Consider the following 72,089-nt stretch of genomic DNA (forward strand, 5'->3'; position numbering starts at 1 on the left):
TTGGGATTTTTGTTTTCTTTCAGTTGAGATGGCTGGTGGTTTGACTTCCTTGGCACGGTTGAAGGCAGCGATGGCCCAGGAGGAGGGGTCGTCGTCTCCGGCTACTCCTGTTTCTAACCCCGCCGTGGGGTCGCAGGCTGTTTCTCAAGAGGTGGTTTCTTCGGGCGCGCGGGCCGATGCTCAGGTTTCCCCTGGCCCTGCGAATTTGCCTGAAGTCGTCGTGGTGACGGCTGCTGAGGCTTCTCGGAAGAGAAAAAGGCCTGAGGAGCCGAGCAGCGAGACTTTTGAGGAAGAGGGTCTTGTGCCTAGCGTGATGGACCGACACTTCGATGCCCCGGGGTTCATTGATCAACACTTGATGCCTGGTACGGAGCCGTTTTTTTATGGCTGCGATGTTTCATTCCAGGCCAAGTCGGTGTATCATGCCCTCCTCCGGTCTGCCGTTGTCGCTCGGAAAGCTGAGCCCGTGATGGCTCAGGTTGGTTTGTTGGATAAGAAGCTTCGCCATTCTCAGGCTGAGGTGGCTAAGTTGAAGGAGGAGCTTGAGGCTGCCGAGGCTGCGAAGGAGAAGGCAGTGAAGTCTTCTGAGGAAGCCGGGGCAGAGATTCTCTGACTTTCCGAGGTTGAGACTTCGCTTCTTTCCCAATTGGCAGAGGAGCGGCAGCGGGCTTCAGATGCAGGTTCTCAAGCTGCCGTGCTTCTCGCTGAGTCGGAGACTCTGAAGGCCGAGGTTGCTACCTTGAAGAGGGAGAAGACGGAGTTATTGGGTGATGCAAAGGATGCGATTGCGGCTACCGAGGAGACAATGAAGGCTCAGGCTTTAGTGCTGGCTCCAGGAGTGGATGTGTCCGTGATGGGAGCCTTCAAGACTATTCGTGATGGTTAGATTGTCGACCTTGAGTAGCTTTTTTTATGTTTGTAATTTTATTTTGAACTGTTTGTTTTTGAATATTTTGGATGGCCAAGGGCCGTGACATTGGGTTCCGCTTAATGGTATTTTTGGCCGTTCGGGCCTTTGTATATTCTGTTTTATGGTATTTTCGGCCTTCGGGCCTTTTATATATTTTGTTTTGAGCTATTCCGTTTGTTTTATTGGTTCCCTTGGACCGTCGTTTGGTCGAGTTTTTGTGGATATCCGTGTGTTGGGCCTGGGGGGTGATCAGTCCCCCAGTCGTGGCCGTGTCTTTGTTCCATATTTGGGATGTTTAGAAGGGTAGAAATAGCTTTTAACGAAATATTTATTTAAGGTTGGGCCTCGTTAAAACCCTCTGTCTTTGGGGGGAAAAAGTACCCGAGATAGATACTAAAGCGAAAATTAAATTTCAGGAGTTGTAAAATGGGAAGATATAAATAAAAAGGGGTGACCTAGTTAGGTCGGCCTAAGTGTAGTATCGCCGTAAATTGGCGGCGTTCCAGGTCCTTGGGACTTCGTCGCCGTTAAGTCGTTCGAGTTTATATGCTCCCTTTCCGATTACCGCCTTGATTTTGTATGGTCCTTCCCAGTTGGGGGTGAGTTTCCCTTTTCCTGGGGTCGGACGACGCCATGGTTGTATCTTAAGCTGATTCTCTGTTTTAGGGCTAGCTCTTTGATGTGAGCTATGCTTCTTTCCTCGTCAATGAGGTCTCGTTCTGCTTCCTCGTCGTTACCGCCGACCGTTTTTCTGGGGCTTGGGTCTCCGATTTCTACCGGGATGACTGCCTCCACGCCGTATGTTAATCGGAAGGGGGTTTCTCCCGTGGTCGTTTGCGGTGTAGTTCGGTATGACCATAGGACCGATCTGAGCTCGTCGGCCCATAGTCCTTTGGCTTCGTCGAGCCGTTTCTTGAGTCCCTTGACGATTATTTTGTTTGCGGATTCCACCTATCCGTTTGTTTGGGGGTGTTCTACCGAGCTGAAACAGTGAGATACGCGTAGTCCTTCTAAGAGTTCTCTGAACTTTTTGTCAGTGAATTGGGTTCCGTTGTCCGAGATAACGATCTCGGAGATCCCGAATCGGGTGATGATCTGTCGCCAGAGGAATTTACGGCATTGGGCTGCCGTTATGGAGGCTAGGGGTTCGGCTTCGATCCACTTGGGGTAGTAGTCTATGGCGACGATGAGATACCGGAGTTGACCGGGTGCCGTAGGGAAGGGTCCGACGAGGTCGATCCCCCAGGTGCCGAATGGCCGTTCTGCCAATATGATGCTGAGCTGGTGTGGGGCGGCTTGGTGGATATTGGCGTGCCTTTGGCATTTGTCGCAGCTTTTAACTATTTGTATGGAATCCCGGATAACCGTGGGCTAGAAGTAGCCTGCCCTGATGACTTTTTGGGCTAATGTTTTGCCTCCGATGTGGTGGCCGTAGCAACCTTCGTGGATTTTGCGGAGTTTGTACCCCGTGTTCTCGGGTTCGACGCATTTGAGCAGAGGTTGCGAGAATCCGTGTTTGTATAGCTGTCCTGCGACAACGGTATAGTTGGCGGCTTCCCGTTTTATTCGTTTTCCCTCTTTGGGATCCGGCGGCAGTGTTCCGTCAAGGAGGTACTATAGGATAGGGTAGGTCCAAGATCCTTGGTTCGAGAGTGTCAGATGAGCGTTGGTTGTCGTTGACACGGAGGGTGACTTGACGACTTCCTGGATTAGCGATTTGTTACCGTGTCCTGGTTTGGTACTGGCTAGTTTGGAAAGTAGGTATGTCCTGGCGTTTCGTTCCCTAGGGACGTGCTGTATGGTAACTCGCTCGAATTCTTCTTTTAGTTTGTTTACTTTGGCGAGGTATTGTTGGAGTAGGGGATCTCGTGTCTGGTAGTCTCCGTTAATTTGGGAGCTGACTACCTGTGAGTTGGTGTTTACCTCTAGGACCTTTGCTCCGACTTCCCGAGCTAGGGCTAGGCCTGCCAGAAGGGCCTCGTATTCTGCCTGGTTGTTTGAGACTGAGAATTCGTATCGTACTGATTGTTCGATTACGACTCTGTTCTGACTTTCGAGAATGACTCCGGCACCTCCAGAGGTGACGTTCGATGAGCCGTCAACATGTAGTTTCCACGATTCGGGGGTGGAGTTTCCTGGGGTCATCTCGGTGATAAAGTCGGCCATGGCCTGTGCTTTGATTGCGTACCGGGGTTCGAACTTGATTTGGAATTGAGATAGTTCGATGGACCATGCTAACATTCTTCCCGCAAGGTCGGGTTTTTGTAGTACTTGTTTGACCGCCTGGTCGGTTCGGACCGTCAAGGGGTGGGCCTGAAAGTATTGTCGCAGGCGCCGGAAAGCCGTGAGGAGTGTAAAAGCTAATTTTTCTAGGCGTGAGTAGCGAGTTTCCGCTTCTTGCAAGACTTTGCTTATGAAGTAGATAGGTTCTTGTTCCTTTCTCATGTTTTCACGGATGAGTGCTGCTGCGAGTGCCTCTTCCGTAATGGAGAGATACAGGTAGAGTGTTTCCCCTGTTTGGGGTTTGGCGAGGATTGGTGGTTCCGCTAGGACTTTCTTGAAATGCTGGAATGCTTCTTCACACTCCGTCTCCCATTTAAAAGAGGCTCCTTTTTTCATTAGTTTGAAGAAAGGGATCGCTTTTTGAGCCGATGCCCCGAGAAAGCGTGATAACGCCGTCAATCGACCGGTGAGCTTTTGGATGTCTTTGAGGTATTTTGGACTCGTCATTTCGAGGACGGCGCGACATTTCTCCGGGTTTGCTTCAACTCCGCGTTGCGTGATCATAAAGCCGAGGAACTTTCCTGCCTCCATCCCGAAGGCACATTTTGCCGGGTTGAGTCGCATTTGGTGCTTTCGTAGGGTGTTCATTATGGCCTTGAGGTCGTCGGTGAGTTGTTCGTCGGATTCAGTCTTAGCGAGCATGTCGTCTATGTAAACTTCTAGTTTGCTTCCGGACAGGTTTTGGAATATCTTGTTGACGAGTCTTTGATAGGTGGCTCCAGCGTTTTTCAGGCCGAAGGGCATCACTGTGTAGCATTATGTCCCGTCTGGGGTGATGAACGCTGTTTTTTCTTCGTCTGGTCGGTGCATCAGAATCTGGTTGTAGCCGGAATATGCGTCCATGAAGCTGAGGTATCAGTGGCCGGATGCGGCATCTACTAATCCGTCGATGTTTGGTAGGGGAAAGGCGTCCTTCGGGAAGGCTTTGTTGAGGTCCTGTAGTCGACGCACATTCGCCATTTCCCGTTAGATTTTTTCACTAGCACGACGTTTGCTAACCAGGTCGTGTAGGAGAGTTCCCTGATGAAGTTGGCTTCGAGTAGGGCTTTGACTTGCTTCTTGACCTCGGCGGCTCGGTCTGGTGACATTTTTCGTCTCCTTTGTGCCACTGGTTTAGCTTTGGGGTCCACGGCTAGCCGGTGGGACATTAGGTCGGGGTTTATTCCCGGCATGTCGACTGGTGTAAATGCGAACAAGTCTCTATTTTGCTTCAAGAGTTGGGATAGTTCTTCTTTGAGGTCATATGTGAGGTTCCTATTAATGAAGGTGTATTCCTCTTTGCTTGGCCCTATTTGTAGCTTTTCCATGTCTCCTTCTGGCTCTGGCCTGGGTTGGCCATCTTGTCGAGCATCCAGATCGGCTAGGAATACCCCGGCCGCATCTCGGGATTTCTTCCTTAGGGCTAGGCTGGTGTTGTCGCATTCGGCTGCGACTTCTCGGTCCCCGTGGATGGTACCGACGGAGCCGTCGTCGGTTCTAAACTTCATGAGGAGGTATTTAGTAAAGATGACTGCGGAGAAGTCATTGATTGTTTTTCTTCCGAGAATCACGTAATAGGCTGTGGAGTCTTTTAGGACTACGAATTCAGATAAGATTGTCTTCTTTTGGTTGCTTGTTCCTATGGTGATGGGAAGGGTGATTGAGCCATCTGGTTTGAGAAAGTTGTCTCCGAGTCCCGTGACACCGTTACGGTGTGTTTGGAGGTTGTCGTTGTGGAGCCCGAGCTTATCGAAGGCTCCTCGGAAGAGGATGTTCGAGTCTGCCCCGGTGTCCACCAGTATCCTTCGTACTAGTCCTGTTCCGATTCTAGCCGAGATGATGAAGGGGGCATCTTCGGCTGAGGTGCCGTGCTGGCAATCTTCTGGTAAGAAGGTTATCGTGTTGTCGGCCGCGATGGTTGGAGTCTGGTTTCTGACCGCCATTACTTTGAGATCTTTCTTCATCGTTAGTTTCGACTTGCTCGATATGTCCTTGCCCGTGATGACGTTTACGATGATGGTCGGGTCGTCTTCTGGGATTTCCCTGGGGGGTTGCTTTTGGGTTCTCGGGTTACGCCCGTCTTTTTCCGGCGACCTGTCTCTTTCCATGTCTTGGTTCTCTGATGATTTTGGCAAATTCTGGGAGTTTGCCGTCTCGTATGGCTTGTTCGAGGGCATCTTTAAGGTCGAAACAATCTTGTGTTTTGTGACCATAACCTCGGTGGTAGTCGCAGTAGAGGGTTTTGTTGCCTCCCGTCCTTTCTTTGAGTTGTCGGGCTTTCAGAATGATGCCTCGATCTGCTATTTGGTGGTATATTTCGGTAATTGGTGCTGTCAGGGGCGTGTAATTAGGGAATTTGCCAATTCTTGGTGGTCGGTTTGTATTTGTCGGTCTGGGGTGGTCCCTTTGATTCTCTCTGGGTGGTGGATTTTGGCGAGAAGCCGAGTTGCCGTGTTGGGTGTTGCCGTGCTGCCGTTTGTTGGCAGCGACAACCTGGCTGACTTCTTCGTCATTGATGTAATCTTTGGCGACATTCTGAATCTCGTGCATGGTCTATACTGGTTTGGTGGTGAGGTGTTTGTGAAAATCTTCGTTCATGAGTCCGTTGGTTAGGCAAAGGCTTGCGACGGAATCCGTGAGTCCGTCGACCGTCAGGCATTCATCGTTGAAGCGAACGAGGTATTTTCTTGTGGATTCTTCTTGTTTTTGCGTGACCCCTAGCAAGCTGATGGGGTGTTTGGCTTTGGTGATTCTAGTTGTGAACTGGGCCATGAACTTTCGTGTTATATCGTGGAAACTGGCTATGGATCCGTTTGGGAGGGCGTTGAACCATTTGATTGCCGGCCCTGCGAGGGTTACCGGGAAGGCTCTGCATCGGACAGCGTCGGCCGCTCCTTCCAGGTTCATCCTGGCCTCGAAGGCCGTTAGATGTTCCTGGGGGTCCTTGGTCCCATCGTACTTCATGTCGGTAGGTTTGTCGAAACCTTTGGGGAGTTTTGCTCTTAAGATTCTTTATGTGAAAGGTGTAGCTCCCATTATTGTGTGGTCGTTTCTTGTGCGCTTGGTATTTCGGTACCTCCAATCTTCGTCTGAGTCGTGTTGACGACTTAGATCTCGGGAAGCGCTGCGGTTGTGTTTCTTGTTGTATCGCCGTTCCGGCGATTTCTCGTGACCGTGGTCGCGTGAGGCACTGCGATCATCTCTCCTATCGTGTCATCGGGTTGGTGACCTGCCGCGGTAAGATCTTGATCTGGAAGTTGCCTGGCTTCCGCGTTCGTTGTTGTGTTTTTCTCTATTAGTCAGTTTGCTTTCGAGCTCCTGGACCCGGAGGCAGAGGTCCTGGATGATCTGTGCCGCTTTGTCCCTAGCTTTCTTAGGATGTTGTTGGTCTGCGACGACGTGGTTGTTTGCGTGGCGGATAGTACTTGCTATTCTCGCCTGGTTCGTGACCTCCCGGTGTTCTGGGGTTGGATGAAGCGGTTGGGAGTCATCCTGGCTTGAGGGGGTTTCCTCCAGAATGTCCCCTATCCGGCTCGGCTGGCGCAGGTCCCCACAGACGGCGCCAATGTACGAGATGTCTCCGGTACGAGTTGAAGGGTGGATCGGGAACCTGCAGATCAAGGCTGAAACCGGGTCGCTTGACTGGAGCAATGGGGGAAGGTACCTGCAAAGACACTCCGACGCTCAAGTCAGAATGGATCTAAGAGGTGTAAGGTATGTGGGATGAATGAATACCTGGAGGGACTTTAGGTCCCCTATTTATAGGCGATGATTGGTATCTTATCTTATCTTATTTGGTTAAGATAAGATGGACGAATGAATTCGAAAGTTGGTTAGGAGCTCTGGAAGACCGGTTTTTGGGCCTTCTGAGCGAGGTGCGGGTTGGACCCGAGGAGCCGGGTCGGGTGCAGTCCCGGGTCTGAGCTCCGTGGCTCGGGTCCGTAACAGTACCCATTTTTTATTATCTCTCAAAATTTATTATATATATCTAATTTTATAAAAAAAATATGCCACATGTCACTTTCTTATTACAATTAGAATCAAATATTTTCCTCTAAAATTAAGTAATTCTCCTTTCCTTACTAATTTTACAACCAAAATGTGCCATATGTCACTCTCTCATTATAAGAGTGAACTACCAACCCGGCCCCTATCTATTTCTCAGAATGACAACGCGATCCCTCACCATAAAAACGTTTTACTTCGATCTATGTCCTTTACTTCCGTGACCCAATGCGGTTTTCGTGGGTGTTTTTCCGTCAACTCTGAACGGAAAATACTGACGTGTCAGGTTCAAGAATAGACAGGAGCCTAATTGTCTCTGAATTTAAATTGATTAGGGGTTTATTTGTCTCTATTCTTTAAATGATATTTTTTTTAAAATTTTTTATTTATTATATTAATATTCTTTTTTTAATAAATTATTGAATATATGGTATAATAAGTACAAACTAATTAATAAATTATTCAAATTTAAAAATTATTTATTATGAATAATTCTCAAATATAATTTTTAAATATATATAAATAATAAATATTAAAATTCGGTTAATACATTAATAATAATAATCCTATGATATATTATTAGTATTATGATCTAAATAATTTTCACAATAAAATAAAAACTAGTGAACACATTATTTGATATATAGCAAAAAAAATTTGAGTAATAACAAATTTAATTTTTTTTATCTCTTTAAACTAAACTAATAATTCTATTTGATATTTTGGCACTAAAATACACTATGAGTAGGCTACTAATAGTCTACTACTAAATAAAATAAAACATAATATATATATTATGGAGACCATTTATAAACCCAGCAAATTCAAAACATCAATAATATTATTAATCTATGAATAATATTTTGAGTAAAATATATGTAACATTTAATTAAATTTTAATATACATAAAATTTTAGTTAATCCACATTATTCTTATATTGATAAATCTTTATGGATCTGTAAGAATATGTATTATTGATAGATTAATAATATTATTAATGCTTTGAGTTTGTTGAGTTTATATATATATTATGCTTTTTATTTAGTATTAGTAGCCTATTCATGGTGTATTTTAGTGCAAAGATATCAAATTGAATTATTAATTTAGTTTACAGAGAGAAAAAACTCAAAAAAGTTTATTATATATCAAATAATGTGTTTATTATTTTTTATTTTATTGTGAAAATTATCTAGATTATAATACTAATATTATATCATAGGATTATTATTAATGTATTAACTATATTTTAATATTTATTATTTATATATTTAAAAATTATATTTAAAAATTATTTATTTAGTTTCATAATAAATAATATTTTTAAATTTGAATAATTTATTAATTAGTTTGTATTTATTATACCATATATTCAATAATTTATTAAAAAAAGAATATTAATATAATGAATACAATTTTTTTTTAAAATATCATTTAAAGAATAGAGACAAATAATCCTCTAACCAATTTAAATTTAGAGACAATTAGGCCCCTGTCCATTTTTGAACCTGACATGTCAGCATTTTTCATTCAGAGTTGACGGAAAAACACCCACACGGACCGTGTTGGGTCACGGAAGTAAAGGATTGGGACCGAAGTGGATCGTTTTTATGGTGAGGGGTCGCGTTGTCATTCTGAGAAATGGACAGGGGTCGGGTTGGTAGTTCATTCTCATTATAATTGAAATTAAATCTTTTCTTCCAAAATTAAAGAATTCTTCCTCCCTCCTTACTAATTTTACAACCAAAATGTACCACATGTCACTCCCTCATTGCAATTAAAATCAAATCTTTCTCTCCAAAATTAAAGAGTTATCCCCCCACCCTCTTCCTTTCTCTATTTATCTCATTCCTTCAACCACTCTATCTATTTTATATATCATTATCAATATCAATGATTAATTACTAATTTGACAATCAAAATGTGCAACATTACATTCTTTAATTGCATTAAAATTAAAATTAAAATATTAAAATTGAAATTAAAATATACCTATATTATGTATCATATATTACTATCTAATTTAATAATCAAATATGTCACATTACATTCTCTTATTAAAATTGAGAGAAAATATTTTTTTTTTCAAAATTAATAAACTCCCTAAAATCTCTCATCTACCTCTTTCTATTTTTCTATTTCTCTTTACCATTTTTACTCTAATTTATATTTTATATTAATAACTTAACAAATCAAAATATGTCATTTGGTTTTTTTTACAATTAAAATAAAATTTTTCCTCTAAAATTAACAAATTCTCGTTCTCACTCTCAATTTTCATCTTTATCTTTCTCTCTCTTTTCTCTCATTCTCTATTTTTTTTATCTTTCTATTCTACAGAAAGTAAAATTAATTAACAAAATAATATAATTCAAATAAAAGATATTATTATTATTATTATTATATATATATATATTTAAATTTTTTATTTAGTTTTAAATTTCTACCACTTATCTTTCTAATCTATATTTTTATTTCTCTTCTTTCAAATATTTATTACATATAATTTGAAAAAAAATACTAATGTTATAATTAAAAGTTAGAATTAAGATTCAATTGTTTTAAAAAAATAATTTTGAGTTAATTTTATAACTATCAGTATAATTTTTTTATGCTTATATCTAATTATATTTTTATATACACAGAGAAAAAAATATTATTTTTAAATAACAAGTATAAAAATTAATTATTTTTATTTGTGCAACAGACTTAACACCTAATTAAATGTAAAAGTATACACGTTAAATTATTTTAAATTTTAGATAACGAACGTTAAAATTAATTATTAATAAAAAATTAGACTTTTTCATATATAAAAATAATAACTAAAAATCTTATTATTTGATTTTTTATCAACAGATATCTTAGTCTTCTTAGTCAAAGACTTTTGTTAATTTACGACTTTTTTTTGTAAAAGTAGTTTGATTTTATAAATCTTTTATGCCATGCATAATCTATACTGTCAGAACAAAATAGACCATTATTTAAAAAATTTATATTTCTATAATGTTATTACGAATAAAAATACTAATACTAACTAAATCAGGAGGAGGTAAATCACAATAAACAAAATCATTCTCTAACAATAAGACATAAATTTTGTTTTGTTTTTTTCTTTTCAAATTTTAAACACCCTTCTAAACATGTTGAATCTTGGTAAGGTTTCCCGAATACTCTCATTAGTTTTAGTAAAGCAATTAATGGATCAAAAGAGAGTCGGCAATTTGGCATTGTTTTTGTCAGGGCACAAATAATACTATGAATTTTTTTCATAAGTACTTATTTGAGCACCATTATTTTGATAAAAAAATTTTTTTTTTAATGAATTTTTTTTATTTTTTAGTATATTTGGTAAATTTTTAATAATAAAAGTAAAAGTAGTAAAAAAAAAAACTCTTTTTTTGAGAAGCTATAATTTACATTTTTTTTTAAAGATCTTTTTTCTTAAAAAAAATATTTTTCATATAATAAATAAATAAAAAAATACTTTTATATTGTTATACCAAATATAATTGATAAATAAAAAAATCTTTTTATATGAGATACTCGAATATAAAATTACTTTTATTTTTCCTTAAGATCTTTTAAAAAAGATAATTCAAAAAAAGATTTTTTCTTAGAAACTCATCCAAACAAACCCTAAGTACCTTAAGAATACAATTTAAGAATATAAAATTAAAAAGATTTCATAGAAAAAAAAAGATAACTTTATAGCTTTTTAATATCATTGGATACTTTAGAATCTTATATTTTCAATAACATCATTCCACTTTATGTTCTTTGTTGGCAAAAACCCTAAAACAAATGATAAATTTTATACTAGACCACATCCAAGTAAATATGGGAAAATGCTTTATGTAAAGGCCAGTTATAACGTACAAATACTCTCGTACAGATATTTTCATTGGATGAAGGTCATACAGACATCTGGTAGTATACTGTTTGATAGACAACAGCTTGGTAGAGTCTGCCGCAGCATGGGTTATCCAGTCGAGCCGCATCCAAACTGATGTAAGTGCTGCCAACTCTGTTGGGCTTCGTTTCATATAACCCAATAACTATACTGATGGAACTAATATTTTAAAGACAAAAAGAAGGAATTCCTTTTTTAATTTTATGGGACATGACAAAAATAAAAAAGACCAATATAATCCTGAATTAATTACTTTGAAGATGTTAGAAAGAAGAGACAAAACTGGAGGAAGGATTTGTGTATATTCAAGTTGTCTGAATGATACAATATAGAAGGGTATTTATAGGGGCTAAGAGAATCGTAATAATAAAGACCTAATATTCTATAATAAATATTCAGATATACTAAATAATTCTAATTGATTCTAATTGATCCTAATTATATTCTAACATCCCCCCTCAAACTCAAGTGAGTTTGAAACATATTTAAAACAATGAAATAAATAGAAAAAGAACTGCATAAATTGATAAAACGGGTGCAGACAGAACTGCCGGAAGGAAGCGCAGATGGAACTGCCGCTAGTCTGAAGGAAGCGCAGACGGAACTGCCGCTTGTCTGAAGGAAGTGCAGATGGAACTGCCAGAAAGAAACGCATACGGAACTGCCACAAGGAAACACGCAGACGGAACTGCCACGGGAGAACGCAGACGGAACTGCCACGGGAGAATGCAGACGGAACTGCCACGGGAGAATGCAGACGGAACTGCCACGGGAGAACGCAGACGGAACTGCCACGGGAGAATGCAGACGGAAGGAGAACGCAGACGGAACTGCCACGAGAGAATACAAACGGAACTGCCAAAAGAGAGCGAAAACTATATGATTTCTTCATGAGAATAGGTAAGCAGCAGATGACAATGGTGTTTGATCATTCAACTCGAAAAAAAAACAGAAGACAGAGAAAATAGGCTAGTCGGTGAGGTGAAAAAGTATCAAAGGAGTGACAAAATAGAAAGATGAATGACATAGAAAAAAAATGCAAAAACTACGGTGATTTCACCGCAAGGAAAACAACATATCCTCTTCAAGGAGGATACCATGGCTCTGATACCATGTTAGAAAGAAGAGACAAAACTGGAGGAAGGATTTGTGTATATTCAAGTTGTCTGAATGATACAATATAGAAGGGTATTTATAGGGGCTAAGAGAATCGTAATAATAAAGACCTAATATTCTATAATAAATATTCAGATATACTAAATAATTCTAATTGATTCTAATTGATCCTAATTATATTCTAACAGAAGAAATTATATTTATGCAAACAACCACATGACTAGTGGTGGAGATTGAAACAAAATTTTGAAAAAAAAACTTAACGTAAAAATTTAATAATAATATTTATATTAAAATAAATTTATAAATATAATCATTTTTTTAAATTTGTTACTAATAAGATAATAAATAGTTTATAATGATATTTTTTGAGTCTTTAGTGATTTAAAATCTTCAATAATTGAATCGGAATTAAATTTTTCAACAATTTATAATATTTATTGAATTTTTTTTATCAATTTATACAAATACAATAATATCAATATTTATTAAATATTCTAATATTTTTTATCATATAAAAAATTAAATTAAATAAACAGTAAATTATAAAATAATATTAAATTAAATAAATAAAAAATATCTAATTTTTTATATTTGAACTTGTTGAATAGAGAAGCTGCTAACAAAAGTAGCGAATCTAACATGTTTTAATGTTTAAAATTAAAAACTATAACAAAAATTGAATCTGAGTATTTTAAGTCATAATAAAATATTTAAACTAATTAAATTATTTTTTATTTTTTAAAAAATTACTACTAATCTTTTTATAAAAAATTTGGCAGACCATAGCCCCATTGACATTACCTTTTACATATTAAAAAAATTATTTAGACACCAACTCTTACCCTCTCTTGTTTTGATCAAACCAAATTGTGAATCTCATTGATTTTTCCCACATTACATTTGTCACATCTAAAATTATATTCAAAAAGTATAAAAAAAAATTAATTTTGTGCAAATTTTCTTTGTAGTTTTAATTTAGATGGCATTATATGATATTTGCCTCTCAAAATATTTTTTCAAGATTTCCGCTAGAAACGAGTAGCTATATGTAACATAAGTTTAAAATTAGCAAATAAGAACAAGTCTTAAAGTAGAATATATTTAACACAAGTTTTAGAAATATTGATAAATAATGATTGTCAGTTTGTAGCATATTTTTTATAATTAAATTTTATCAAAAATAATATACGGTTATAGATAAATTTGCGTTAATATTGTGACTAATTTATTACTAATATATCTATTTCACTTATTAATAGTGAAAGATTGTTCTTAACAAAAATTCGTTTTTAAAAAATTACTATATATTCATTGTCAAATTGACATAAAATTAGAGTTTTTTTATGTTAAAATACTTATTTAATGCTAATTGAATGTGCAAAAATATTAGAACTTGTTTAAAATATTAAGAATTATAATTCGCTCAAGAGTTGAATTCTTTTGAGAATTCTAATTTTTATTTTTTCTTCATTTATAAATCAAAGCAAAAGAAATCTAATTTTTGAATTCATTCACACACTTTTTAAATTTAATTCTATTCTATTATTAATATATCATAGTCATTTCAAATTATAAAATTACATTTTAAATAAAAGTGAATTCTTTTTTTAAAAGAAACAGAATTCTTTTCTCATGTTAGATAATTTTTAAATAATCTCTTAAAATTTGATTAAGAGTTAAAATACTAATCAACTATCTATAAATAATGTAATATCTCTTTGTTAGTGGATGAATTGTTAGCTTCGTAGAAAATTGCACGATTTGAGTCCTGATTAAAATAAAAAAGTGAACAATATGTGTGAGTGTGAGTGTGTATATGTATATGGCCTCTAAGATATATCATCATAACAAATTACATAAATATTATCGGAAATTAAACTTGATTTATCCAGGTTACACAACTCAAAATACATGATGTTTGCTATTCAATTATACATTTACGTATAAAAAATAATAATGTAATTTTTTAGTATTATTTAATTTAATAAAAATATTATTTATACATTAAAATTAGTCACCAAAATTAATTATTATATATTTTTATATAAATATATGTATAAATTAATTTATTTTTAATATATATTTTATATTTTAATGTGTATTTTATATTAATGATTGATTTTAATGATTAATTTTAGTATACACCTATTTAATTAGTTATGCAATCTAATTATGCTTGGTTTTGTTATGTAATTTATTAAAGATATTTAATTAGTTTATGAAATTTAGTTAATCAATAATTTTGAATTATCTTCATTTTAGTTGTTTATATAAATATAGGCGAGTTAGCTTGTCTTATTTCAATATAAAAATAATATAAAATAATAAAACTTATAATGATTTAATCTCTAATAATTTTATATTCTTATTTATTTGATATAATTATTTATGTACCTTTATTTATTAAATTTATTTAAATTTTTATTTTTCAATACAATTAAATAACTTTATCTTAAAAAAAGTTTTATAGTCATTTGAAATAAACTATAATGTTATTAGTCTTTTGTAATTAAATTCAAAATTTTTAATTTTTAATACAAGTAAACAAAAATAATTCTAAAAAAATATTTTAACCTTTTTAAAATTACTTTCAATTCTTTAACATTTTAAATAATAATTTTTATTTTTTTTATTATTATTACTACTACTACCAGTTTGTATATTATTATTATTATTATTATTATTATTATTATTATTATTTATACTTTGATATATTTTTAATTGATAGTTAATACTAATCATATACGTTCAACTTGTCGGGTTTTATGTAATGGTAGGTGTTTGCCTAGTATATTGTGATTTTAAACGTACTATTTTTTTACCTTTTTTTTTTGTTTTGAGTCAAATTTCTTCAGCATATGATACAAATCTTTTTTTTGGACCTTACATTTACTCAGCTTATAAATTATAATGCAAAATAAATGAATTAAAAAGATTAAGATCCGCGTACTCTCTAATAAAGTCCAAAATACTCCGATCTTATAAAAGGAAACCCAACTATGCCAATTTTTATTATTCCTTGTAAGAGACTAAGAACAAATTAAGCCACAACCAAGCCATAATTCCACTCATCTCATTCTTCAAACTTTGCACCCAGCTATAACACGTGTCAAACAAAAGATAATCTCTATAAATTTGTATCAATTAACATCTATACCATAGAGTGACCCTTATATAAATGTATATATCAATGATAAGGAATTTGTTTAGTATTGAGTTGAAAAAAAAAAAAGACATCAGAATATGACAACGAAATTAGATAGAGTGGGAGGTCAAAATTAGCAGCATCTGTTTCAATGTTATCAAGGTGGCCAAATCAGTAAAATCAAATAGGAACCAGTTAATACCACTTGCAATCACATAAAAGAGTTTAAATGTTAATGCTTGTAAACTTTCACTGAAAATGATTGCAGAAGGATAAAGAGACATCTATTTCTCAAAACAACACTGAAAATTAATATTCTGTAATTCACAAAGACAATCATGATTCATGACTCATGATGAAGACTTCTAATTTGGAATAGAATTAATTACGGAGTGAATTCTTTGATTAGGAACCAAAAGAATATAATTGAAATAGAACATGTAGAGTGTGTTTAAAATAATTATTTTGTCCTTTAACTATTATCACTAACTCTTTAGTGAGGATAATTTTGGTAATATCATAACTCATGATAATACAATTGAAAATTAGACCACTTTTTGTATGATTTGATTTAAATTACATAATGAAAATTATATTCTTACTAGAAATCAAATTTGCATTACTTTTTCCTACTTAAGTATAAAAAAAATCCTAATACTAGAGTGAATTGAAATCACAATGGTATTATTCATATTATCACTGCATCTACAAACAACATTAAAATAGTCTAATATTCTTCATGTCTTTTTTTTTTTAATTAAAATGATTACAATTTATTTTAAATTTTACAAATACTTTAAAAATAATAAAGATGGTCATTTCTTTTTTACACCAGATAAAATAACCAACAATTCTTTATATTCACGTCATTCTAACCTGCGTATGTGTGATGCGCGGATATCTTGCTAGTAGTTCATTTAAAAGTAAATTGCAAAGCATACCTATTCCCCAATCGTTCCGATAGTCCTCACGACATCCCAACCTACATCTTTCGGGGACGCGGCCCGGGAGATGGAGACACACCATTCTCTGCTCTACTACGCCATTTTTGGCCATAACCTAAGGCTTTCATCTACAAGAATGTGATTATTACTGTGATCTACGAGATAAGTTGATACTCCTATCTTGGGCATCGTCCTCAGCTGACATACGACGTGGCGGACACTTTGAATGTTGGTCGTTTCGGTCAACACATACCATGTTAGGTGGCCATCCGGCATCTGCACACAAATTTCTGGCCGAAATCTATCGCTAAGCCACATGAATCCGGCGTCTGCACAAAAATTTCCGGCGTCTGCACGTCAATGATATTTTTTTTAAATTAATTTATAAATTTTTTTAGATTTGTGTCTTTTGAAAAGTAAAAAAAAAATAGTAGAATAAAATTTACCTAAAACCAAATAACATAGTGTAACACACATCTTTGATCAATATTAAAAAAATGAGCCTAATTATGTACATAAAATCTTAAAAAATACAGTTCTATCTTTTTTAATTAAGTTAACTTTAAAATATTAATAATATTTTTTCATGTGCTGTTTTTAATCTAAAATCCTAGAAAAAAATTGATTTAAAATGTTATAATGTTATTATATTGGCACAACACTTTATTTTTGTATGATAAATATACATTTTTATACAAAGTATTTAAAGTATATAAAAATGTACTCCTATTATAAAAAAATATTTAAAAAGTCATTCAATTTTTATATGTTATTAAAATTTAATAAATACAAGTACATTTTTATATGTTATTTTTAATTCAATATACTAATAGGAGTTAAAATTAATTTATATTTAATAATTTTATACTAAAATTAATTTACTATAATCTTGTTTTATACTTCTTTTAGTATATATTTTTTTATATTATATAGTATTTTTTATTATCTTATTGTACAATGTGTAATTAGCCATTTGATTCGAAATGTGAGTAATTCGAATCAATTTGATTCGAACTTCTTCCTACTCACGTGTTCCTACTAATTCGAATTGAGACAATTCGAATTATGCTTTTATAATTAGTTCCAAGTTGATTCGAATTACTTGTACGCAATGGTTAGGAATAATTCGTTACATATTGATTCGAATTATGTGTTGCCAATTTTTTCTGAGTAATTGGAGTTATATCAATTCGAATTACGTTGAAAACTAATTCGAATTGTATTGATTCGAATTACATATATTTGTTTTTTGGTGAATTGATGTATCAAAATTTTGTTTGGCTGATTTGGATAATTTTAAACCCCCTTGGCACATATAGGTTTTTTACCCTTAAAAATGACTCTAATATGTTTGATTTTATTTCGTAAATGCTGTATTTGAATGGTGACAAAATCTATTTTACAAAAATTTTATATGAGTTGACTTGAGATGCATATTTAAGAAATTAAAATATTTTTATATTTATATAAATATTTTTCATGACAAACATATATATATATATATATATAATAATGCACATTTAATGAAATTTTAACTTTTTAATTTTCTAAATTTTAACTCTTTAAATAATAGGCACAATTTATGAAATACGTGCACTTGTCTGATTTGTCGTGTCCGCATATCGGATACATTTTATATATGAAATTTTGTTTCTAATTGTGTTTTAATAAAAAATAAAATTTTTTTCGGATTATATTTGGACACACTAAAATATCATCACGTGTCAGCGTGTCCAATCTTATTCTTAACATGTATGCTTAAAATGAGTTTGAAAATAGTATATATTATTAACCATTAAAACAAAAATATTTTTAATATTTTATATAATTAAAAAAAGACATTAAAAATAATTAAAAAATTAATTTATATTTTTATATCAATAAAATACTAAAATATTATTACAATTTATCTAAAAAACACTTTATATTTTATATATATACCGTATCCTTTATCTTCTAAAAATTTTAAATTCGTGTGTCGGCGTATTTTGTATCGTATCGTGTCCTGAATGATGTGCATTATAGGGCACAATTAAATAAAGTATTTAATTAGTTACAGAAAATTTAAAAAATACTAATAACAAAAATATATCAATAAAACTTTAAATTCGTATTTTGAATAACAAGTCAAGATCGAATATTTTAAATTATAAATTAAAAGTTGAACTTCATTAAATATGCATTATTATTCATTGCTATAGTGTTCTAAAAAAATATATTGGATCATGTCCAATTTAATTTAGGTGAAAAAGTTAATAGTTGATTATCATCTAAGAATTCTCCATTATAATTTAACATATGACAACACAATATATTATGTGTTGTTCTACTTTCTTTTTCCTTTTTCTTCTTCATCCTTTAACGCTCATTTTGTTTTTCCGGCCTTCTTTTTAAGATGCATCTTTTTTTTTTAAGCTAAAATTTACATTATACATGTTTTTTATAAAAAAAAAATTCTACTCTATTTTTTTTCTTTATATTTTCTTTTTATTTCTACTCATCCCTTCTTCATGTTCTTGCTCTGTTCTCTCGTGCTTCACTTATTTTGTGGGTAATAAAATAGAAATGATACTCTTTTATTTTATGAACGATAAAGTAAAAATGATGTTCTTCTATTTTACGAATGACGCATCAAAAATATCTTTAACATGTCTGACTCTATTTTATAGATATTATATCTAAAATGATGACAAAATTTATTTTGTAGAAATTTTATATAAATTGACGTGATAACATTTTTGTATTGTGCGTATTTAAAACATTAAAATATTTTTGCCAATGAGTAATAGCTCAAATGGGTAGAAATGAGTAATAACTCAAATGGCATAGACTCCCCATACTCAATTAAGAGGTTCGAGTCTCCTATCTTTCCAATTTTTAGTCAATGAGTAATAGCTCAAATGGCATAGTCTCCCTATACTCAATTAAGAGGTTGCGGGTTCGAGTCTCATATCTTTGGTAAAAAAAAAAAAAATATTAAAATATTTTTTATATTTATATAAATAAAAAAGTCCCATTCATTTGGTTACTTTCTTAGCCATTTCTTTTTTGTTTTAATACTTGGTAAAGAGGACATGCTGCCACGTCCACAAGTGTGCAATCCAATAGTCATAGACGTATTTATTTATTTAGTTGAGTAACGCTATTTTAGAAAATGAAATCAACAATAATAAAGTAGATCACGCTAGTTTTCTCCTATTTATTATTTGATAAGGTTGACTTTGATTTAGATATTTCTGGTACCATTTTTCTTCCATCACAACGCTGCAATAAGCGGAATCAGGACGCCGAAACCGAAGCGTGTACTTCTAATCTGACAGAAAGGAATAAACACGTGTGTGTGTTTGAGTTCTTAGTTATGAGTACTCTAATGTAATTAAATCTTCTTCATTCATTTGCAAAGTAGAGATGACAAATGAATAATCAAATTTAAAGGTATTCCTAAGATATGTGCCCACTCTGTTGAAAGAGGGATCGAGGATCAATCAACTAACATTCATCCACTATTTACAATTGGAATGGTGCTTGCAAAATAATCCAATAAAATTTTAATCCACTTTCTTATTTAAAAAAGTTTCATCCCATCTCAAAAGGTCCAAAAAAACAAGTATATTTTTCCAGAATTATTACAACATAGCCCAGAGAAGTTAAAAGTTACAAGAAAAATATACATAAAAAATAGAGAAGATGGATGAATGAGTATGATCTACCAGGTAAGATGGAAGATGTTGGTGAAGATGCGAGAGAGAGCAAGAGTGATGCGTGGATAAAGATGAAGAGAGAAAAGGGTGCAATCTCTGAGAAAGTGTTGAATTGTGTTGACAAAGAGGTTGAAGCTCCTTATTGGTGGAATATACAAGGTTAAGGGCACAGCTGAGAATGCCACAGCAAACACAAGCTGAAGCATGCTTCTCACTCTTCTCTTCCTTTTCTTGTGCTGATCAGAAGACTAAGACTCTATATTACGGGGGATGGATGGGGGAAAACTACTTTAATTTGATACCTGTGTTCATATTATATATTAAATTATTGGATTTGGTTTGGTTTCATTCTAAGTGAGGGTTACACCTTATAAAAAAATTATTCAAGCTTTATTTATTATTTTTCTTAATTTTGTGTATCCATTTTTTTGAAAATATCAATACTCTATCTCTCTCACTTTAACTCCTTGGTCATACAATAAAATAAATTGATCATCTTAGACTTGGTTTAACAAATTTATTTTTCTTGAAATATTGTGGTCTTCGAAAATGAATGTTAGGTTGTATAAAAGTCCTTTTGTCTACTCTTTTGTATTAGGATTTATTATTATAAAAGTTATAGAAAGTATTGTCCCAGAAAAAAGAAAAAGAGGAAAAGCTAAAGGAGATGTAATTTGGAAAAGGAAGAAAAATTCATGCCAAATATAATTTTCAAACATAAAATTGTTTTCTTTTTAAAAGATTCTTTTGAGAGGAAAAAAGAAAAGAAAAGAAGAAAGCATATTAATCTTTCAAAAGATAAATATTTGTTCTCTTGTCATCATAGACTAGCACGGCTAATCTATTGGATAACAAGTTCCCAAAAATAATTTCCAAGCTAAATTTGTCATTAATGAACATAAGATTAAAATTATCCAGAACAATAGAATATGATGCATCATAGGATGTGTAAATTCCTGAATTTTTACATTAACCCTCGACAACTATTCTACATATATTTTTACAAGGGAATCATGGTTATATCTACTCCTGATAACTATTAAAGTAAGCCTATGAAACCTGATTCAAAAGTTTTCATATTCACATACAAAAATGAACTTATGTTACATTGAACACCGTCACAACTCATGGAGAAATAATGAATGATAGCAACTGGCGGCACAACTGTTGTAACTGAGGTGAAGGATCTGATGAAGAAATTGACGAGAGAACAAATCTTGCTTCTAATAGTCCACTTGAAATGCTTTCCAAAATCAAATCTTCGCTGGCCATAAGAGACGCTAATAGCTTTGCACCTGCCACCCTTTCCTGTTGAACATTAACATTACACCAACATTGTGATGATTATATTAACTTCTTACACACACTTCAGACAAATAAATAGCTACGTACACCAGAAAAACATGGAACACCTATATTTTTGTTTTGAGTCTTCACAAAGCCATCCTTAATTGGATAGGCTCTAAACAGAATCACACATAAACACACTCAGATAAAAGATAGAAAAATCTTGCATATATACGGCAACACCTCATATTTAAACATTCACAATAATCATATATATAGTATTAGACTATAAGAGCAACTGAAGATACCTTCTCTGATTCCCTTCTCAGGGATTGTAGTGAGACTTTGAGGAGGTCAGACGCATAAGGAAGAACTGCAGATCTTAGATGATAGACAGAAGAAAATAGGACCTGAATGCATGCTGCTCTAATCTCTGACTTTGTTTCAAACTGCAGAGAGAACACTAGTTTCGTAACTCACCAAGACTAATGAAAAAGATTTAAGACCAAAAAATTAGTGGTACCTCAAGAGAATGAAGGACGGAAGGCAGAACTTGTGCCGCAAAATACTCCTTGCAATGTTCTGATATCTTCTGGCAAGCACTGATAAGAACATTGCCCATGCACAGACGAAAGGACAGAGGAACGGGAGCTATAAACCCGGGGTTTCCACATCCTAACTCAGGAGTTGAAGCAGCTTCCATATTTTCATCGAGGAATTGATTCATAACATAGGTTATAACAGAACTCCCTGCAGCAAAAGACTCGACACATTATAGATGAAGCCAAATTCAACTTCCCAGTAACAGTTCTATGCTTATATTTGGGATAACATACACATTAACGCTACCTTTTTTGCCAACCCTAATTCTGTTTGGCATAGAGTCTCTGGTTGATCTCTTAGCCTGTACTTCAGCACATATCATCAGTGCAAGACAATCAATGCATCCATGTTGTGCTTTTGAAACTGGGAAAAAGAGTTATGTAATAGAAATTAGTTTCAATAAATATAAAGCTGAAAGAAAAACATGAAGTGAGATAGTTTCAGACCTGAATCAGTATTTAGACAAGGCCATAACAGCACCTTTTCAACCATCCTTCTAATTGCAACTATTGAAGGATGAGAAAGAGACTCCAAGCCTCTGACCTATAAATCCAAAGAAGTCACATCAGTTCAATCTAATTTGGAACACAAATAATGCCAGAAACTGAAAATGATTATTTAAGCAGAAAATCAAATCATTAACTGAATAAAATAAATAATTACCACAAGAGATGTGCATATTGAAAATAAGCAGGCCTTTATCTTTGTTACATTCTTATTTTCAACAGCATCCTCTAGTTTGGAGCAAAGAACTGGGTATAAAACCTACAGAATCAGATGACAAAGAAAGGTTAAAGTAGTCCCAAAAACTGCCTCGATAAGATTATATGGTTTAAAATGATGACATGTATGAAATCTGTTATAAGGTGTAATACGGGCATTTATACATTATTAAGTCTCACATCAGCTAAGTATATTGCAAAAATACATTTTAAAACAGTTTGCCAATCCTTATACAACTAGGCATATGACCAGTCATTCTGGGCAATCATTTTTGGGTTGTTTTAAACCTAAGTCTAATGTCAATTCAGATATGATATTAGATCCTATGCTTGATGATGATGATGATATCTTCCCAGAATTTGAATCCATAATTAGCAATGTCATTTTTCCTTACTTGTGGATGAATGCGCCCACTAAGCTCCGCCGAAAGTTTCCGCACATCTTCAAATTCAAAATCACCAAATGCCCTGAAGCAAATGAATAGCATGAAATTTACATCAGGCACCTGTATTATTAGCCAAGGGAGACAATAATATGCTCATTGCACAAAGACTGACCTGTTTAGAAGGAGCGCAGCAACACAGTCATAACCAGCCTCAGCGGCCATGCAGCCTGAATCTGCCAAACAACAAAATAAAGATATACATGTTGTAATGATTTAGCAAGAAAACTATGACATATAAACAAAAGAAATCCTCTACACTTTGATTGATAGTGTAATCAATTGAATCTATGTTCAGATTTCAGAATGGATGACATTATGTCTTTTTCCCTTTTTTGTCGGTTTTGGTTGGGGGGGGGGGGGATTAAAACTTGACAACTTTTCCAACGTAGCCCAAATTTCGGAGAAATTTTAAGACAGCACAAACATCTACCTTGCTTTATATTGTGATCGAGTTGTCCATACATAATTGATGAATTGAGGTCATTGAAAGTCTTAATAGGAAGCATCTTAATTATGAGCAGTGGGCACAAATGCTCAAACAGAGATCGTTGCATTTCCTCAAACTCCTCATTGGAATATGTTCTACACTCCCATCTTGATAAGAAACTTTCATCAATCCTGTTATAGAAATGAAAAATTTTCAAGGCAAGAAAACTACCACCACCCGACTAAGTCCAACAGAGACAATAGCATAGGTATGTTCCACATGATGATAACACATGAAAATTAAATGTTTACGTCTAAAATGCATTGAGATTAATATCCTATTTGAATTCAGAAGAGTAGCCACTTGAAAAATAAAATTTGATCAGCATTAATCATTTAACCTCTCATGAACCATTGCACTACCAGCATATAAAAATTGAAGCACACGCAAAAATTCCAATCATATAAGCAATAGTGCAGATATTATGCTCTTATAAGTATGTATTACATGTCATGCATGGGAGAAACAACCACATAAATGAGTAGTTATCAACAAGTAGAAGGTTATCCAAACAGGAAAAATATGGTACATAAGAAAGTTCTTTAGAGTAAGGAAGAATATCATGCATAAATACTTTGCCTAGATAGAAAGATAGATGTTATAGATATAGATATACTCACTCCTTCTGTTTTCTAACATGCAACATAACATGATGCAAGACTAGATCAGCAACATTTGCCAGGTCTTCACTTATATAACTCAAGAGTTTCACAATGGTTGCATTTGATGGATTTTCAAACATCTTGCCAACCAGTGGTCCAATTAAGAAGCTCCAGTCTTGAACCTGTTATACATTGGAACTATCAGACCAGAAAACTTTTAGTAATTCTAGTGGCCTGTATATGGTGGTATATTTATCAAATTATAGAAACTTACACTTTTAGACCACTCTGGAACCAGTTTGAGTACTCGGTCAGTGTCCAACTTTGATCCTGAAATCAATGAATGGGACATGTGAACAAAATGAATGCAGTGACAAGAAGAATATAAACTCAGACTGTAACTCTATCAAAATCATAACAAAAACTTCTAAACAAGAGGAAAAAATAAAGAAATTATTGAAACACATCAAAATGATATATACTCAGGTTGGGATCAACCAGCAACAAAAAGAATTTACCCCCAATCCCCCAAAACAAAAAAATCCCCAACAATAATAGAAACTTAAACAGGTTGTGACATACATGACGCAAAAACCCATTCAAATTTTTTGACAACAAATGAACCCTCCAATGATTGAAAATGGCATAAAAAAGTTGTCCTTGTTATATCATACATAACTTGACAACAGACCATGTTGATATATAATTTCAAATCTTTAAAAGCTTAATTCGATATAAAATATTCGAAGGACCAAATTGATATAAATGAGTCTATGAAGGACCAAAACGTTAGTTCAACGAAGCCAAGAAAAAAGTTCATCCATAGAATGGCAAATTGTATTGTCAAAAGTGTTGGAGGAAAAATTTTACTACCTTTATCTCCAGTGTACTCTTGATGATCAGGGGTTTGGTTGACTTTGCTGAAAGGATAAGGCAAACTTTTAGTGAAGCAAAGACATAATCAAGAACAAAAATTAAGAACAGAAACCATGAGTAAAGGATCTCTCCTCACTGCGCCAATTAGGCTGCAGTTAGATACCATCTGTCACAGGAACTACTTATACTGTCTAGCCCTAAATGTTATCCCTCTGTAGCCTGCTGAGCAGACCACCCAACTCTCCTTATAAACACTCACTCTTTAATCATGATTCAGATTCAGAATTCAGATCACAAATATCTCTCTGATTTCTAAGCTTCTAATAATCTGCAACTTCGGGAGGCCCATGGGATGCAGAATGCTAGAGAAGAAAATATACCTAAGATGGTCAAGCAGCAAGAATATCATTTCTACTTTCCGGTTGTGATGTTTGAGGACACCAATGATAGCCTCACGAGCAGATGATTCATTCTCATTTTGGGAATAAAAAAGGTCAACCAATGCAGCAAAGTACAATGAAGGGTCTGCATGAATACATATTCAGCAATGGATTAGTACCACCATAAAGTTATAATAAAATAATTCTCAAAATCTACCCCACTTTTACCCTCCAACCAAGAATAACTTAAGAAACAATCATCCTAAAAGTATTAGCCACTAAAAAAAGACCCAATAATAGTTTTCAATTGACATCTAAAACACAAATATATACATTGAAAACTATAAATTACAGTGCTAACCTATCACTGGGAGTAATTTAGATGCCTGTTCTCTAATAAAAACTTCTGCATCCCCAAGCCGTTCTAGCAATTTGTGGGCTATGTCTTGCCTGAAGTAGTAATATCAACAAATAAATATACAAAAAAACTAAGAGTAATAGTACAACCATATGAGCAACCATACCAAGACAAATAAGGAAATGATTTTTGTGTCTCTGATGATATATGAATGACTTCTGATATAACATCCAGGGCATTTCTTCTCTGTGAAATGTTCCCAGAACCAAGACGCTTTAGAACTTCTGTAAGGCACTTATTATCTTTGCTCCTGGTGGATCATCATTCATAAATTAAAATGAAATATTCAAGTGATGTAGCTAAGTATCGTATGAGAAGGAATAAACTGACTCACATTGAGCAGTACTCTGCTATCAGCATCACAACAGCTCTGGCTGTACCATCACGCTCGTCAAGAAGGTGGAGCAAAAAAGGCATCACAATATTAGCCTGCCCACTCTCTGCAGCTTCCTGTAAGTGATTTGGATTCAAAATGATAGCCTTGAATATTGAAACAACTCCAACTATCACATCTTCATCAGTGCAAGTAAGCTACAAAAAGAAGAGGGGAATGTAACAAATGAATTACGTCATGAACGGGAAAAAAAAAATAAATTTCAACTAGACTTGGGAAAGAGAGCTTGCCTGGGGCACCAGAATGCGAGAAATATTCATCCCAAATTCCATCACTGTGCTTTCAAATCTCTTGCTGTCTAGACGTCCCAGCAGGAGGCATAAACAATTCAAAAAGAATTTTCTGGTCTCCAGCCCACCATCCTTAACATCAGCATGGTTGTCCATATAGTACTGTAATTTTCAAGAATGTCAGCCTTCTATCATACACAATCATACAGCACTACAGTAAACAGTAAACACTCAAGTTGTCATGTCACCTAAGTTCCAAAGGTATCCAAGATATGTTTATGTAAGTCTTAATAAACCATAAGATAAGTTGGAGTTTCATTGTCCTAATTGAAGTGTAGAGGTGCACAACAACTGAGAATCAAAAAACCTTCAAGAACATCAGCTAACATACAATAAAATATTCACCCATCATCTTGATCTAGTCAATCATGGAAAAATATATTTTAGCCCTGAAGCTTTGGAAAATAAATCACATACCAAAGGCACGTTATCTATATGCTCACTACTCAACAAAGCTTAAACATTTTGATAATGTGATGTGAAGTAAAACATATATTCTCTTTGAACAAGATAAATTAGTTATATAGTTAGGAGTTCAGAATTACTTTATCTCCCTTGGCAAAACATCAAACATCATCATCTTACTATTTGACATAAATTTTACAAAGATTATTGCTCAAATTATTTTGTAAGAATCAAGAAAAATAATCTCTACTGAATATAACCTGAATTCCAGACAGGTACTGGTCCAGCAGTTCCTTGTAATGCTTTGAAAACTTATGATCTTCCAAGTGCAATAACATGCTGTAATGCTTCCAGCAAGAAGAGAGTACTAAATCCCCAGTCTTGAGAGCATCGGAGTCTGTATTCAGCATCAACATTGAATACAAAGGGTAAATTTTTTTTTTTTACCAAAAGCATAGAAAAAAAAAGTTATATATTACTGTGTGAGTGAATAATATAAAGTAAATATAGAAAAATGCATTGTGATCCAGAACCTGCCTCGTCTTGAAAAGAACCATAGTGGTCTTTTATCTCTTTCAGCCATTTAACAACTTGCTCCAAACCTTTGGCATGTAAAAAACGGCTTCTTTTGCTCCACTGAAATGAATGATTAAAGATCAAACAACTAAATGAGTTCAGTAGCATAAAGCTAAAAGTTACTGCTGGACTGTGCAATATATGCTAACTTATAAAATATAAATGTTTTTTGTTAATTTTGATAAGAAACAGTTGAAGCATTTGCTCGCATCTATGCAATCATTTCAGTTTCCATTTCAAGACCAATAATATAATAATCTTGGGAGAATTGAATAACCCGAAAGCAATATTTCGTGGCAATGTAACATGGAAGATAGCTCAATAACTGCTGTTTCTTCATTATATTTATTTAACATACAATACGATGAGAGTGCACAATTGAAGGACTTATCAATAATCAGAAACACAGAATCAGAACAGGTCTTTGTTCCCAAAATTACGATAGAAAATATTTTCACCCCGGTTTCCCAAAAGTTTTGTCCATGAATAGCATAGTTAAATAATTATATCAGTTTCTAATGTTAACTTATTCAAATAAAATTCCAAATTGAATATCTTAATTGCTCAACGTTAATATATTGCACATGTTCTGAAATATTAACAATTCATATAAGAATTAAGCGTCTGTAACTTACAGCAAGTAGTTTTTGCACCAAACAGATAAGCACATCTAAATGATGCCACAGAGTATATTCCCCTTCAGTCTTTGTCATTAACAACGATTTTGCATCCAGTTTAACCTCATCAACAGATGGAGAATGCACAGAAGTAGTTGCCCAATCTTTTCCCCTTGCATTTAATTTTGACTTCTTACCTTGAACCTCGGCCAGTTTTGTTAAAGCTCCAGAGACGGCTAAAAGACAATCACCAGCAGATACTCCAAGGCGAGATGGCAACTCAAAACCATCCTGCAAAGTGCTGATGAGCCAGTTATCAGATAACGAACAACTATGGATTAACTACTTAGAGAATTAATGAAAAGAGGAATATGCTAAACCCAAAAAAGGCCCAAGGGGAAGAGATGAAAAGTTGACAACATTGGAAGGACAAACCAATGCCATGTTACAAGATGACCAGCAGATTTTACAAGATGACCACTTTGCCCACTTGAAATTATCATTACACATATACCACATCAATAATCAGTAAAATGCTTCTAGGGAACAGAATGTTATTTCCCGACAGTATGATGCCACATTTTCTAGAATACAATACAGATAACTCCACAACCAAGCAGCCAAAGAAATTATCAGAGGCTAACATGCATTACTATCGGCACTTGTTTTTTTTCCTTCTTAAAGTTGCAACGTGCACAAGGTAAATTTTGATAAATGCTCATATTTGTGATGCAAGTAAAATTAATTGTATAGCCCAGGTGGAAACTGGAAAGTTAACCAACAGCCATATACACTCCTCTTATTTTCTGCTCTGACTCTGACGATTGATTAATGTATACAATGCATTTTCATGTGAACAAATTCAACCACTAAATAACAATAACTTCAATTTACAATAACTCTATAAAGTGCAGAAGAGCAGAGATCCATGTGTCACATAAAACATACCTTCCTTTACTCGCAATGCCTGCCAAATCCTTTAGGCAGGTGGAGAGTATCTTCACTAGATCACCATACCTACCCCTTATTCCTGCAACATACAACTCAATTAATCCTCAAAAACCTCAAAATAAGGACCATTCCAACCCCACAAGTATATGACCAATAGTTTGTAAACAAAGACCACCAATGTACAACTTGAAATGAAACTCACCACCCAACATAGATTGGTGAACAGAATTCTCATACTCAATGAGGCCACGAACGAGCACACACCAACCAAGCAACAAGTACCGATCGTCCTTCTTCACGGCAACAATGCCTGCAAGTGCTTCCGCAATGGGCTCGAAGATAAGCTCATCCTGGAAGAGCCAGCTCAACAAAATCATAGCCTGCCCACCATGCCTGGAATCCTTCCACTTCAATGACTAAAGAAATCCAACAACAAAAACAACATTATAAACACCGTTATAAGACACTCCAATAGCAAAATGAACAGATTGATAAATATACTAACAAATTTTCGTTACTTCAGGTAATTGAAACTTGAATAGTTATCTAGTTTTGCATTCTGATTAAGAATTTGTAACAACAGAAGTTTATACAACTAATAAGCAAAATGAATAATTAGTAAATTGGGGGGAAAAGGAAAACATTGGCAGAGGGAGTGAATGGGGAACAATACATGGTGGATGACGGGGAGGAGGAGTTGGTGGAGTGAATAGCGGTGACGGTGGTGTGCGGCGTCGGCGGCGTACTTGTGAATGAAGTGAAGAGAGTGGTGCAGTGAGTGAGGGGAGATTGAAGGAGGGTTGCGCGAGTGTGAGGAGAAACCAGAGATAGCATGGTTGAGGTTCTTGGCGCGAGAATCGAGGACGGTGGTGATGGATCGTGCTAGGGTTACGGAAACAATTGATTCGTGTTGGGACTCCGATTGCCATAGCACGGGTTGCTCTTCTTCTTCCATCGTCGAAACTCGAAAGGGGATTCTTCTTCTTCTTCTTCAATCTTCAGAAAGTTGGAACTTCCTAAAAGCGAAATTACGGTTTGCCCCTCACCAATAAATGCTACTTATGTTGTTTTTTTTTTAATCGAAATAAACTAAACAAAGAAAAATAAAACTAACAAAACAAAGAACTGCTTAAATAGAGGAACAGTCCCGTTTAAGACTACTCTTAAACTCCTCTCAAGGTGAAAGAAGCTCCACATATGAAAGTTGTAACTTCATTGCCATCTTTGCCATAGTATCTGCCACCGCCGTATTTGCATCTCTCATAATCAAACGAAAGTCAACACGCCAATTCCAATGCATGATATCTCTTATTTTGAGCACCAATGGATCAATAAACCAAAAACCATCTTGAGTAACAAGATTAAATGCTTCTACACAATCCGTCTCACAAATAATATCTCGTTGACCCACATCCCAAGCTAAGAGATATCCTCTCCAAATGACAAATAATTCTCCTTGAAGAATACTATTACTCTCGATCATTCCCATGGATTCCTTACTCTTTTATGCCATTAATTCACTTAAAAATATTTACCAACTGAATCTTATTTTTTATTTTTAAAAAAATTAATAATTAAAATTTTTTCTTTGGTTTTGTTTTTTATACTTTTTTCCTTTCCTTTCAATCATAATTTCAGAATAAAAGAGATGTTTCTACTAGAGTTTTTTCTTTAATCTTCGTATTTTATTACATCTCTGCAGCTACTACCGTTGCTATCACTGCCTGTACTTAATACCGTCACTACTCCTTTTACGTCCGCCACACCACACTTTCCGGTCTCTCTGCATTGTTATGTTTCGTCTCTACCCCTACAAACTACTCAAATTTCATTTTAATCATAATTTCAGAGATGAAAGAGATGTCGTTGCCAGAGTTTTTTCACTAAAGTTCATGTTCTTGTCACATCTCTTCTGTAGCTACCACCATCGCTATTGTTTCCTGCACTCAGCACCGCCACTACTCCTTCTATTGCCGCCACACCACACTTTCCGATCTCTCTGCGTTGTTGTGCTTCGTCTCTGTTCCTGCGAACTACTCAGGTTTTATTTTACTTTATTTTATTTTATTGCTTTTTCTATGATAATTTTTGTGTATTTGGAGATTTTTCTGCTGTCTTCGCATCGCAGTGTTTATTTTAAGGGTAAAAAAGAAAATACATTGTCTTAACTGAGCATTGCAATTGGCAACAAGCACAATAAATTTTTCTTTGCAAACTTATGATTATTAATTGGTGTCTGATTGTGTGAAGATTTTAAATCTGACTTGACTTGCAAAACTTTTTCTGGAAAAAAAAAAAGGCTTGTCCCTTTAATTTAACCAAATCAACACAATTTGAATAGGAAGTGCAATTTTTCCTTCCTTTTGTTTTTTATTGAATCAAAACTTTGCATCAAATATAACAAAATCATATCATATGTTTAATTTTTTCTTAACAATGCTGCATAATTTGGCACCCCAGTAAGTGTATTCTTGCTGATGATGAGTCAACTGGAATAATTGGCAAGTGTCTATCCAGCATCAATGTTGAGAAAGTTGAAACTAACAGGCGAGCTCTCAGGGAGCTCCTCTTCACTCTTGGAGCTCTTCAGTATCTCAGTGGAGTTATTCTCTTTGAGAAAACCAAGTCTTGTTAGCTTAATATGTGTTAAAATAGTTTGTTATGATGATGACTTGATTTTTATTTTGTCATACTTAGTTTCTATATTTTTCTGTTACATGTCTGTCTAACTTTTCAGCTAATGATCATGAATAGAACCAACTAGACTTGGTAATAATTAGTCATGTAGTTCCACCTATTTAGTGTTTTATTTGCTGGCATTTATGACTGTGTTTTATGTGATTATCTGATTGATGGATCTTATGTAAAACTAACTGTATTATGCTGGTTCTTGTTCAATAAAGTGTTAGATAATTAGCATATCTTAAATTCTTAATTGGATTAAAAGTAACTATGAATTGAATATTTAAATCAGGTTTGACTGCTTTTTTTATTCCTTGACTTGTTTTTTACGTGAATCAAGAGCAGTTCTAATACACAACTTGTTGAAGAAGCTTACACAAAAACTTTTATTCAAGTTACATGGACTTGCTGTCAGATCAACTTTCCATCCATCTCGTTCTATTTTCTTTATTTGTACAAAATAGTGTGTTCGTGTGTATGATTTATTGAAGAGAAAGCTCATCAAGAAGCTAGATGTTGGGCTCCATGAAACTTCACTATTGCGGTTCATCCTAGAGATATGATTGTTTATTTATTGATAACAAAAGAGAGAATTTCATTAGTTTATAGAAAAAATAATACACAGGAGTCGAGGAAAAGATATTCTCCCTAAGCTATAAATATAAAATAAAAAGAAAAACCATAGAAATCAATGAACGATAGCTTTCCAATCTCATAATGTCTAAGAGGAAAAGTCTCTGAAAAGTCATTAACATGCTTTACACTAGATAGACACTAAACGCCTAACTCTATCCCAAACAATAACATTTCTTGAGGATTTAGGAGGTGTGATTATTTGTTATGCAGATGTTGCATAATCAATTAGTTTTTCATAAAAATGAAATTATTCTTCATAATTACTTGTCTGTACGCTCTGTTTATAGGTGATAATTTAATTGTCAGGAGCAAAAAAGAGAAGTTGTGTTGGTTTGACATGGACCTTTTATCTAAATCTTATAAAACTCTCAAATAAGTTTTGTTATTATCTAGTGAATGAGCTAAATATTACTTCACTGCATTAGCATTCATCTTATCCCTTTTGTTTGTTCTTTTGTTTGCAGAAAAGAAATTTTGCATCTTTACAAGTGCAAGATGGAAGCAAGAGTTATTATTGAACCAACAACATATAATTGTATTCTAAATATAAAGATCTAGAGTATTTCAAGTAAAATAGTCTTGAAAAATAAGTTTATTCATAATTGCTTTATGAATTTGAAGCTGATTGGCATAGAATAACTTTTACTATGTTGATTGCCTAAAATTGGAAGTGGTCGAAATGCTTTAGGCATTGAAGTAGTAGGGGAATGTGTAATTGGTTCTCAAAAATTGGAGTAATATCCTGGTGTGATAATTATGTGACTTTATTTTATGATTGATGTTGTACTTTGTAGCTTTATATGATTATTTGTATTAAGTTAAATTGTATGATATAACTTAAGATAGATCAATTATATCTTATAAATTTAGGATATGTTTGAACTTTGCTATTACTCATTATTTAGATTAAGTTATATTGTATCTATCATACTCAGCAATAATTAGTTACGATAATGTATAGGTCACTAATAACTTATATTAATTGACAAAGTAAAAAAAATTAGTAATATAGAATTGTAACATGTAGAAGAATGATAAATTAGTGTATAAACTAATGAAAAATAATTCAGTAATTTGACTTTCAAAGAAAATAGTAAAAATATCTAAAAAAAGGATTCAAATTCTCTAAAGTTATATTGTCACTTTAGAGAAAAAAGTACACCATTAATCACCATTAAATTAAGATAGTAGGACTCACAGATAATAAATATTACAAATTCAAAAGTGATTAAAGCATCACTTTACCACTTTACTAACATTGTCACTTTAAAAGATTTTTTTCCTAAAAAAAGTATTATATAGTGCAACCTGAAAATATTATCATACTACCACTCCACAAACTTTTACCATGAAATCCAATGCAATGTATAAGATCAAAACTCAGAATGCCATTATTGAAAGTAGTTATTTAGACAACTCATACAAATATCAATTATCTCTAACTGGTAAATCAAGAACCAAAATTATAAGCTTTCAATATAACCTTCACGCAATTAAATTTTACCATGCTAAACTCAGCAGTCAGCAAGGATCTAAGAATGATTCATGATGTAATCAGCAATCAGGAACGTGTCTGTGTATGTTACAATTATTTAATGTACACTTAAGTTTCATTTGTTAAGCTTAAATGAAAATAACAATTAACACTTAATTCGTGGTCTTTTTATAAACTTTACTTAAAATAACTCTACAATATTTAAAAAGATAAAAGAAAATCGAACTAAATGATACAAAAATAAATTAGAACTATTGAACGTGTTCCTAAAGGCCATATATTTACACTCAAAATATCATATATTTTCTAGAGCTACAATTTCTACTTCTTGCTTCTTCCTGTTTACACAAAGCAATCTGGCATGGAAAACGTATAAAGATAAGCACCAGGCTTTTTCAATTCGATGCCCTTTTGATTACTATGATGAAGCATGTCTTTCATTTGTTGTTTGAAAACTTTTCACCTACATAATTATGCAAAAATTAAAACATCAAGTTATGAGAATGGTTTGAAAACTTTTCACCTACATAATTATGCAAAAATTAAAACATCAAGTTATGAGAATGGAAGTTATCGATATTGAAATAAAAGATAAGTAACATAAGGATGGTTGGCAGCCAGGAAGAACATTAACATCAATATTTATAGAAATAAGTGATAAATAACATCGAATTCGTTTTGAAACAAGCATCCAAACCATAAAAAGGGTGAAATATTATCTTCTAAAATGTGCCATTAGTCATAATAAGTTAATAGCCACTGACTAAGCATTAGTTTGCCTTGAGAAAGGAGTTCTAATCTGCCTAAAAAGGATAAAATCAACCAAATGTGTATGCAGCAATTATTTTTAATAAATATTAATAAACCTCAACAAAAACATAAACATAACATTATCTATCTATAAAGCATTGCAGGAAAGAGTCAAAAATAAAAAATAAAGATTGTCCAATGTCTTCACATATCCAGAATAACAGACAACCCAGAAGTGTTATCCTAATCCATGGCAAGATTGCATAAAATTAATGATAAACATTTAAAGATTACTACCATCATTGGAGTTAAAGAATGTATCTCTATCTAACGGTTTAAATTTTGGAGACATCATTTTAAAACCTCTATCACCAAGTAGGATATTATGAAGGGAATTTTTAATCAAATATGTTCCTCTATTCAAATATACCTTGAGATCTGAACTTATATATATAACACTATAAATTCAACTCTATTAGACAACAGTCAAGGAGATTAGAAATTTTGTTAAGAAACAATTATACATATGATATGATGCAAAGTTCTGATTCAATCAAAAATAAAGAGGAGGGAAAATTGCACTTTCTATTCAAATTGTGTTGGTTTAGTTAAATCAAAGGGACAAGTCTTTTTTTTTCTTTTCAAAAAAAGTTTTTTAAGTCAAGTTAGATATGAAATCTTCACACAACGAGACACCAATTAATAATCACAAATTTGCAAAAAAAAATTTATTGTACTTGTTGCCAATTGTAATGCTCAATTAAGGCAATACATTTTCTTTTTCACCCTTAATTAAAATAAATACTGCAGTACGAAGACAGTAGAAAAATCTCCAAATACACAAAAATTGCCATAGAAAAAACAATAAAACAAAATAAAATAAAATGAAACCTGAGTAGTTCGTAGGAGTAGAGACGAAGCACAACACAGAGGGACTGAAAAGTGTGGTGTGGCGGTAGTAGAAGGAGTGGTAGTGGTGCTAAGTACAGGCAGCACAGCGATGGTGGTAGCTGCAAAGATGTGACAAGAACACGAAGATTAGAGAAAAAGTCCTAGCAGAGACACCTTTTTCATTTCTAAAATCATGATTAAAAGAAAAGAAAAAAACTGTAAAAAAAACTAGAGGGACAAAGCTTTAATTATTAGTTTTTTAAAAAATAAAAAGATGGGTTTAATTAGTAAATATTTTTAAGTGGGTTAATAATACTCTCACATAAAATGAGGAATAAAAAATCTATGACCTAAGCAGTAAAAATTTAAGTTCAATTACTTCACGTGAAATTAATAATTAAGAAATGTTAAATAATTTGACTGATTTAACTATAAACCCGCCTTTTTAAACAATCTGGCATCTATAGTCGACAACCACCACTTACCGGACTAACTTACAACTAGAAATATATTTTGTAAAGTTATTTTTATTTGAACTTTATAATTAAAAATTGTGACATGATAATTTAATTAATATTATTAAATTATTTAATAATTTTTAATATTAATTTTATATAAAAATAATTGGATATAAGTTTTTTTTATATTTTTTATATTAAAATTAAAAATATTATATACATATTAAAAGTTAACTTTTAAATTATTTATCATATTTATAATGTTTAACTTTTAGTATGAATTTTATATAAATTACTGATTTAATAATTATTTTTCATATATGTATAATAGTTATTTTATACAACTTTTTATATTTTTATTAGTTATTTTTATTATTAAAAATTCAAAAAACTGTATATAAAATAGTATATAATTATTTTTTTGGAATGATTGGCTTGGAGACTTATGATGTATTTGGCAGAATGAAAAATGAATGACGGGAATAAACAAAGTTTAAGTACATACTTTTGTTAATACTAAAATTCTTTTTGTCTATTTTTTTTGTTTACTCTTTAAATTAGGGGGTTGAGGATATTATGTGAGACAATAAAGCTCATATATCATATTTTTTTGAGTAAAAGACAAATAGGTCTCTGACCTTTTAAAATGCGGATATTTTCATCCCTCAAGATTGGAAAATACATTTCGATCCCTCACGTTTTAAAATGGCTGATAATTATACCCCTCCGTCCATTTTGGGCCAAAAAGGGCAACGAAGCCAGCTACATGGATGGGTAGAGAATGACGTGTCCGTTACACTTGCTGAAGTGGATTGGGACAAATTATTAGTGGACAAATTCGTCCCTTAAGTGCAAAACGACGCCGTATCCACCACCCCCATATTTGAAGCTTCGCAATCCCCATAACACCCAAGAGTGACTCCACATATTACAGAAAACTCTATCATAACACGAACGCCCTTCTCCCTCCAAAAAAAGAACGACTTCCTACAGTTGAAAGGGGTGGTGTGGTCAGTTGACGTGGTTGTTGTTGAAGGTTACGGCAAGCTTCGCGTGGAGAGGAAGCTGCCATCATCTACAGAGGTAAGGGTGATAATGAAGAGTATATATGTTGTTTAACTGAGAATGCATAGGGTTGGGATATGGGGTGACTGCATGTTTTTCTTTTTGGGTAAAAGAATGAGGAAAAGCTATGTGAAGTTAATTGATTTCGAAATTTTGGGCACTTGATCTAGGGTTTAATCTCTTATTTATGTACTTGTGGATAATGCATATGGATAATATATATGTGGTACCTGTTTTTCACCACGGAGGCCATTTTGGTAGAAAACCCAGTGGAACTCTTGAGTATATTGGTGGAAAAGTTGAAAAATTTCCGAAGATGGACTTAGACTTCGTGAATTTTGGAGATTTGGTGACATTGTTCAAGGGTTTGGGATATGCACCATATAGGGCAGTGTATTGGTTTGATCCAACTAGCAGCGATCTTAAGGTTGGACTGCACATTCTGAGAGGAGATGCAGGCATCAATGAACTTCGACAGAACAAGCTGAAGAATTCAATCACGGATGAATTCTACATATACTTCGACCATCCCGTTGATGAGCCACAGATAGTGGAAGAAGGGGCTACGGCAGAAGCAGGGCTGGAAGAGTTTGATGACCCTATTGATATGGACAGCATCATGAGAAAGCTCCAATCATCACCGTCCATAGAGGATGATGAGCATGAAAGTAAGGAGGATGAAATGCATAAACCTCCTCCGACTGACTCGGAAACTATTTCAGATGAGGATAATTCCAGTGTTGATGAGGAAGATGATAGGAAGAGAAAAAAAAGAAGTCTGAAAGGAAAGGACAAGGTTTTGCCAAAGAAAAATAGCAGTGTGAAAGAAGGGATAGGGACAGAGTCAAGTGGAGTTAAAAATAGAGGTGGACTAAGCAATGCAAGTGGTAGTGCTGCCAAAGGTGATGGGCCTACTGTGAAGACCAGAGGAAGTAGGTCCACTACCAAGCCCAAAGGAACTGGGCCAAGAGAAAAGCCCAAAAAGACCAGGCCTGCTGCGAAGTCCAAAAGGAATGTGCCTAATACAAATCAACAAAGAAGTAGGCCTGCTGTACATGCTGAAGAAGCTGTGCCTACTGTGCATCTCAGGGATAGGCCTCCAATTGGACTCTATGTGAGTGAGGAAGTTGCAGATGATGATGATCCGATTTATGAGTATGAATCAGAGGATCTTCACACACCAGTGTCTTCAGAGGATAGGGAGAGAAGCATGAGTTTCCAGTTTTTAATGAAGAGTATGGGTTTGGGGAGGGTAGATTCAAGATTGGAACCAAGTTTGCAACCATTGATGGGTTCAAGAAATGGTAAAAGATATGTTCATTTCTGAAGGGAGGGAACTCGTGTGGATAAAAAATGATAAGGAAAGGGTGAGGGTTGGCTGCAGGGGTGAAGACTGTCCATGGCTAGCACATCTATCCTATAATAAAACATGTTATATTTTCAGGTAAAGACTTACAAGGCAGAGCATACATGTGCTAGAGATTTGGGCAGTAATGCTACTGATCAACACTGGGTCAGCAAGAAAGTGGAGAAGAGAATGGCAAGTCAACCTCATATGACAACTAATGAGGCAATTGACTTTCTTAGAGAAGAGTTTAATCTAGTGTTACATCCGAAGATGGTTTACAGGATAGTGAAAGAGGTCAAAGAGAGGATTATGGGAAATGAAAAGGAACAGTATGGGAAGCTTAGGGACTATGGCATGGAGATCATTAAGAGTAATCCAGCCTCGACTGCAAGAGTTGATGTGATACCAATCCCTCAATTCCTGCCTGTCTTTGACAAAATATATATCTACTTTGAGGGTTGTAAGCAAGGCTTTAAGACTGGATGTAGGCCTTTCATCCATCTAGATGGAGCGTTTCTGAAGACATACCATGGAGGCCAACTACTGTCAGCAGTGGCACAGGATGCGAATAACCAATTCTATGTAGTGGCATATGGAGTTGCAAGATCGGAGATGAAGGAATCATGGAAATGGTTCCTCACACTGCTTCAGGAAGATCTGGGTGATGCACATCAATTTAGTTGGAACTTTATGTCCGACCAACAAAAGGTTAGACTTTTAAACTACTGCATATTAGTGTAGCATGTTAAATTACTGCATATTAGTGTAGGATATTAAACTACTGCTTGTAAGTGTTTGCATATATGTAGGATATTAAATTACTTTTGACTACTGCATATATGTGTTTGCAATTGAAGTTATTGCATATTAGTGTATGAAATTTTGACTGCTGCATATTGTGTTTGTAATTGAAGTTACTGCATATTAGTGTATGAAATTTTGACTGAAGTTACTGCATATTAGTCTATGAAATTTAAACTGCTGCATATATGTGTTTGCAATATTATGTTATGGCAATGTCTGCTACCAGCTTTAAAGGAGGTAATGCCGAGAGCACATCATCGAAACTGTATCATGCACATATGGAAGAACTTCATAAATAGGTTCAAAGATATGCACATTAGAGACATAGTATAAGACTGTGCTAGGTGCACAACTGAACCAAAGTTCAAAGAGACCATGGAGAAGCTGAAGGGGGTGAATAAGGCGGCATAGAAGTATCTGATGAGATTTGACCAGCCACTTGGGTTAAGGCTTTTTTCAGTCATGGACCCAAGGTGGATAACCTAACTAACAATATGTATGAAGTTTTTAATGCAAAAGTGGTTAAGTACAGAATGAAGCCAGTTTTGACTATGTGTGAAGAGATTAGGTGTTACCTAATGCGGAGAATGACCAAGCATATTAGGCTGTTAGAGCACCATAGTGAAAAGCTTGCACCCATCTAGAAGAAAAGATTGCAGAGGCGGATAAAATCCAGTAGCAGGTGGATTGCTGAGTGGGTATTGCTGAGTGGGTGTGAGATAACGAACGAAAAAGATTTCAAGTTAGCAGAAAGCAGACCAAAGTAGATGTGGATTTGATCAAACACACATGTTCATGCAATGTTTGGCAATTGACCGGTAAATAGTTTATTTTGAATGATTTTCCTTAAGTCTGATATTATATAATGTTAGGCAATATGTTATGTGTTTTTGATTCAGGCATGCCATGCTTTCAAGCTATTGCTGCAATTAGAAAAAAGCATGACCAGGTAGATGATTATGTGCATCCCTGGTTATGTATGGAATCTATTCACAAGACATATGCACATTGCATAAAATCAGTTCCAAGTGAAAAATTTTGGATAGCCACTGACCAGCTGAGGCCTGCTCCACAACCCATCAAGCGACCTATTGGGAAGCCAAAGGTACACAATCGCAACAAGGATCCTGCTGAAGCTCATATTCAGGGTGACAAGCTTAAGTGAAGCTTTCAAGTTACATGCAGCAAGTGCAATGAGACAGGCCATAACTATAAGACCTGTAAGGGAGCACCAAGCAACCCAAACTGGAAACCAAAAAAGAAAAAAGCTAAGAAGACTGATGAAAATACACAACCCTTGGTACTGCCTCCCCTTTCACAATCAGCCCCTCAACCAGAGGTAAGTATTCCTGCTATGCATTAGGATAAATCTGTACATTTTAAATTTTATTAGTGGTTAAGATGTCATTATAACTTTTTTAATGACTAATTTGTCCATGTTGGTTCCTTGTTGGATCTATGTTGCATAGGATCAAAATCAGACACATACTGAAAGTTTTGCTGAGAATAGTGCTGTGCAAGAAAAGTCTCCAGTAAGCCCCCTAAATAATACACTCATAATGCCAATCACTTTATTCTTGTTCCTGAATTTGAACAATTGAATATTTCGGTTACTTTTGCAGAGTGATGTCATCAGCCAGAATGCTGCAGCAACAACACCATCTGCTCCAGTCCAACCTCCATTCAGGCCTCCATCCCAGCTGCCAAGAATGGGGTAACTCAAAACCCCAGCTGCTGCCTCTAAATTCATACCCAAGCAGACAATCAGAAGGCCCCAAACAATTGCAAATCCACCTTCAAATCTACCACCAACTCCACCCCAAATACACTCCAGACTCAAAACACCAGTACCAATGTGGCACCATCAGAGGAGACCTTGAAAATCGCTGGTAGTAAGACCATAGGAATTTTGAATTTCATCCCAACTCCTGGATCCAACAATCAGAAGAACTGAACATTACTGAATGAATTTCTATTTTTTGTCCTAGTCTTTAGTATGAATTAAACAACACTGTCCGCTTATTGTAATTTGGCAAACTTATTTACATTCCAACCAGATGTTTTGTTATTTTGTGGCAAACTTATGTTGTTATGTTTTGGATTAAGACAGATACATTGTTGTTTATATTTTGGTCATAATCTATGCAGAATTACTACCTTATATAATAGGTGATTCACAGTATTTTTTACTTGTTCAACAATAGCAATTTTCATTAAATAGCCAACAATGGCAATTTTCATTACATCATCAACATTGTACATCAAATCATTCTCACCACTTTAAGAAACATATAGCAACAACAAAAATAACTACACTAATCAAAGCAATATGCCACATACTCATTTTTTTTCCTTCTCCATACATAACAATTTTCTCTCCAACTCTTCCATTTTTTTCTCCAATTCCTGACTTCGCACCAGTTGAATTTTTTTTTTCAATTTCTGACTTCGCATCACTTGATCTTCAATGTCTACCCCTTCAACATCATCCACAGCACTCAATGCTTCAGACTCCATGGCCCTAATTTTTTTTAGGTGTTCATCAAGTCAGACAAAATAGCGGCAATACCGTTCTTTAACCTGGAGCAAATTTTCAGATAATGCCATAATTAGACACAGAACAGTCTCATCCAACTACTAACAAAATAATCACTGACCTTGAAGAATAGACACCCGAGAAACATCCTATTGGGATTAGATGCTGTTCTTGACTTGTAAAGAATGGCATAAACGCCGTAGAAGCACTTCGGCGCAACCCCATCTCGATCACATCCTCCTGCAACAGCGCATGAAGATCCCCGTCCAAGTCTTGTACATGAAGAACCCCCTCACTCGTCATGGACGATCGCACCAGCAGCGGCCATGGTTTCCACCTTGCATTTTGATGAAATAGGGCTCACTCATGCTTACAGCGTCGTTTTGTACTTAAGGAACGAATTTGTCCACTAATAATTTGTCCCAATCCACTTCAGCAAGTATAACGGACACGTCATTCTCTACCCCTCCATATCAGCTAGCTCCGTTGCCGTTTTTGGCCCAAAATAGACGGAGGGTTATAATTGTCAGCCATTTTAAACGTGAGGGATCGAAATGTATTTTCCAATCTTGAGAGACAAAAATGTCCACATTTTAAAAGGTCAGAGACCTATTTGTCTTTTACTCTATTTTTTTCTCTCCATTAAGCCATTAAACATTCAAACAAAAGAGCGGTATATCTTGTTTGTCATTCTATTCTTTGCCTCTTTCTCTTTTATTTCATTATGTATCATCTTTTTAACATTTAATAATTTTTTTTGTGAATATAATGTTAGATTACATTTAGCTGGTGATTAATTTTTCTCTCTCAATCTCAATCTTAAAAAAAAAATTAGTTTCAAATCTATAATCTTACAAAAATCATGATCTTTTTGTATCTAGTATTTCTAAAACTTAACATCTTTTATCCTTTTGTATTATTTATTTATATTATAATTAAAGCGAAACCAAACATTTTAAAAATATATTTGTTTTCAGAATTTTATGATAAAAAAAACATAAAGCAAAAATAATAAAAAACAACAATTTTTTTTTATTTCGCAAAATTTTAAAAATAAAAAAACGTAAACCAAATATATTTTAAATTTTTTTATCAACTATGTACTTGTTTGTTTGGGTGTTATTATTTTAATAAAAAAAATATATCTTTCAATGAAAAAGATCTTTTTTATTTTTTAGCGTGTTTGGCAAATTTTTAATAGTAAAAGTAAAAGCACTAGAAAAAAAAATATCTTTTTTGAGAAGTTACAATTTACATCTTTTTTTAAAAGATCTTTTTTTTAAAAAAAAAAAAGATGTTTTTTACATAATAAATAAACAAAAAAGTACTTTTATATTGTTATACCCAAACATAATTAATAAATAAAAAGATCTTTTTGCATGAGATATCCAAACATAAAATTACTTTTACTTTTTTATAAGATTTTTTAAAAAAAGATAAATCGAAAAAGATCTTTTTTTAAAAACTCACTCAAACAAGTCTTCAACATTTTGGTTTTTCACGGTATCTCCTAATTTGAGAGACCAAAGACTAATTTATCGTGATACAAAATTCTATTTAAAGATTTAACGCTAGCCAATCAGTATCAACAAAACCTTTTATTCTCAAGATAATGACGACTAAAATAAACAATATAAAAATTCCTTTTTTAACAAGAGATTAAACTTAGAAACTCAACAATAACCTCATTAGACAGTTGGCACTTCATCTATACCAAAAGCTACCGTGGGTAATTTATTTACGAATTTAATTTTGATGTATTATCAGTGTAAAGTAATTTAATATGTGTATCTATTATCTAATTAAAAAATAATACATCAATCAAAATAATTATTTTTTATATTAACTGTAGAATAATAATTTAAAAAAACGAATGTAATTACACAATTAAGTAAAATATTTTATACTATTAATGTATTAAAATTAAATTCTTTGTTTAGTTGGGTGAAAACTATCTACTTGCTTTGTATATAAAAAAGATGCAACTTGCTTAGACGAAGAGAAACAAGCACACATGTATTAGAAGAAATAGAAGTGTCCACACACAACTAATTAATATGACCTTATTAAATGCATGTAGGTCTAAATGACTACGACAGAAGTTGACATTGTCGATAATAATACGATATTCTTAACTTAAAATGGGGTAATGTCCTTTCTTAGGGGTGCAAATCTTTGGAAACATAATGTTCTAAACTAGGATGTTAGGGTTTATCAAAGCGTATAATTCTCTTCCAATGACATATCGTTATACTATGTTTGTTGAACTTGGGGTCCCTCCTTCTATGCTTCCATTCCAATCAATATCTCTCTCTTCCTCTGATGGCTATGTATCACGATCTACACCAACAAATCTACCAAAATCTATTCAATTATTAGTGAAATATTAAAGGAGGTTGGGTTTTTGGTTTTTATTTTATTTTTTATTATTCTTATTGTCTGTTTTTAATAGTGAATGCTAATGCGGTTCAATAAAAATAGAGTGTGTGGTTTTCTAAAATTAATTTGCTATTGAAATTAAAAAATAAAGGAGAAAAAAAGTAAAATAAAATAAATATTAAATTCTAAATCTTAAACTCTAACTTCTAAATCTAAATTACTAATGTAAAATATCATAAGTAGAGAGTTAAGATTTATTTAATTAATAAAAAATACAACACTTCTTATTTAATAAAAAACGTTTAAAGACGAGTCGATTTTAATATTATTTGAAAAAAAAATGAATACAATAAACATATTTCATTTTCAATACTTTGGTTGTTCTTTATAATTCTCCTAATATCAGCTAGGGGTGAGCACGGGTAACAATCAAGTCAATTAAATTGGTTCTGAAACTAACGGGTAATCGGGTCCAATCCGAACTAAACCGATAACTTTTATTAGTGATTGGTTCGGGTATCAGTTTTGGGGGTGCGGAATCCAAACCAATCCGTGAACCCGATCATATATTAATTAAATAAAAAAATAAAAAAATATATATGGCTTTTCCATTAGACAATGATTATTCATTATTAATATGTTTGGATTTTAATGAGTTTAGTTTTTAATGTATTTGGTGTTTAACATGTCTGGATTATTTCTATTAATGTTACATGTTTATTGTACTTGTTGAATTTTTAAGATAAAAATTTGGTTTTTTTGTTATGAATTTCAAAGTCATCGGGTACCCAATTACCCAAACCGAACCAATTCGTTCTTAATCGGTTTGATTTGATTCGGATACATATACAAAAAAATGTAAATCCGAACCAAACCGAACCAATTACATTTTGATCAATTCGGTTCTAATTTTCCCATAAACCCGAACTAAATCGACCCGTGCTCACCCTAACATCAGCATGTATTGCAATTGATTAGCAATGCTTTTTTTATGGCCTTGATTATCAATTTTGTTAAAAAAATCTTTAAGGGGATAAAATATCTTATTTCTTTTTGTAGATTATTCTGTCGAATATTGAATTTCTATGTCAAAATGGTTATTTATTGTTTACCTTCCAAAATACAATAATATATCACCACAAAAAGCTGCTAAATTATGTTTTGGACAAATAATAATAGTTCAAGTGATTTTCCTTTTCTTACCGAGGAAAAGGATAATACCAAAAGTCTAGAACCACCGGATTGAAATTTTTCCCACCTCTACCACGTGTGTGGACTTCAAACAGTTGAAGAATCAATTCCAAAAAAAAAAAAAAATAGTAGCCATAACAAGGTATACAACAAAGTTAGTTTATTATTCTAAATCTATGGACTATGGAGGATATGATTCCCTTTTTTCTTTTAAATTGTTTTTCCCTTGTCTTACAAGGTATGAAGATATCGAATATAAATATTGTTGAGAAACGAGTCATCAATTGCCAAATTGGGCAAAGCACTAAACCATACCCATTTTATAATGCTCTAAGAAAAAAAAGGGAAAAAACTAAAAAGCAAAACAAAAAAAAATGTAAAATATTTTGAGCCTTCCTATCAACAGAGAGAATTTTGCATTGTGAATAAGATAAAGCTAGCAAGTTATAGATACCATATAGGATTAGATGAGAATAAAAATATTCCTTGAGAGTGATGGCCGGTTATAGATACCATATAGATAGATAGATTGTTTGTTTGTAGTTAGAGTGCATGGGTTAAGCATTTATTTTTACTTCTACAAAAGTGGGAGGAACAAATCAAGGGTATCAAAAAACATAAGATTTGTCCAAAAGGGCGTGTTATGGTTAAAATATATAACAATTATTATTTCCTTTGTGATTAGTTTGATTCAGTGGAATTTTACCTAACTTTACTTTGTTGATATCGATTTGCTTATGGGGGGTCAACTCACTTCCAACTTCAGAAAGCATATCATGACATACACTTGTTTGTTTAGCTGTCCAAATCTTAAAATTAGTGACAAATTTTTTAATGGCTTGGATGCTAAAAACCATCTTTTATTTGTTACAAACTTTTCTCTTTTTTTTGAAAGATAAATACATCGTTTTGTATTATGCATAATATATAAATTTATGCATCGTGCCACTCAATACTTATCTTTATAATACTTAACTTTTTTTTCTTTAATAAGATAGGAACCAAAAAGATAGCACCTTCGTTGATCTCAAAGTAAACAACGGAAGAAGTGCCTTATCATCAAGACCTTATTTCATAAGTAACCATTTCATTGCATTAGGTGAAAAATGTCACAATTTAAGAGCAAAACATATATTCCTTATGTATGACAGTATGAGGATGAGTGTACGAGTATGACTACCAAATATAGGTTTTTGATATCAAGTTCTGATCAGAGAAATTATAAAATAAGTTATTCATTTCATTAAAAACCATTGATGATCTCTCAGATGAGAATAACAAGCAGTCAAAAACTATGGACATTTACAGTATCAATTCAATAAGCAGAGTTTTAAGGCTGGTGTCTGGTGAAAATACCAAGAACCCATATAATACCAGTGTAATAGAGGGATCATATTAAAAAATAGAAAGTAAGATATTAAAATAATATGGCAATAAACTTTAATTGAATGTTACATGACCAAAGGATCAACCTTCAAATATTCCTAATTTACCCAGAATCCACAATTATTGATTGCAAATTACATGAGAAATATCATACCCAACATCCTGTGTTCTCATCCCCAAAACTGGATCAAAATGGAGATTCAAGGAAATTAAATCCAATGACCATTTGTAATCTCGTTTTCTACCCCCAAAATAAAATGGTAAAAAAGTAAAGATATAGATCAAACTTAGGAATAGGGCTTGATTTTTTGATAGAACATTTGCTCCTCAGAAGGAAAAAATGACAGGAATGTGAACCTAAAATTCGAAAAGATTGGCAGGCAAAAAACCTACACTGGGATTAATTGTTTGAATGCAAACCCAGTGGTTTTCTGACCCTTCTAAAAGTTACTTCTTTGGTAACACTAAAATTGAAAATGAATTTTCCTCGGAGATTCTTTTTCTTACTGCTTCCTTAGTCTTCCAGGAATAACAAAACTTCAAAAAAGCTTATATATTATTTACTGTAACCTTTTTCTGTTGTTAACTACCTCAGGGACAGCAAAACCAATTAATTTTGCTGTGCCACAAGATGGTCAAGCTGCATCTGTTCGAGCCATGCTCCCAATACGGCATGATCAACAGACTCCATTTGTGTTCCCATATTTGATCCTTCATTCAAGGATCCAGCAGCTGCAGCACTGGAGACATTAGTGGCCAACTTCTCTTTAATTTCAGTTGGAGATTCCTTGACGAGTGACTGCACCCATGACAAATCAGGCTCCTCCCCATTGTTGCCGAGCTCAAATGACGAAGATCTACGCAGCTTACCACCACCACCTAATTCATCAGCACCTACTGCCCAATCCACCTTACCATTGGGGGATCCCCATTTTGACCAAGAATTGACGGAAGCAGCTGCTGCTGCAGTAGCAGAGTTGGAGCCAAGTTCCCGGGAGCTAAGGCTCCGAAACTGTTGCTGCTTCTCGCGTTGAGCTAGCATCGAAAGCCTAGAGCTCATTGGAGAAATTGGTTCCACAGTTCGCGGAGACATTCTTCCTGATGCCTGAACCCCAAAAGAGGCCTGCAATAAATGATGATCAACATTTTTAGACGAGAAATTTGTATTAATAGGTGACAACAAGCTTTGCTGCTGCTGAAATTGATTGAAGACGGCTGATTTGTGAGTTGGAGAAAAGACAGTTGATGTCAGAGCTGGATCGGCAAAACGAGGAGAAGAACTCTCAGCAGAAAAAAGATCATCAAGGTTTGACGGAGTCAGCGGCTTCATGCGACCAGAGCGATTTAGTGAATTAGAATTCATAGGCTGTGGAGAGAGGCAAGACAACTCATTCATGAGCTGCTGCTGCTGATCATAATCAGACAACATGTCAAAGTCATCCATAGGGATATCTCTAGCATTGAGAGAAGATCTCAGCCGACTAGACTGAAGGTTACTTCCTGGAAGATGCAAGGCTGGAACATTTGGCTGCGGCCATGCAACAGAGGAGTGCGACATGCCATTTGCAGAAGGTGACATTGGCGGAGTGAATGGTGAAGGAGACATGACAGACATCGAAGAAGGAGAGCCAGGCAACATGCTCATGGCCGCAGCAAAGTCCATGGCCGAAGACGTGCTTGAACGAGGAGAGGGAACCGCAGAACCAGTTGAAACATATAAGGGCCGAAGCTCTTCAGCAGTGTGGGCAAAGAAGCAAACTCTTCTGGAACAACTTGTCCCATCCTTGCAAAGACGAGTCCTGTATTGTGCTGGATGAAGCCAGCACTCAAAAACTCCATGAGCATATTCACACATATCTCCCCGCCGGCAAGCACCCTTTCGAAAATCAGGACAAGGGACACAACTATAATGGTACTTCCTTGGGTCCCTTCTCCGAGCATTCTCTCCTGGATGCACAAAAGGGCATTCAGTCCAATCATGGGAATAAGCACGGGAACAAGGTCGAACCTTGAATGAATACATTCGGAACTCGTCGGTTGAATAAATACTGTTCTTAATGTCCGGAAGGGATGGATCAACCGGATATTCTTTCTTCTCAGACACAGACGATGCAGGGACATCACTTGACTTTAACTTCAATTGGAAATCTGGTGCAGAAGGGGATCCATTCTCCGGTGAAGTTGACAAAGGTGGAGAATATGAATTAAATGTGGTTGTGATTACCCTCAAATTACACCCAGTAATAGAATCATCAGTTTGAAGAAGTTCTTCAAGACTGTTTTTGACAGACTCAAGCTTAGGAGGAGAAACAATAACATCTATGGGGCGATGCCCATTGGCATCCACAGAATTTGGATCAGCACCTGCCGCAAGAAGCAGCTTCACAGCATCCACAGCATTTTCGGAACCACCGGATGCTGCACAATGAAGGGCAGTGCTCTTGTCAGCACCACTAGGCCGGTTGATATCAGCTTCAGAGAGTGAAAGAATCATTCTCATAACATCGATGCTACCATAGATAGCAGCAACCATCAAAGGTGTTCTTTGTTCATTGACCATCTGCTTTGATCCCTTCCGACGGCCATACCACAGCCCAACCTCATCCACAGAGGAAGGATCACACTCAATCATTCGTTTGAAACCATCCACATCGTTATTGGCTGCAAGCTCAAGCAAGCCAGCAAAAGAATCTTCAGTCTCAACAGTCAAGTGATTCATCTTGTCGTTTCTTCTTCAAGGTGTGTGCCTAAGTTGTTGACTTCAATCAGCTGAATAAAAAGACACAACAAACCCATTAATACTGGCCTTCAACGACAAGAGAGTTAGAATTATAATAACAAAGAAGCAGCACAACAAAGCATCAAATTATGTGGACACCCTTGAAAGTTCAAATACATTACCCAAAGGATAAAGCTTACAAGAGACACTGCAGGTAAGACGAGCTTCAAATAGAACATCTACTCTCAGAAGTAAAATTCATTCAAAAGAGAAGTTTTTAATTATCTTCCATTCATTTCAGCAAAAAAGATCACTCCTTTATAGCACAAAAACTACACAAACAAAGAAACATACAACCGACTAAATAGATAAAAGATCGCTTCCTCAGCAATCCGATTCTCTATTTATCTTCAAATACCCATCAATCCAACTAGCATAGAATATTTCTCTATTTTGGCAAAGAGAGCCTGCCAGAAAAAAAAATTGGAAAAATAGAATAAATTAAACTAAATTAAAAAAATTAAATCATCCATGAACATAGGGACTAAAAAAACAAATAGCAAATCCACCGTGTTGCAGTGAACTGAACCCTAACAAGCTTCACAGTCAAAAACCTAGATTTACTTAAATAGACTAAACATAAACAAGAGCACACTAATCTAAAACAATTACTTAATCCACTGCTTCCTTTTCACTTTCATCCGCACACACAGAAAACACAAAACAAAATAAAAAAATAACTGTAATCAAACAAAAGAGAAAATTGCTTGTGAAAGTACGAAAGAGTAAAAAACCGAAGAAAAAACCGCAGAGAGAATCAAATACTGAGCCAAAAAAAGCAAGAAGTGCACAACAACACCAAGATCTTTAGAGGATCACAGAAATGACCAACTTTCCAGGAAATTTGTTCACACTCATTTTTTGCATCGCAACACAAGAACAAGATCCAAGCACACACAGAACAGAATAATAGATTCAAAATCGGAACAAGTAAGTGATCTTAACTGGCAGAACAAGTATGATTTAGTGAGAAACCGTGAAAAGAAAAAAATCATACCACTTTGCTGAAGCAACTGAAGAAGACGACGAAAGAAGGAATCAGTTTCGGTTAGAGAGAGAAAGAGAGAACGGATATAGAGAGAGAAAGAGAGAGTCGCCTCAGATCTCAAGGGAGAAGAAGAAGCGAAGCTCAGAGAGTGTGTTTGGATTCCGAGAAAATCTGGCGAGAAAAAAAGACAGAAAGATAAAATCGTGAGAAAAGAGAGGGATAGAGAGAAGAGCTTCTTCTTCTTTCTTTCTTTCTCTCTCCATTTCCTATGCTTTCTCTTTTTTTTCTTTTTTCTTTCACCCTAAAAAATTAAAAAATATAAAAATAAATAAAACACACACAAAAGAGCACTGGATGCGTCTTTTAAAAAATTAGTGAGTGTCTTTTTAAATTATTATTTTCAGTTTGATAAAATCGCCTACCCAATAAAAATTTAGCAGCTTAAAATAATAGACCGGAATAAATAAGAAAGATGAAGCGCACTGAGAGAGTTTTTAGGGTTTGATTATTTATTCTCGCTCTGCAGCACCCAGCGCCTTTTTTATTGGCCAATCACATCACGCCTCGTCAGCTACCAAGGGACGCGATCGTCTTTTGCGATAAGGTTTAGGGGTAGAAACGTAGTTTCAAACTTGGTGACGTGGTTGTTATATTCTCGGAACGAGTTGCGACAAAACGCTCCCCTTGAAATAATTTAACACCTTTTTTCTTTCGTTGGGTGAAATTTTCTGGAAATTCAACCCAAATTCACCTCACATGCAAGTTAAATTCGGGGAGGAGAGCAAGAATCTAGTGCCACTGATTTCTCCAGAGTCTCCGTGATTGGACACGTGGCACGAAATCATGGATTCTTGACTCCCCGTTGACACAAAATCTTTGATTTATTGCTACTATGTGCAAATCTTTCGTAAGTGTCGCCAATCAGGTGGCGACATGTAAGCGAAAATGCTCAGATGTGTGTCCTGTTAAATTTATTGTTTCTCAGAAATTCTTTGTTGTTTACTGTTTTTTTCTTTTTTTTTTTTTCAATAAAATGTTTTGTGTAAGTTAAATATAATCGTGAATATGTTAAATTTTAGAATAGTCACCATTTTATTATTTATTTATTTATATTTATATTTTCTTATTATTAAATCAAATTATACATCAATAAAAATCAATTTTAACATTCCCACTTTGTCTACGGACGTTATTAATTTATTATAAATTTTAACTTTCTATCTTATTCTTTAAAAATACTTAATATATATTAAAAAAGTTTTTAAATATATTGATACTAATATTTTAATAAATTTTAATCATTAATCTTAATATTTTAATAAATTTTAATCATTAATCTTAATCATTAATCTTAATTATATATATTTTTTATAATTAAAATTAACGGTTAAAAATTATTAAAATATTAATGTACTAATATAATTCAAATATTTTTTATATTAAAATCAATTATTATATTAATCGATATATATATATATATATATATATATATATATATATATATATATATATATATATATATATATATATATATATATATATATTGGATTTGGATTCTCTAAATTTTAAATTTTATTTTAGAGGGTAAAGTGTGATCTCTCACTATCTATTTTATAAGTGGGACCAAAAGTAAATACGAGAGAGAAACCATTCAATGGTAGAAGATTACACTTTATCCTCTAAAATAAAAATTCACAATTTAGAGAATTCAAATTCACATATATTAATTCACGTATTTTTTAAATAAATAATTAGTAATTAAACTAATCAAATTTATTTATACTAATATAATAAAACAAATCTTATAAACTATCAAATGTGTAGTTGCCGGTTCGAGTCTCCTATCTTTGGTTAAAAAAAAAAAGACACTATCAAATGTGTATTTTTATACTAATAATTAATTAATAATTATTTTTTTATTCGTTGCATGGTTATTTATTCTTATATATTGTAAACAGATAAAATTTTTTCACTTTTATTTTTATAAATTACTGTTCTAAACTTTTCTGCTATGAATTCATCTTTAAAAATCACTAGCCACTCATAAAACAGTTACACAATAAAATTTGTTACAGATGCAGTACAAAGAATTGAATGATGATGGCTGAAAGAATAGAAATCAAACCCCAAGTACTAATCCACATTTATTTGGGTGAATGAGAATATTGTAAAAATAAATAAATAATGTGAAAATTACAATATTTTAGTTTTTGTACCTCTTATATTTTCTCTAGGTGGTTACTTCTTGAACATATGACAATATGAAAATTAAAAAATATTACATGTATATTAAAATAAGTTATGAAATAAGTTATTATAAATTTATGTGTAAATATATTACACAAATATAATTATAAAATTTAATATCAATAAAAATAAAATTTTACTAACAATTTGATTTTCTTATACTTTGAAATTTTGCTTATACTCTCATTTAATTTCTTCTGAAACTATTTAGAACTTAAAACTAACATTTTTAACTTCCATAACATTTTTTGTCAAACAAAATTCTTAAATGGATTTTTTTTTTTTAATTTATTCTAGTCATATGTAGAGTGCCTTTCACTCTATTGTAAATCGAGAGTGTGTTTTGTTTTTCAATTCAGTTATATTATCAATATAAATAAATACATGTAATTTTATTTTTGCTTTTAAGAAATATTTATTACTAAAACTATATATATGTTAAATGCTATTTTCAATAAACCAAAGATATAGAATTTGGGTTATAGATAGATAGGTATGGAAAAAAATTGATATACTCTTATAAAATCTGTAATATCTGACAAAAATTAATATACACTTATAAAAATTTAAAAAGTGTGTCAAGAAAAGTCAGAGAGAAACCGAATGCTAAGTTTGCCATGAAGAATATGGGAGATTTACACTAATGTTGATGGAGGTCTAATGTTAAAACAGCAGAAGTACATAATGAATTGAAGTATTGAAGAAAGCAAACTTAGCATTAGAGCTTTCTATACTTCAAAGAGATTATATTCTCACAAAAATTATACTTTCATATAGCTTTCTATACTTCAAAAACAAACTTAGCATTAGTGATCAAGGTTAAATCTGCATAGCAAAAAATGAGTGTAAGGGATTAACAGGTTTTGTGATTTGTAGTGATTAATTAGTTATTATTAATATTTTTAATAATATAAAATTATATCTAATAATGTAGGACAATTTATTTTTCTTTTACTAGTTAAATATTACTCCTTAAACTTTTTTTTTTAAAACTCATAACTAAAGACGATAAAGGCCAAACAAAAAAACACAACTTAAAAAAGAAGAAAACTAAAAATGATGATAGGAGTTATGCTGCGTATAATTATATATACATCAGTACGTCTGTACGTGACTTGTTTAACTGTAATTAGTAACAAATTAGCACAAATTAATTATAATTAGTTAAGTTCTAGTTAGAGATTAAGGCTTAATTTGGATAAATAATTTTGATGATTTTCAGTGACTAAGAGAAGGGGAATTGAATCTTAACCCCTTTTTCACTTAATAACATTTGCTGGTCTTTGAAACAACTTTTGGAGACTTTTTGTCATTTTGTCTCGTAACCAGCCACGAGATTTTTCTTTTGTCTCGTACCCAACCACGAGACTTTTTTTTTGTCTCGTCGATCAGCACGAGATATTTTTCAGTTTTATCTCTTTGAGCAGCAGAAACAGAAATGGAGTAGAGGAGAGGAAGAATTATACCAAGATATATCCTGGTTCAGCTGCTAAGTGCAATGCAGCCTACATCCAGTCTCTATCACAATAATGATGGAATTTCACTATAATTATTCTTGATTACATACAACAATTCTCCCTAGGAACTACCCTTCCTATCTGGGACAAGTCCAGAATCTAAATCCCAATCCTGAACTTGACTTGGTCACTGCCAAGCTTTCAACTGCTAAGTGCTAACCCAACTTGCAAGGGGATTCCCACAAAATCATGAAACACAACACAGATGTACAAAGGACCTCTAAGGACATCTATGGCTTTTTTTTCTTTTAATTTTGTACTCTCTGCCTTTTTTCGCTCTATGACTTTTTCATACAAACCTCACTGTTTGCCTTTTTTCCATGAGACTCAAGACAGACAAAATTAAACAGAAAAATACAAAATGAAGAACATTAAAGGAGAAGAACTTCTGTTAGCTTAGGTAGCTATGAGAACTCTGTGCCTTGCACTCTCACTCCTTGCTTCAAGCCTTGGCTGTTCACCCTTACTTATAGGGAGAAGCCTCCACGGTTGAAACCAAACAAACCAAGCTAATCTTCTTCTTCTTCATGCAAATCGGTTCGGCCAGAGAGAGAGAAGAGGAAACTAAATGTAAAACCCAACATGCAATTACCTTTGATCCTTCCTTGGTCACTGTTCGGTAGGTCGGTTATCGGACGGTTCGGGTCAGGACCCGGGGTGAAGGAAAGGGCTCGTCTGGTCACGGTCTTCCAATCCGGACTGGGGAGGTCCCGAGCACGTCGTGTGAGAGAGAGGGGGGTGCCACCTGCAAAGACACTCCGACGCTCTTGTCAGAATATGTGCAGGCGAAATGAGGGTAGTGTAGGGATGTGACGTACCTCGGGGGAAGAGCCATTCTTCCCCTTATATACATGTCAGCCCTGGGCCCCTCTGGAGGTCAGGCCCATATTTTCAGGGACGCTGTTCCATAGCTGTGTGTGAGCTGTATGGGACGCATGTCCGGGTCGGTTGAAGGGCGCGTAGCCGGGCCGGGTGGAGCTCGGGTCGGGTTGACCCGCAGGAGTCCTGGGTTGGGCCGTAACAGTGCCCCCGACGCGCCAGTAATGGTCGCGAGGACGATCGGTGACGCGTGATTTCCTTACTCGTGCGTTGTCGTCGAGTCGGCTGACTGTGGGAGAGACGCGTCTCTGGTGCGCGTGTCTCTTGGTCTGCTGAGGCGTTCGTTCGTCGCTTCGTTTTTTGCGCTGAGCATTAAATGCTCGTAATGATTTGAAAAAACCCTGCGCGCAAAGACCATTTTGCCCTTGCCTTCTTCGCGCTTACCATGGTGGTTTTTAAACAGTTTTTCATTTCTCTTCCTCTCACTTTGCTATTTTCATCTTCTATTCTCCCTGACATCCAAAGATTCTCTATTCGGGCTAACTTGTGCCTCTCTTTTACACTCCAGTTTCGTACTCCATTTCAGGTAATTTCTTGATCTTTCTCCCCCCCATGTTTGTATTATGCCTTACTGCTGTGGTAGTTACTGTTTGTATGTTTTGGTTTATTTTTGCTGAATGGCCTTCCATTGGTGGGGTAGATGAACTAGGGGAGGGGTACCATTCCTGGGTAGGTTTTAGGTGATTTGCGTGATAGGTGTAGTTTTTAACTGTTCTTGGCCATGATCTAAGTTTGAAAAGGCGTAGTTTCTGGGTTTCTGTGGATTCCCGACCCCATAGTCTAACGGAGTGGTACCCCGATGTAGGTATGCCTCGCATCGTTTCCCGGTCTTCAGGAACTGGCGCGGCCTACGACCCGTACGCATGGGTGACCGACGATATAAGGAGCTCACCCAACCAGATGGACTTGGAGGAGTTGACCGAGTTCCGGCAAGCCGGCTACTTGTGTGGGGGGACTGACGAAGAGGCCAACTACGAGGCCATTGTCCCTGCCCCCATGAGCGTATTTATGAGCTCAACTTTCACTCCCCTCGTGTCCCCGATTGGATCTGGTTTTACAAGTCCATGTTCACGCAAGTTGGCGTTCGGATACCGTTCTCCGAGTTTCAAATGGCGCTGCTGAACCGGATATCCGTCCCCCCTTCTCAGCTTCATCCGAACAGCTGGGCTTCGATCCGCTGCTTCGAAATGGTCTGCGAGTACTTGGAGCTGCCGGTGTCGGTGGACGTTTTCCTCTTTTATTTCAACCTTACCAACCCCTCCAAACAGGGGAAGGCGAGAAAAGGGTTTCTTTCTTTCCGTTCTGCCCAGGGTAGGAGAATTTTTGGCCTTTTTGAGGACTCCGACCATGGCTTTAAAGATAAGTACTTCAAGGTTCGTCCCGTCAAAGGTCGTCATCCCTTCTGGTTGTCGTTAGAGGGGGAGCGCCTTATCCAGACTTACTGGAGTTTTGGTGCGGGGTCGAATCCTTTCATCAAGGTGACGTACAAAAGGTTGTCGGCTGTAGATAAGCAAATAGCCGACGTCCTTTTTGCCATTTTTGAAAAGAACCCCGTGAACCCACATCTTCTTATGGGTGAACGGGAGGCCGCCAGGAGCTATATTCGTGAGTTGTCTTCTTTGTTTGCCTATGTTTCTTTATCGTTGTTTTTCTTTTTCCGATCTAACGACTAACGTGCCTGTTGTTTGTTGTAGTGGAAATGTCTGCCACCGTGACCGGTCTTGAGAATCTGATGAAGACCTTTTTTGAAGCAAGTGACGACGAGAATGCCGAAGAGAAGGACGTCGGTAAGTCGGGGGGTCCTTCAGGGGAGAAGGAGAATGAGGCTGTGCCTTCTCCCCAGGATACCGACGCGTCGGGGAAACAGGCTGCAGGGGGCCAGGCTTCCCCTACCCGTGAGGAAGGGTCCGCTGATGGGCACGTGACTCTCACCCCCCATCCGGATAGTGACGTGGAGCTTATCCATACTCCCAAGAAGCGAAAGATGTCTTCCAGCCCGGAAGGGGCCCTTACCATAATGGAGAGGAACTTTGATGCTACCAAATTCATTGACTCCCAACTGATACCCGGGACAGAGGAGCATTTTCATGAGACCGAACTGTCCGGGCAAGCGAGGTGGATGTATCGCACCTTGCTTCGTGGGGCCGTGATAGCTCGGAAGGCTGAATTCGAGTTATCCGGTATGGAGGCGCTTCGGAGGAAGCTTGAGTCCTCTGTTAAGGCGAACAATGACTTTAAGGCTCAAGTTGAACTCCTCCAGGGTCAGCTGTCCGAGATGGGGGGAAAGCTTAGCGCTGCTGAGGAGAAGTCGTCGTTTGTTGCGGAGAGGTTGAAGGCGTCCGATGAGACCGTGGTCCGGCTTCTTGAGTGCGAGATGACATTGGAGGGTCAGCTGAACGCCGCTCAGGGTCGGGTTGTCGCCTTGGAAAAAGAGCGGGAGCAGGCCGCCTCGGAGGCGAAGGCCGCTAAAGCTGAGGCCGCTGAGCTTAAGAAGAAGCTTAGGGTGACCAAGGAGCAAGGGAAGAATGCCATCTCGATGACGGAAGATGCCCTGAAGGCTCAGCTGAGGATCGCAGCTCCTGATTTCGACACGTCGTCAATTGGCGTTTTCAAGACTATCCAGGACGGAAAGATTGTTGACATGCTGAGGAAGTGAAGTCTTGTAACTTAGGATATTTTGTAATGCGTTTGCTGAACAAATTATTGCTCGTTCTTTGTTTTGACTCTTTATAAGTTATACTTATTTGGTCGTTTGGCCGAGTTGCCGTTTATTGCATTTGTTGTTATTTCTCTTGGGGGGCTCGCGCCCGTTTCCCGTTTTATGATAGTTATGGCTTGGATTGCCGTGGTCGTGTTGTCGTCGCAGTTGGCTTTGGCCGTAACGAAGATGGCCCCGGGGTGATCAGTCCCGGTCTGCCGTTTTAAGATGCGCTCGTGTGCGGCGCACGTAGGGAAGAAGTAGACAAGTACGAAAAATTTTTGACAAGTATGAGTCAATCTGAGATAACGACTTCCGGGATACCGAAACGGGTTATCACCTGCTTCCACATGAACTTCCGACAGTTGGAGGACGATATCGTAGCCAGTGGTTCAGCCTCCACCCATTTAGTGTAGTAGTCGATGGCGACAATGAGGTATTTGACTTGTCCTGGGCCGACCGGGAAAGGCCCCAGGAGGTCGATTCCCCATTGTGCGAAAGGCCGAGTAGTCGTCAGAGAATTTAGCTCGGAGGCCGGTGCCTTGTGGAAGTTGGCGTTTTGTTGACACTTTATGCATCTTTTGACAAATTCCTTTGAGTCTTTCATCATTGTTGGCCAATAGTATCCTGCTCGGATGAGCTTCCTTGCTAGGGCTTTGCCCCTGATGTGGTGTCCACAACACCCCTCATGGACTTCTCTAAGCACGTAGTCCGTCTGGTCGGGGTGCAAACACTTCAACAGGGGCTGGCTGAGTCCCTTTTTGAATAGTTGTCCCTGTATAATTGCGTATCTGGCCGCCTCCCTTCTTAAGGCTTTGGCTGCCTTCTCATCCTCGGGCAACTTGCCGAGTTCTAGGAAGTTGGTGATGGGGTCTAGCCATGAGGGGCTTGACTTCGTCAAATGGAGGGTGACCGTTGGTTCCTTTACCATGCCTTGGATGAGGGACCGGTTACCCGACCCTGGCTTTGTGCTCGCCAGCTTAGACAGGAGGTCCGCCCGTGTGTTCCTTTCTCTTGGGACGTGTTGGATGATGACCTCCTGGAACTGACTCGTTATTTCTCTAACCTTTTCCAAGTATTTTTGTAGGAGGGGGTCCCGGGCTTGGTAGCTTCCGTTTACCTGTGAGATGACAACTTGCGAGTCCCTGCATACTTCGACCTTCGTCGCTCCGACTTCCTGAGCTAATGTTAGTCCGCCCAAGAGAGCTTCATATTCTGCTTGGTTGTTCGACACTGGAAACTCGAACTTAGTCGATTGTTCATAGATGACCCCTGCTGGGCTTTCTAGGATGACCCCTGCTCCCCCGGACGTTTGGTTGGAGGCCCCATCAACGTGGAGCCTCCACCGTGTGCCCGTTTCCTCGGGAGGGTCCCCCGTCACTTCGACCAGAAAGTCTGCCATTGCCTGAGCTTTGATCGCGTGTCGGGGTTCATATTGTAGGTCGTATTGGGAGAGCTCGATGGCCCAGGTCATCATCCTACCGGTCAAGTCAGGCTTTTGCAGTACTTGGCGAATCGCCTGGTCCGTCCTTACGACTATACGATGGCTCTAGAAGTATTGTCTTAATCTTCGGGAGGAGACTAGGAGTGCCAGCGCCAGTTTTTCCAGCTTGCTGTATTTCAGTTCTGGTCCTTGGAGGACCCTGCTAACAAAATAAACGGGCTGTTGGGTCTTTTCCCCTTCTCTGACGAGCACCGTGGCCATTGCTTCCTCGGTTACCGATAGGTAGAGATAAAGTGGTTCTCCGGCCCTGGGTTTTCCGAGAACTGGTGGTGCCGCTAAAATCTGCTTGAAGTGGTTGAATGCCTCCTCGCATGCTGGGGTCCATTCGAACGTCATTCATTTTTTCATTAGATTGAAGAAAGGTAGGGCTCTTGCTGCTGACGCGCCGAGGAATCGGGACAAAGCCGTTAACCTCCCGGCAAGTCGTTGGACGTCCTTGATACAGCCCGGGCTCTTCATCTGAAGAACTGCCTGACACTTCTCGGGGTTAGCTTCCACCCCTCTTTGAGTAATCATAAATCCCAAGAACTTACCGGCCTCCATGGCAAACGCGCACTTGAGCGGATTAAGCCTCATGCCGTGTTGTCGGAGGGACGAAAAAACACCATCTAGGTCGCTAAGGAGGTCGTTGGGTCACGTAGTCTTCGCGAGTATGTCATCCACGTAGACTTCTACTGTTTTGCCTATGAGTTCACTGAATATCTTATTCATCAGCCTTTGGTACGTGGCCCCAGCGTTTTTCAAACCGAAGGGCATCACCCTGTAACAATAGATTCTTCCTGGTGTTATGAACGTCATTTTTTCTTCGTCAGGTCGGTGCATTGGTATCTGATTGTATCCTGAGTAGGCATCCATGAAGCTCAGGTACCGGTACCCCGCCGCCGCGTCAACGAGTGCGTCAATGTTAGGTAGAGGGTAGCAATCCTTGGGACACGCCTTGTTGAGGTCAGAGTAATCTACGCACATTCTCCACCTCCCATTGTGCTTTTTGACCAGGACCACGTTTGACAACCAAGTCGAGTAGTCCAGTTCTCGGATGAATCCTGCTTCTAGGAGGCTGGCCGTTTGCCTGGCTATCTCTTCTGCTCTTTCTTGCGACATTTTTCTCCTCCTCTGGGCCACTGGCTTGGTTCCCGCCTTGACGGCCAGATGATGCGATATGAGCTGGGGATCTATCCCGGGCATATCGGCGGGTGTCCAGGCAAAGAGGTCGGCATTAGCCCTGATCATTTCCATCAATGGCTCCTTCATTTCGTGGGGGAGGTTCCTGTTTATGAATGTGAATTTATCGTCCTCCTCACCGACCCTGAACTTTTCCAAGTCCCCTTCTGGCTTTGGTCTAGGTTTGTCGTCTATTCTGGCGTCTAGGTCAGCCAGGAAGACCCCAGACGCTTCTTTGGATTTTTTCCTGAGAGAGAGGCTGGCGTGGTCGAAAGCGACTGCCGTTTCCAAGTCGCCTTTGATGGATCCTACGGATCCGTCATCAGTGATAAACTTCATCACCAGCAGTTTTGTGCTAATTGCGGCCCCCAGGTCGTTAATGGTTTTTCTCCCCAGGATGATGTTATAAGCCGTGGAGTCTCGTAATATTACGAAGTCCGCCATGACTGTTCGTCGCTTTTGTCCCTGTCCCACAGAGGTCGGGAGTGAGATGATTCCGTCCGGCTTGATGAAGTGGTCCCCCAACCCTACCACACCGTGCTGGTGGGTCGTCAGGTCGGCGTCCCTTAGTCCTAGGGCATCGAAAACGTTTCGAAACATGATGTTTGAGTCTGCCCCCGTATCTACCAGGATTCGTTTGACGAGGCCCGTCCCGACTCTCGCCGTGATGACCATGGGCGGACTTTCTGGTGCCTCGTCAAACCATTGGTCCTCTGGGCCGAAGGAGATGGGCGGGATACCTCGGAAACTTCTACCTGTCGAGGTGGAGACCGCTAGGACCTTGGCGTCTTTTTTCTGTGCTGACTTTGACCTTGGGGCGGTATTTCTGGCCGTTACCACGTTTACCACCGTAAGGCCGTGGTCGTCACCCTCTGGTTCCTGCCGTTGCCTTGTTGGCCGGGATCTTTCTTCGCTATCGTGGTCCCGGTTACGTCTCCTTGGTTCCCGTATAAGGTGGGAGAAGTCGGCAAGTTTCCCATCCCTGATAGCTTGCTCCAGGGCGTCTTTTAGGTCGAAGCAGTCTTAGGTCTTGTGTCCATAACCCTTGTGGTACTCGCAGTAGAGGTTCTTGTTTCCTCCCGTTCTGTCCTTCAGAGGTCGGGGCTTTGACAATATCCCCTTTCCCGCTATTTGTTGGTAAACTTCGGCGATTGGTGCTGTGAGGGGGGTATAATTGGTGAACTTCCCAACTCAGGGGAACGGTTTGGGTGTTTTACCCGGACCGCCGTCCTTGGCGTGTTCCTTTGGTCTTTCTCTGCCTTCATAGTGCCGGGCTTGGTTGTAGGCGGGCTGCCGCTTATTGGCAGCCACGACCCGGCTGACTTCTTCGTCATTGATGTATTCTTTGGCCACGCACTGGATCTCTTGCATTGTCCAAACGGGCTTTGTGGTAAGGTGTTTCCTGAAGTCCTCATTCGAGAGCCCGTTCGTCAAGCATAGACTTGCCACCGAGTCTGTTAGACCGTCAATTTCCAGGCACTCGTCATTGAAACGGTCCAGGTATTTCCTGGTCGGCTCTCCGGGTCTCTGTGTTACCCCTAGCAAATTGATTGGGTGTTTGGCTTTGACAATCCTGGTTGTGAATTGAGCCAAGAAGGCGTGGCTGATGTCGGAGAATTGAGTCACCGAGCCCTGCGGGAGGTTGTTGAACCACCGTATCGCCGGGCCCGCCAAGGTGACCGGGAAGGCGCGACATCTGACCTCGTCTCCTACCCCTTCCAGATTCATCCTGGCGTCAAAGGCCGTCAAGTGTTCCAGGGGATCTTGTGTTCCATCATACTTCATGTCTGTTGGCTTGTCGAAGTGTTTCGGCAGCCGGACCTCGAGTACGGAACGGTGGAAAGGGGTCGCTCCTATTATTACTGGTCCCCGGGTAGTTCTCCCTGGCTCGTCATTTTCCCGACGGCCGTCCTCTTCGCCTCTGTTCGACGCACGCCGTCTCTCGTGTCGGGCGTAAATGATGGGGTCTCGACTTCTTCTTCTGGCTCGTCCCCGTCCCCCCGTGCTCTCCGACTCGTATTGGGGGCTGGGTGAGCGCCTCGAGCGGCTCCTTGAACGGGAACGGGCGGGGCTTCGCTCCGGGGTGCGTTGGTCGCGTTCTCTTTCGGCTAGCCGGCGTTCTAAGTCTTGCATCCTATGGCGCAACTCTTGTATTATCCTAGCGTGGTTGTCGCCAGTTCCTCTGAAGGGGCGTCTTTCGTGAGTCTGCGTCGCATCCCTCGGAGGCGACCTCTGTAGTTGTCGGGTTTCTGTCGAAACGGCGCCTCCCCCAAGCACGGGAGGCGCGGCCTCGCTACCGGTATTTGTCTGGACTAGTACGAAGTCCATGGACGATTTCCCACAGACGGCGCCAATGTTCGGTAGGTCGGTTACCGGACGGTTCGGGTCAGGACCCGGGGTGAAGGAAAGGGCTCGTCTGGTCACGGTCTTCCAGTCCGGACTGGGGAGGTCCCGAGCACGTCGTGTGAGAGAGAGGGGGGTGCCACCTGCAAAGACACTCCGACGCCCTTGTCAGAATATGTGCAGGCGAAATGAGGGTAGTGTAGGGATGTGACGTACCTCGGGGGAAGAGCCATTCTTCCCCTTATATACATGTCAGCCCTGGGCCCCTCTGGAGTTCAGGCCCATATTTTCAGGGACGCTGTTCCATAGCTGTGTGTGAGCTGTATGGGACGCGTGTCCGGGTCGGTTGAAGGGCGCGTAGCCGGGCCGGGTGGAGCTCGGGTCGGGTTGACCCGCAAGAGTCCTGGGCTGGGCCGTAACAGTCACCAATCTTCATCAATCCGAGCCCTCCATCTTGTTTTACCCTCCAAGATGGACTCATAGCCCTTGATGCTTCATGATTATGATAGCTTCATATACTCCAATATCTGCCTCTTCCATCACGTAGCCACTGTAGCTACCTCCTGTGGTGGTAGCAAAATCAGAGTCAAGTCATCCCTCTAAGGATCTTCTTCCTCTGACCGAAATCTTCTTCAACCATTTTTGGTATGGAGAAGCTAAGATCTCTTCACCAAATCTTACCACAATTGATGAGAATCTCAGCCACAGCATACTTTTTGTTTTCTTTTTCTTGCCATCATTGTGATGATCTTGTTGCTTGCACTTTCTTCTTTTCGGTGGCTCAATGTTTCTTCCATAGCTTGCTGTGTAATGACCAAAAACAAGAAGTAAGATGAGAAAGAGAGGAGAGAGAAATTTGAACACTAACTAATGGATTTTGATAAAGTAAATTAAATTTCCACTTCCCTTGCATTAGGTAGCGTGTAGCTTGATGTCCATCAAATCAAAGGCTAACTCTCTCTCATGTTTCCAATACATGTATTAACTTCACTTTAATAAAATTTGAATTCCACCACATGATAGAAATGGATTCCGTTGGAAGCAATGAAGCAAAGCATTTGCTTTCTCTCTCTCAATTGGTTTCGGACCAAGCATTGGATTGGGCTTTGAATCTTTTCTTTTTATTCGGTCCAAGTAACATAACTATAAATTCAGCCATCATGATCTCAGCAATATAATATCAAGGCTGAGTATATGAGTTGGACTAGCCAAAAAAAAATTTTTTCCGGCCCAATAGACCTGCACCAACAAAATTATTAAATTAGCAAATGTAATTATGAAGATTTTAATTAATAATTTTACAATTAATTGTGTTAATAATGTTTGATCATCATCAATTTAAATTAGAGTTTTTCAAACTCATCAATCTCCCCCTTGATGACAAACATTATTAAAATTAAAATGGAAAGAGATTAGAGATTAGAGTATTGAGTACTCCCTTTGAAGATTAGTATTTCTCCCTCTTTTTCAATTGTCACAAGACTCCTCCTAAATGTATGCTATTTTACCCAGGAAAGCTTTTATACCTGTAACAATTTGTATTAAGTCTAAGGCAACAATGTTATTCAACATATTTTATGTAGGATGTTGAATTGCTTGATTTATGAGCAGAATTGATTTGATAAGCAAAACTCATTTGTTATCATAAATTAATTTTCTGCTTAATCACATTCAAAGCACTTGAGTACATATCAACCAAAAACTATTTTTGATGTTTCAAGAGGTTGCTATTCAATTCTTTTGAAAATATTTTTCAATCAACATATCAGAGCAAAATAATTAGAATAAGAAAAATATTTTTAAACAAGCATGATCATCTCAAAACATAGCAACTATCAGAATTTACATGTCACAGCTTAAAGGAACTGCCAAAAATATTCCTTAATCCAAAATAGTAAATATTTTACCAAGGTAAATCAAATAAATCTCAAACATCAAGCAGCAGCAATCAGATGCATTATTAACATAAAACATATCACCACAACAAAATATTGAAGCAAGGGTGATCATGAATCCACAAAAGGATTTCATCCCCTATTTTCTTAATTTCAATTTTCCAGTCATTTCTCCCCCTTTTGGCATCAAGGGGCACCTGCAAAAGATGACATAGAAAACAAAATATTCAAAATATACCCAAAATGTCAAGAGTATTTCACAGTGTCATATGTCTAAAGTACCAAAATAAACTATTACAGTATCAGATTGAGCCGAAACAAGCCAAATATCAACGAAAAGGAAAGAAACAAAGATTAATCATCAGATAAGTGGAACTCGGATTCATCCGCCTCTTCTTCACTAGCAGCACCCAACTCCTCCTCAAAACTTTGCAACATCAGAGTCAAGTCATCTCTCCAAGGATCTTTTTTCTCTGACCGAAATCTTCTTCAACCATTTTTGGTATAGAGAAGCTAAGATCTCTTCACCAAATCTTACCACAAGTGATGAGAATCTCAGCCACAGCATACTTTTTGTTTTCTTTTTCTTGCCATCATTGTGACGGTCTTATTGCTTGCACTTTCTTTTTTTCGGTGGCTCAATGTTTCTTCCATAGTTTACTGTGTAATGATCGAAAACAAGAAGAAAGATGAGAAAGGGATGAGAGAGAAATTTGAACACTAACTAATGAATTTTGATAAAGTAACTTAAATTTTCACTTCCCTTACATTAGGTAGCGTGTAGCTTGATGATGTCCATCAAATCAAAGGCTAACTCTCTCTCATGTTTCCAATGCATGTATTAACTTCACTTTAATAAAATTTGAATTCCACCACATGATAGAAATGGATTTCGTTGGAAGCAATGAAGCAAAGCATTTGCTTTCTCTCTCTCAATTGGTTTCGGACCAAGCATTGGATTGGACTTTGGATCTTTTCTTTTTATTCGGCCCAAGTAACATAACTATAAATTCAGCCATCATGATCTCAGCAATATAATATCAAGGCTGAGTATATGAGTTGGACTAGCCAATTTTTTTTTTCGGCCCAATAGATCTGCACCAACAAAATTATTAAATTAGCAAATATAATTATGAAGATTTTAATTAATAATTTTACAGTTAATTGTGTTAATAATGTTTGATCATCATCAATTTAAATTAGAGTTTTTCAAACTCATTAAGTTTAATTAAGTTCTTTTTAAAAAAATAGCTTAAACAATAAATGGCTATATTAAAAGTAGTTTATAAATAAGTTATTTTGTATTTAAATTTTTAGTTCTAAAATTGTTTATTTTATAGAAATACGATAAAAAAATAATAATATTATGAGAGAAGTCATTTTTTTAACTTCTCTATAAGTTTCTAAATAGCTTCTTAAAAAATCACAGTTTGATTTTAAAAATTACACTAGACATTAATACTACTATTTTTCATAAGTCAAAAACTCAAAAAAATTACTTTTTGAAGAACGAACTCTTAATTAGAAGGAGCACATGCTACAAACTTTTGTTAGCTAGTCTATAAATAACAATTTCCTTTCTCATTGTAATTCACTTTCACCTCATTTCATAATAGAATCATCTCATTTTTATTGATTCAACTTATCTCTCTTTCAACATTTTCAATTCCTCTTCTTCCTTCTCTACGCTCTAAGGTTTGATATTTTTATATTGAAATAAACAATGTTAATAGTATAAAAGCAAAATAACTATTATACATTACTATCATATGATTAATAATGTAGATAATAACTTTTTTATAGCTCATAACATGAGAATATGCTCCTCCTCACCCTCCAAAGGAATTTGATTCTGACGAGTAATTTATGCTTGGGAATAAAATGTTGAAACTTAAATAAGTATAAGAATATGTTATTTCTGGTAATTTTTTAGAATAATATTAAATATCTTAATACAAACACCAATTAAAATAACTAATTTTAGTGCAAAATAAATAATGAGAATAGAATAAATTGATCAAATTATATCAAATAATTTGTAATAAAAAATATTATTGAAATATATCATTTGTTTATAAAAGATACAAATATTTTTGCGCTTATAAAAAATTAAGGACATCACTTGTTTATTATTATTATTATTATTATTATTATTATTATTATTATTATCTACAATGATCCATTCTTGTCGTTTTTGGCATTATATATATATATATATATATATATATATGTTGGGTTACCGTGGTAAATTTTCGATTATTGGAAAAAATTTTAGAAAAACTAAATAAAAAAATATCAGATGAAAAATATCACATCTAATGAAAAATATCACATCTAATTCAAAATCTGATTTTTTTGGTGATTGAAAATTTTTTACAGTAGCTCAACAATATATTAAAAAATAGGTATATATTTGTATGAACAAGACTATAAGTTGAATCATTTGGGTCAACAACAATAATAAAAGGGATTCTTCAACTAAATGGATTACAACCAACAATCAACGTATTGATTCTAAGAAAAGAAATTTTTTAAAAATTTACCAAATTTAAACATTTTTATATAAAAAAATCTAACAAAATATGAAAAAACTTATATGACTAATTAAAACTTTCGTTATAATTTATCCGTTTTTTTGTGATGTCTTCCTCTTCTTTAAAGAAGTTATAATTTTGTTGTAAAAGTAATTAAGATACTTGATTATTAGAAAAAAATTCAACTGCACCAACATAGTTGGACCACAGATCTCTACTAAAAGTTTCAGTCATCTCTACTAAATGGAGGACTGAACAACCAATAAAGGGGAGATAACAATAAACATGATAGAGTATTAGAGTGTCAAGATTAAAACATTGGAGATAGATAATGAAGACAGGATGGGTTAAGATCAAATAGCACCGATACTAATTTAAGTAAAGTTATAATGCTTATAATTTTTTATAGTTTATTACATCATACTAGAATATAATAAAGATAAGTTATATCAAGTTTTACCAAAATTGTATATCAATAACCATGTAATTTATAATGAAGGCTTGTTTCTTGTGCATATTTAAAATAAGGGTAAAGTATTTAATTGGTCTATAGGTTTGGGCGTAATTCTGTTTTGATCTTTAAGGTTTAAAATGTTCTATTTGAATCTAAAAAAGTTTCATTTAGCATCAATTTAGTCCCACAGTGAGGTCAAAATTAAATAATTAACAAAATGTCCTACATAACAACAGTTCAAGAACAAATTCGATAATCTGGAGAACAAGTATAAGCTCTAGAAACACAAAATCAACCATTGATGCATCAATACATTTATTTATCATTTTCTTTAGTTTTATAGAAAATATTTTATTTATATTATAAAAAATAATAAATAAATGTATTGATGTATCAATGGTTGATTTTATGCCTCTCTGGAGCTTGTACTTGTTTTCCAAGTTATCGATTTTGTTCTTGTACTGTTGTTATGTATGACATTTTGTTAATTATTTAATTTTGACCTCACTGTGGAACTAAATTGATGCTAAATGAAACTTTTTTGGATTCAAATAGAACACTTTAAACCTTAAGGACCAAAACAGAATTACGCCCAAACTTAGGGGACCAATTTAGTACTTTACCCTTAAAATAAATATATTATATTGATTTTTAAATATAAAAAAGAGATAGTAAACGATTAAAAAAATTATTTAACAGTTAACATTATTAATCATTCGCGGATCTAAATTCTATTTAAGAATCTACTGTTAGCCAATAGATTGCTGCATGCACAGTACAAAATTTAAACATTCACACTTACTTTTAAATAACTAGTCATGACAAAAACGGCACTGTTGTGAAGTATATGGCTCAAAAGCTAACCATGCTTGAATCCGAAGAAGAAGAACATGGTGGTATCATCGGTGAGAAGAGACTTAAGGGAATGGGAGAAAGCGAATGCGCATTAGAGGAGGTGAGGACAGTGTCGGAAGAAGGCACACACCGGCTGCAACGGATGCGCTGGACGTCCGGGTTGCTGCGGTGCCGTTAGTTCGACCCATACAATATGCGCGTCTTTCCTTGACGGTGGCCTGTGCGGCAACGGCACCAGTCGGAACAGTGTCGGTGCAATTTCTAGTGGCGGCTGATGACCGTGGCGTTAGTGTATCAGCGAGACTCCATAAGAAAGGTATAGAACGCTGACAAACCGTATTGAGAGAGAAGTGAAAGAAAGAGGTAGTTTATTTGTTTTCAAAATACACAGTAATCTTAATATTTGATTTAAATTTTAAATTAAAAACTATTCAAAATTAATTAGTTACCTATAATTTAATTTTAATTTTAAATTAACTCCATTGTACACATAGGATAAAACCTCATACTTTTCTATATATTATTCTTCGTTCACAGGAAAAGCGGTGAAAAAGGTGAAAAGGCGAGTGAGATTACCGGTTAGGTGAGTAAGTGTTGGGAGGTGACCGGACGAACCGGTTGAATTGAAGTGCATTAGAATCATGTGTTGGAATCCGCCAATGACATGGTGTACGTACGGTTACGGAATTTAGGCATAAAGTCCATTATGGTTAGTGGATGCAGTCAAATCATCAAAGAACATAAAAAAAAAAAGATAAAAAGACTATATTTTAAAAATGTTTTGATTTTATTTTAGTACCTAAAATCCAATTTAAAGAGTGTTTATAAAAAAATGTAATGTTAAAAATTGGATATTCAGGTTTTCAAATGAGAGAGCTGGGATTAGAGTATTGAGAAAGAAATTAGGGCTCGCTCTTCTTATTAACTAACTGGTCTTTGACTCTTCTAAGTTAGGTTAAAGATATGTAGAGAAACTGAAATACCTTCTATTAATTAAATAAAAGATAAGCCACCAAAAAATAATAAAAGGTAAAATATTAAATTGTCCTATTTAAATTAAAAAAATTCATTTAACTTTAATATAGTCTCGTTATGAGATTAAAATTAAATAATTAACGAAATATCCTATATGACCACAATACAAAAACAAGATCGATAACTTGGAGAACAAATACAAGCTCCAAAGGCACAAAATTAATCGTGGATGCATCAATAAATTTATTTATCATTTTTCTTACAATTTAAGTGAAATATTTTCTATAAAACTAACGAAAAATGATAAATAAATGTATTGATACATTCACGGCTGATTTTGTGCTTCTAAAGCTTATACTTGTTCTTTAGATTATCGATCTTGTTCATGTACTGCTGTAATATAGGATTTTTTTGTTAATTATTTAACTTTGACCTCACGGTGAGATTATATTAAAGCTAAATGATTTTTTTTTGAATTCAAATAAAACACTTTAAACTTTAAAGACTAAAACAGAATTACACTCAAACATAAAGGACCAATTTAATACTTTACGCATAAATAAAAAATAAAAAATACTTGTACATATCAGAATGGAAAACAAAAAAAAGACATACACCGCTACTTGTCATTTTTATTGTATAATTTACAATATAATCAATCGATGTATTACTTTGTAATCATGTTTTTTATTAGAACTTAATTAGAATTAATTTTACAAAAATAATAAGAAATAGCCTAGTAGCAATGTCAAACTCCTATAAGATGATAGTCATAGTTCAAATTCTAATTCTTGAAATATGCATTATTAGTTTGAATTTCGTTTTGCGCATCCAACAATTTATTAACTAATAGCATATTTTTAAATAGAAATTTAATCTCGTCTTTTGACTTGTCAAATTAAAAAATAGTTTAGGATTTTTTTTTTTATTTTTTTACAAAAAAGACATGGCATGTTTCTTACCTTTTTCAAGTGAGGTGGAAGGGTGGTGTACAAATTTCTCATGAATCAATGGAAAATAAGTGTAAGTAGTGATGATTATATGTTCTTATGTAACTAAGTTCAGATCGAAGTATTTTCCATGTTAATAGTTGGTTCCAAACTATATAACTAAACCAATTTATTAGAAAAAAAATTCAATTTAAAGGCTTTCCAAACAACCTATTGAGTAGTTGTTTTTTGAAAGAATAACGCCTAATGATTAAAATACTTTTAATTAACTTTTAAATATCATTTAACGAAAAACAATAATTAATAAATCTTTAATCATGAAGTTGCCGAGTTTGTTTGCGTGGGATGAGCATTCGTGGTATGAATTGTCCTATCAACGAATTTGATAATGATCGAAAATCAATCAATTATCAAAGCAACATGTTTGGTGAGTTCTTTTAGGGGAACAACATAATACATTATTAGTTTATTACGAATGTTGATGCAATTTATCAAAGATTAATTATATTTATTTTATGAATTTCGCTAAGAAATTAATTTGGAGTATAACCAATTATAGCTAACTAATTAAAAAATATATTAGTTACATAATAAAATAAAATCATTAACTCTACTATTTCTAGTTCTTAGAATTTTAAAATAAAAAATTAAAAATAATTAATTGAATCAGTTTATATTATAGTTGGTTGTTTAGGGTTTCTTTTATTTTATATATGTAGTCTTTTGGTTAAAGGAAAAGGCCACAACTCCAAAACAGGATAGAGATGGTTTTCTTTTTCTTAAAAAAAAAAGACATGTCTATAACAGGGTTGATGAGGTCTTAGAAATGGTACAAACTTAACGTGAGTCAATGATTCAAACTCTCGTGCATAAATAAGAGCCTTATTATTATTATTAATTTATTATTCTCACACTTTGAAGAGGGTCAATGTGGCGGCGGAGTGAGAGTGAGAGAGAGTGAGAGAGAGAGAGAGAGAGAGAGGTTTATTTGTTATGTTAATCAATAATCATAATATTGTGTTACCATATATTAATTTCTGTTATGATAGAAAAGTTGAAAACCACGTATCCACCAAAATTATGAGCGTAATTACTTATATGATAATGTGAAGTTGATAATTTTTTAAAGAAAATGATCTGTTTTTACTTATCAGTTTATTTTTAAATTCAAAATATTTATTATATTATTTTTTTTTATTTAGTTTTTGATTAAAAAAATTTAAGAAAAGCTTTAAAATTCTCTCGACCTTTTTAAGCTTAGCAATTCATATATTAAGAAGAAGAAAAATAGAGAACAGAAATAAAGACCTAATATTCCAACGGACCTATACATGTTGTGAATTCAAAGTTGATGAAAATCCTATATCTCATTTAGGAAAAGGGCAATGACCCCCTGAATTTTATTTGTTTTTTTTTTAAATAAAAATTGTATATATTTTGGTAAAAATTATTTTATTTTTTTATTAAAAATTTAAATTTTGGTCTCTTCCCAAATTTTAATCTAGTTCCACCCCTTTATATAAAGTAATAAAAAAAAATAGTGATATACAAAATTATTGGTTGATATAGATATTTATGATTAGCTTGTTTGTTATTAGAGATTATTAGTTACTAAGTTTCTAGAATGAAAAAACACTT

The 72,089-nt window shown here is 35.3% G+C and overlaps 3 protein-coding genes and 1 long non-coding RNA gene across 8 annotated transcripts; all 4 read right to left on the reverse strand.

The window, feature by feature from the left end:
• Positions 1 to 19,398: 19,398 nt before the first annotated feature.
• On the reverse strand, positions 19,399 to 20,445 carry LOC140179886 (uncharacterized). The gene is made up of 2 exons (XR_011873765.1): positions 20,007 to 20,445; positions 19,399 to 19,609 (listed from the first exon to the last, which is right to left on the reverse strand). It is a non-coding gene; the product is annotated as an uncharacterized lncRNA (long non-coding RNA).
• A 418-nt stretch (positions 20,446 to 20,863) lies between these two features.
• On the reverse strand, positions 20,864 to 30,081 carry LOC112755214 (uncharacterized). 2 transcript variants are annotated; one of them, XM_025803161.2, is made up of 23 exons: positions 29,725 to 30,081; positions 29,254 to 29,467; positions 29,049 to 29,130; positions 28,119 to 28,391; positions 27,441 to 27,543; positions 27,168 to 27,304; positions 26,443 to 26,604; positions 26,153 to 26,349; positions 25,925 to 26,068; positions 25,762 to 25,850; positions 25,401 to 25,545; positions 25,018 to 25,064; positions 24,419 to 24,474; positions 24,163 to 24,326; positions 23,486 to 23,673; positions 23,168 to 23,228; positions 23,005 to 23,077; positions 22,551 to 22,652; positions 22,334 to 22,430; positions 22,134 to 22,250; positions 21,808 to 22,034; positions 21,593 to 21,733; positions 20,864 to 21,305 (listed from the first exon to the last, which is right to left on the reverse strand). In XM_025803161.2, exons 4-23 carry the CDS (start codon positions 28,194 to 28,196, stop codon positions 21,123 to 21,125), a joined length of 2,511 nt encoding a protein of 836 aa, XP_025658946.1. In that variant the 5' UTR covers positions 28,197 to 28,391; positions 29,049 to 29,130; positions 29,254 to 29,467; positions 29,725 to 30,081; the 3' UTR covers positions 20,864 to 21,122. The 2 variants fall into 2 exon arrangements, with proteins under 2 accessions (XP_025658946.1, XP_025658944.1); XM_025803159.3 differs by having other exon boundaries at positions 28,119 to 28,401; positions 29,725 to 30,080.
• A 16,620-nt stretch (positions 30,082 to 46,701) lies between these two features.
• On the reverse strand, positions 46,702 to 50,954 carry LOC112755225 (zinc finger CCCH domain-containing protein 30). 4 transcript variants are annotated; one of them, XM_072219735.1, is made up of 4 exons: positions 50,449 to 50,923; positions 49,746 to 49,858; positions 49,574 to 49,630; positions 46,702 to 49,441 (listed from the first exon to the last, which is right to left on the reverse strand). In XM_072219735.1, the coding sequence occupies exon 4, from the start codon at positions 49,389 to 49,391 to the stop codon at positions 47,283 to 47,285; it is 2,109 nt and encodes a 702-aa protein (XP_072075836.1). In that variant the 5' UTR covers positions 49,392 to 49,441; positions 49,574 to 49,630; positions 49,746 to 49,858; positions 50,449 to 50,923; the 3' UTR covers positions 46,702 to 47,282. The 4 variants fall into 4 exon arrangements, with proteins under 4 accessions (XP_072075836.1, XP_072075835.1, XP_072075834.1 ...); XM_072219734.1 differs by lacking the exon at positions 49,574 to 49,630; XM_072219733.1 differs by having other exon boundaries at positions 49,574 to 49,858.
• An 8,963-nt stretch (positions 50,955 to 59,917) lies between these two features.
• On the reverse strand, positions 59,918 to 60,889 carry LOC140179963 (uncharacterized). Its single transcript, XM_072220333.1, has 2 exons — positions 60,354 to 60,889; positions 59,918 to 60,257 (listed from the first exon to the last, which is right to left on the reverse strand). The coding sequence occupies exons 1-2, from the start codon at positions 60,887 to 60,889 to the stop codon at positions 59,918 to 59,920; spliced, it is 876 nt and encodes a 291-aa protein (XP_072076434.1).
• Between the last annotated feature and the right edge of the window lie 11,200 nt (positions 60,890 to 72,089).

Source organism: Arachis hypogaea, chromosome 16, assembly GCF_003086295.3.
Source record: "Arachis hypogaea cultivar Tifrunner chromosome 16, arahy.Tifrunner.gnm2.J5K5, whole genome shotgun sequence".
Lineage (NCBI taxonomy): Eukaryota > Viridiplantae > Streptophyta > Magnoliopsida > Fabales > Fabaceae > Arachis > Arachis hypogaea.

Excerpts from the sequence above, each read along its gene's own strand:
- LOC112755214 (XM_025803159.3), bottom strand. The coding sequence starts at position 30,006 with ATGGAAGAAGAAGAGCAACCCGTGCTATGGCAATCGGAGTCCCAACAC. Across the intron at positions 29,468-29,724 it reads TCCTCCCCGTCATCCACCAT|TCATTGAAGTGGAAGGATTC; the intron begins GTATTGTTCCCC and ends GGATTTCTTTAG. Across the intron at positions 23,229-23,485 it reads CGATCACAATATAAAGCAAG|ATTCAGGCTGCATGGCCGCT; the intron begins GTAGATGTTTGT and ends GTTGTTTGGCAG.
- LOC112755225 (XM_025803176.3), bottom strand. The coding sequence starts at position 49,391 with ATGAATCACTTGACTGTTGAGACTGAAGATTCTTTTGCTGGCTTGCTT.
- LOC140179963 (XM_072220333.1), bottom strand. The coding sequence starts at position 60,889 with ATGGCGGACTTCGTAATATTACGAGACTCCACGGCTTATAACATCATC. Across the intron at positions 60,258-60,353 it reads AGAGCAGAAGAGATAGCCAG|GTGGAGAATGTGCGTAGATT; the intron begins GCAAACGGCCAG and ends GCACAATGGGAG.